The sequence below is a fragment of the Coregonus clupeaformis genome, chromosome 34 (assembly GCF_020615455.1).
Source record: "Coregonus clupeaformis isolate EN_2021a chromosome 34, ASM2061545v1, whole genome shotgun sequence".
In the NCBI taxonomy this organism is placed as follows: domain Eukaryota; kingdom Metazoa; phylum Chordata; class Actinopteri; order Salmoniformes; family Salmonidae; genus Coregonus; species Coregonus clupeaformis.
Genome location: NC_059225.1, coordinates 12177864 through 12249952, shown reverse-complemented (window position 1 = coordinate 12249952; position 72089 = coordinate 12177864). Strand labels below are relative to the sequence as shown.

At 42.6% G+C, this 72089-nt stretch overlaps 1 pseudogene; it reads left to right on the top strand.

The window, feature by feature from the left end:
• The first annotated feature begins 31369 nt into the window (after positions 1-31369).
• LOC121549425 lies at positions 31370-67449 on the top strand (annotated as a pseudogene).
• Positions 67450-72089: the final 4640 nt, after the last annotated feature.

Here is a 72089-nt window from a genome sequence, read left to right as displayed (position 1 = left end):
AGAAACCGTTCCACAAAGAAGATCCAAAATGGCCCCTCCTGATTTGGAACCTTTGCTAGTTTATGTCTTGGAAAGTTTGTATACAGTTGCATTTGTTACTATCTCCAGACATCGCTGATGCATATGGCACACACGTTGTTTAGATGATGTAGAGAAACGTATGCTTTATCAAAGCTACCAGCATGAGCTGGAGTTTTTCCCTCCATTTTGGCTCTGGTCCCCCCAGTGTGAGAGGCGTCTACGTGCAGTTCTGTTTCTGCTGTAGTTGTGTGAACTGGCAGTCATTATGAGGTTGACCAGGAGATCAACTATTTTCAACAGGTCTAACCTGCACAGGCATCAGTAGCTCCTGCATTCAAAATAAACATTTGGCAAACATATTGCTTCATGCACATTCTGCGTGGGGTGAGTAACAACCCTGATAGCAGGCCACAGACAAATGCAGACGACGTGTTGTGATAAAGCGGTTCACGCCCCGGTGATGATTTTCCAGGATGACAGTGAGGTTGCCGTCGAACTTGGGAAACATTGGGAAAGTTCTATCAAAACTTCGAGAATCACTGATACCCTGAAACTGTACCAAAGGTTCTGCATTCCATTTTCAAACAAGATATACAGTAGTTAACGGAAATTGTAATAACAAATTAAACAAAGAATTTGTATTCTGTAGATAGTCCGCAGATAAATGCATCACTGGCTCTGAATAGTTTGATTGACTGTGGTACACACAGAAGCCTATGCTTTCCCAGAGATGCATGATTCAAACAATGATTCAGTTATTTACAAAAAGGCAAAGAAAACATGGCATCGGATGACAGCATGACAGCCACTTGCTTCCCCTGAAAACCTGACACACAGGAAATACTCTTGTGCTCCTGGAACTACTGGGTAATGTTTTGGTTGGGAAATCTCCAGGGGTGCATCTCAGTTGGATAAAATGGCTTCCTTTACTCCCCAGTAAACAAGTGAAAGCAATTCCCCAGTAGACAAGTGAAAGCAACTCCCCAGTAAACAAGTGATAGCAACTCCACAGTAAACAAGTGAAAGCAACTCCCCAGTAGACAAGTGAAAGCAACTGCCCAGTAGACAAGTGAAAGCAACTCCCCAGTAGACAAGTGAAAGCAACTCCACAGTAGACAAGTGAAAGCAACTCCACAGTAAACAAGTGAAAGCAACTCCCCAGTAGACAAGTGAAAGCAACTCCCCAGTAGACAAGTGAAAGCAACTCCACAGTAGACAAGTGAATGCAACTCCACAGCAAACAAGTGAAAGCAACTCCACAGTAGACAAGTGAAAGCAACTCCACAGTAAACAAGTGAAAGCAACTCCCCAGTAAACAGGTGAAAGCAACTCCCCAGTAGACAAGTGAAAGCAACTCCCCAGTAGACAAGTGAAAGCAACTCCACAGTAAACAAGTGAATGCAACTCCCCAGTAGACAAGTGAAAGCAACTCCACAGTAGACAAGTGAATGCAACTCCACAGCAAACAAGTGAAAGCAACTCCACAGTAAACAAGTGAAAGCAACTGCCCAGTAAACAAGTGAACACAACTCCACAGTAAACAAGTGAAAGCAACTCCACAGTAAACAAGTGAAAGCAACTCCACAGTAAACAAGTGAAAGCAACTCCCCAGTAGACAAGTGAAAGCAACTCCACAGTAAACAAGTGAAAGCAACTCCACAGTAAACAAGTGAAAGCAACTCCACAGTAAACAAGTGAAAGCAACTGCCCAGTAGACAAGTGAAAGCAACTCCACAGTAGACAAGTGAATGCAACTCCACAGCAAACAAGTGAAAGCAACTCCACAGTAAACAAGTGAAAGCAACTCCACAGTAGACAAGTGAAAGCAACTCCACAGTAGACAAGTGAAAGCAACTCCCCAGTAGACAAGTGAAAGCAACTCCACAGTAAACAAGTGAAAGCAACTGCCCAGTAAACAAGTGAACACAACTCCACAGTAAACAAGTGAAAGCAACTCCACAGTAAACAAGTGAAAGCAACTCCCCAGTAAACAAGTGAAAGCAACTCCCCAGTAGACAAGTGAAAGCAACTCCCCAGTAGACAAGTGAAAGCAACTCCACAGTAAACAAGTGAAAGCAATTGCCCAGTAGACAAGTGAAAGCAACTCCACAGTAGACAAGTGAAAGCAACTCCACAGTAAACAAGTGAAAGCAACTCCCCAGTAGACAAGTGAAAGCAACTCCCCAGTAGAAAAGTGAAAGCAACTCCACAGTAGACAAGTGAATGCAACTCCACAGCAAACAAGTGAAAGCAACTCCACAGTAGACAAGTGAAAGCAACTCCACAGTAAACAAGTGAAAGCAACTCCCCAGTAAACAAGTGAAAGCAACTCCCCAGTAGACAAGTGAAAGCAACTCCCCAGTAGACAAGTGAAAGCAACTCCACAGTAAACAAGTGAAAGCAACTCCACAGTAAACAAGTGAAAGCAACTCCCCAGTAGACAAGTGAAAGCAACTCCACAGTAGACAAGTGAAAGCAACTCCACAGTAGACAAGTGAAAGCAACTCCCCAGTAAACAAGTGAAAGCAACTCCCCAGTAAACAAGTGAAAGCAACTCCCCAGTAGACAAGTGAAAGCAACTACCCAGTAGACAAGTGAAAGCAATTCCACAGTAGACAAGTGAAAGAAACTCCACAGTAAACAAGTGAAAGCAACTCCCCAGTAAACAGGTGAAAGCAACTCCCCAGTAGACAAGTGAAAGCAACTCCCCAGTAGACAAGTGAAAGCAACTCCACAGTAAACAAGTGAATGCAACTCCCCAGTAGACAAGTGAAAGCAACTCCACAGTAGACAAGTGAATGCAACTCCACAGCAAACAAGTGAAAGCAACTCCACAGTAGACAAGTGAAAGCAACTCCACAGTAAACAAGTGAAAGCAACTGCCCAGTAAACAAGTGAACACAACTCCACAGTAAACAAGTGAAAGCAACTCCACAGTAAACAAGTGAAAGCAACTCCACAGTAAACAAGTGAAAGCAACTCCCCAGTAGACAAGTGAAAGCAACTCCACAGTAAACAAGTGAAAGCAACTCCACAGTAAACAAGTGAAAGCAACTCCACAGTAAACAAGTGAAAGCAACTGCCCAGTAGACAAGTGAAAGCAACTCCACAGTAGACAAGTGAATGCAGCTCCACAGCAAACAAGTGAAAGCAACTCCACAGTAAACAAGTGAAAGCAACTCCACAGTAGACAAGTGAAAGCAACTCCACAGTAGACAAGTGAAAGCAACTCCCCAGTAGACAAGTGAAAGCAACTCCCCAGTAAACAAGTGAAAGCAACTGCCCAGTAAACAAGTGAACACAACTCCACAGTAAACAAGTGAAAGCAACTCCTCAGTAAACAAGTGAAAGCAACTCCACAGTAAACAAGTGAAAGCAACTCCCCAGTAGACAAGTGAAAGCAACTCCACAGTAAACAAGTGAAAGCAAGTCCACAGTAAACAAGTGAAAGCAACTCCACAGTAAACAAGTGAAAGCAACTGCCCAGTAGACAAGTGAAAGCAACTCCACAGTAGACAAGTGAATGCAACTCCACAGCAAACAAGTGAAAGCAACTCCACAGTAGACAAGTGAAAGCAACTCCACAGTAAACAAGTGAAAGCAACTCCACAGTAGACAAGTGAAAGCAACTCCACAGTAGACAAGTGAAAGCAACTCCACAGTAAACAAGTGAAAGCAACTCCACAGTAGACAAGTGAAAGCAACTCCCCAGTAGACAAGTGAAAGCAACTCCCCAGTAGACAAGTGAAAGCAACTCCCCAGTAGACAAGTGAAAGCAACTCCCCAGTAGACAAGTGAAAGCAACTCCCCAGTAGACAAGTGAAAGCAACTCCCCAGTAGACAAGTGAAAGCAACTCCCCAGTAGACAAGTGAAAGCAACTCCCCAGTAAAACAGTGAAAGCAACTCCACAGTAGACAAGTGAAAGCAACTCCCCAGTAGACAAGTGAAAGCAACTCCCCAGTAAAACAGTGAAAGCAACTCCACAGTAGACAAGTGAAAGCAACTCCCCAGTAGACAAGTGAAAGCAACTCCACAGTAGACAAGTGAATGCAACTCCACAGCAAACAAGTGAAAGCAACTCCACAGCAAACAAGTGAAAGCAACTGCCCAGTAAACAAGTGAACACAACTCCCCAGTAAACAAGTGAAAGCAACTCCCCAGTAAACAAGTGAAAGCAACTCTCCAGTAGACAAGTGAAAGCAACTCCCCAGTAGACAAGTGAATGCAACTCTCCAGTAAACAAGTGAAAGCAACTCCCCAGTAAACAAGGGAAAGAAACTCCCCAGTAAGCAATAGGTAGCCTATCCATCCAGCAAATTGCTTCCACATACCCTGTGCTTTCAGATCAATACTGATGAGGAAGAGGAGACGAGAAGGTGGGCAACCAGACTGCTGATATACACCCCTCATACGGCGTATGAGGGGAGACCAGCGCCCCCCAACCACAGAGCCTCTTCACTACACCCTCAGGATTACTCAGTTCAGGCCACTCATTCTGAGACGGCCTGATGCAGTGTGGTGATAAGGCTGAAGAGGACACCTTTCCGTGAAAACCTTATCTGAGCAGGAAGCGAAAGCCAAAAATGTACTGTCTTCGTAAAGAGGCATGAATCGGCTGGTTAAGCCACCGCCTCCCAGATAGACATCTTATAGTCAGGATATTGTTCCCGATAAGCAATCTGCCAGCTGCCGTGTACCATGTAGTCCACTAGGCTCATTGGATTTCTCCCTCCCTCTATCTCTCAGACCTAATTCTGTTTTTGATCATCACCAAGTAGCATTAACAGGAAAACAGACACATCTGAGACAGGCAAGGGGGAGGATGGATTTTTCCGGAGAGAACGCTTGACAATTTCAAAAGTTATTTATATCCAAGGACAGAAAATTATTTGTGTGTAGAAAAATAGAGATGTACTGATTAAGCCTTGACACCTTTCATCAACGTTGAGAGAGGGAAGATAAAAAAAACTGTAAAACAATCCCCTTGTTTTGTAATGGATACCCTCTGACTAGGTTGGGCCGTTAAAGACTGCTCTTAGATTTAGGACACAAAAGGCTGTACTGGGTGTATGGATGAGGACTGTGTGACTCATCTGGTTCTAAGTCCTCCAGCCATAGGGGCCATTAGGAACTCCAAGATGAAGGGAGAGCACAGATACCAGCTGTGCAGGGGGATTCCTCTGACTAAAAGGCACAAATCAATGGACAATCAGATGCAGGCAATACACCTGATAGAAGAAGGCCATACTGTAACTGCATGTAAATTGTAAATTCACTGAATATGTTAACACTGTGGTAGATTTTCTAAATAAACAGAGGTGTATAACTACTCTACAAGGTGTAAAATAAGTCCATTGAATAATGTTCTTTCTCTCACACACAATCAGCCATACAATTGATCCCACCAAAGAGGTACTTGGAACTAGGCTTGGCTGTGGTTTGTTGTTGCTTAGATGATGTTTTCCTGCGGGGCTCTTGCACACGTCAGTCTCCACGTTATACCTGCTGACCCACAGATAGCTGATTCTCAGAGATACCTGGGCTGATTTCAGCTAGAAGGCCTTTGATGGACCCGTTGGGATGGTTTCTCTCCCATTGATAAGCATCTGCCGTCATCTTCTTCTTGTTGTTCATTCTGATGAAAGTGGACGTCGATGCCTGATGCACAATCAGAAGGATGAAAGCTGTATATGAGGACGGTAGTGTGACGGTAGGATGGACAGAGGGACTTACAGTATTTAAAGATGTTAGTAGGGTGGACAGAGGAGTTGTATAAAGATGGTTGTAGGGTGGACAGAGGAGTTGTATAAAGATGGTTGTAGGGTGGACAGAGGAGTTGTATAAAGATGGTTGTAGGGTGGACAGAGGAGTTGTATAAAGATGGTTGTAGGGTGGACAGAGGAGTTGTATAAAGATGGTTGTAGGGTGGACAGAGGAGTTGTATAAAGATGGTTGTAGGGTGGACAGAGGAGTTGTATAGAGATGGTTGTAGGGTGGACAGAGGAGTTGTATAAGGGTGGTTGTAGGGTGGACAGAGGAGTTGTATAAAGATGGTTGTAGGGTGGACAGAGGAGTTGTATAAAGGTGGTTGTAGGGTGGACAGAGGAGTTGTATAAAGATGGTTGTAGGGTGGGCAGAGGAGTTGTATAAAGGTGGTTGTAGGGTGGACAGAGGAGTTGTATAAAGATGGTTGTAGGGTGGACAAAGGAGTTGTATAAAGATGGTTGTAGGGTGGACAGAGGAGTTGTATAAAGGTGGTTGTAGGGTGGACAGAGGAGTTGTATAAAGATGGTTGTAGGGTGGACAGAGGAGTTGTATAAAGATGGTTGTAGGGTGGACAGAGGAGTTGTATAAAGATGGTTGTAGGGTGGACAGAGGTGTTGTATAAAGATGGTTGTAGGGTGGACAGAGGAGTTGTATAAAGATGGTTGTAGGGTGGACAGAGGAGTTGTATAAAGATGGTTGTAGGGTGGACAGAGGAGTTGTATAAAGATGGTTGTAGGGTGGACAGAGGAGTTGTATAAAGATGGTTGTAGGGTGGACAGAGGAGTTGTATAAAGATGGTTGTAGGGTGGACAGAGGAGTTGTTTGTTGGCCCTGAGTGGTCAGAGGGACAAGGTGAAGCTGCCAGTTCCGGTGGATTTCAAAATGGTTACGATTAAAGATGGGGGACATTCACACATAACATAATGTTTCTCAACCTTTAACCAATGACGGCCACTGATTGTCTGAATACTCGGTGTGCAAGGTGGTTGAAGTTGTCAACAAAGCAGCATGACAGAAATATGATGCTAAGTTTTCGAACTACCGGTAGTTTATTTGAGAAGATATTCGGTATAAAGTGATCTGTGCATTTGAACAACAGCATAAATACACCTATTTCACTTTTTCATGTGAAAAACCGAATGACCTCTGCTGCACATGATGCCACTGTTTTGAACAGATTAGATTATACTATTTAGAACGAGCAGCCAGCTCACTTCAAGAACGAACGAGTGCACCAGGGAAAACGCAACAAGCATGAAAATAAGTGAAAACACGTTATTTAACTGGGAATAGCTGGCTAACACAATGTCACAAAGCATGATGCACTAGCCAGTTAACTTTCATTTTAATTTCAATAGAAAGTTAGTCAAAATAGACAAGATCTTGTAACCATGGAGAGGTAAATACCTGTCTATTTTTGGAAAAATCACACTGATTAACTCTTTAATCATATAACAGTTTTCTTATTTACGTATGGAGCTGCCTACTCCAGACGACTTGTCTTTCAAATGAAATGAGCAAAAAATATGTACATTTATTTGGAATGGTAAACCAGACAAAATTAAATGTGCTTATTTATACTGTATAATGAACATGAGTTTTGGGGGGCTTAAATTATTAAATATTAAAGCATTATACTTAATAATTAATGGTTCTCCAGTAGATTATTAAGAAAGGCTCATCCTTTGTTAAAAAATTTCAAGTTTGCCTTCATCCAGATTACAACCTCTCATTTTCAGTTAATTGAAAATGAAACCTTGTTCAAAGTATCTCCCTTTCACAAACAAGCCATACAAAGCTGGTTACAATTTCAATTTCAGCCTCTAGAAAAGACAGAACAAATATTACAAGAAATATTATTATTAAACTCAAATATATAATTGAAAAAATATATATATATAATGTTATTTATGGATATATATTTTTTAATGGTATTCATTTAATTAATGATATTATGAATAGGAATGGTGGAGTTATGTCACACATGCAGCTATCGAAAATATATGGTTATGTTTGCTCAATGCAACGTTACTACAAATTGATTGCAGCATTACCACAGAAATGGAGATGGCAAGTGGAAGGGGAGAAGGTTGGGAACTTCTTTGTCTTCCCTATATTAAAGATCAAAACTGGCATAAAAAAAAAAAAAAAAACAGTTCCATTTGAGGACAAAAATGCTGACAGCTGTGCCACACAAGTTACAAAAAAGCTGGGAAGACATCTTCGATGTTCTGATCCCATGGCACTTGGTTTATGAATTGATATACAAAACAACGATTGATTCAACAATTCAAGTTCCATTTAAATTATTATACAAAATTCTTGCCACCAACAAAATGTTATATAAAATCACTGGATCATCTGTTTTGGTACTGCCCCCTTGTAGCTGGTTTCTGGTCACATGTTCAGGAGGGACTAAAAAGTCATATAATTGTTCTAATCAATCTGGAAAACCATAGGCAATCAATCAACAATATTATAATACTTTTAGCAAAAATATTAATTTGAGCGCCCGAAGACACTCCATTTACTTAGTGCTGTTATAATTTATGCTATGAAATTCGGTGATTTTATTGGGGCAGTTCCCCCTCATAGCAAATAGATAACAAAACAATCCAAGCAACGTTCGCATGACCTATGTGCCCATAGAGGCAAAGCTGCTGCTGCTGGCAGTCACTGAGGGGCAGAGTAGTGAGTAACTGAACAGCTTGTTTTGAACAATATATTTTTGAAACAGGAAAATGTACACATTTACCTCCATTTTATGCAGTGGTGTAAAGTTCTTAAGTAAAAATACTTTAAAGTACTACACACAGTGCCTTGCAAAAGTATTCATCCCCCTTTATTTTACCTATTTTGTTGCATTACAACCTGTGAATTTAAATGGATTTTTATTTGGATTTCATGTAATGGACAAAAATAGTCAAAATTGGTGAAGTGGAATGAAAAAAATAACTTGTTTAAAAATATATATATAAAATGCATATGTATTCATCCCCTTTGCTATGAAGCCCCTAAATAAGATCTTGTGCAACCAATTACCTTCAGAAGTCACATAATTAGTTAAATAAAGTCCACCTGTGTGCAATCTAAGTGTCACATGATGTCAGTATATATACACCGGTTCTGAAAGGCCTCAGAGTCTGCAACACCACTAAGCAAGGGGCACCACCAAGAAAGCGGCACCATGAAGACCAAGGAGCTCTCCAAACAGGTCAGGGACAAAGTTGTGGAGAAGTACAGATCAGGGTTGGGTTATAAAACAATATCCGAAACTTTGAACATCCCACGGAGCACAATTAAATCCATTGTTAAAAAATGGAAAGAATATGGCACCACAAAAGGGCCACTCACCAAAAATCACAGACCAGGCAAGGAGGGCATTAATCAGAGAGGCAACAAAGAGACCAAAGATAACCCTGAAGGAGCTGCAAAGCTCCACAGCGGAGATTGGAGTATCTGTCCATAGGACCACTTTAAGCCGTACACTCCACAGATCTGGGCTTTACGGAAGAGTGGCCAGAAGAAAAAAAAACATTGCTTAAAGAAAAAAATAAGCAAACACGTTTGGTGTTCACCAAAAGGCATGTGGGAGACTCCCCAAACATATGGAAGAAGGTACTCTGGTCAGATGAGACTAAAATTGAGCTTTTTGACCATCAAGGAAAACGCTATGTCTGGCGCAAACCCAACACCTCTCATCACCCCGAGAACACCATCCCCACAGTGAAGCATGGTGGTGGCAGCATCATGCTGTGGGGATGTTTTTCATCGGCAGGGACTGGGAAACTGGTCAGAATTGAAGGAATTATGGATGGCACTAAATACTGGGAAATTCTTGAGGGAAACCTGTTTCAGTCTTCCAGAGATTTGAGACTGGGACGGAGGTTCACCTTCCAGCAGGACAATGACCCTAAGCATACTGCTAAAGCAACACTCGAGTGGTTTAAGGGGAAACATTTAAATGTCTTGGAATGGCCTAGTCAAAGCCCAGACCTCAATCCAATTGAGAATCTGTGGTATGACTTAAAGATTGCTGTACACCAGCGGAACCCATCTAACTTGAAGGAGTGGAGCAGTTTTGCCTTGAAGAATGGGGGGTGAATAGTTATGCAAGCAAACATTTTCTTGTTTGTTTCACACCAAACAATTATTTTGTATCTTCAAAGTGGTAGGCGTGTTGTGTAAATCAAATGATACAAACCCCCCCAAAATCAATTTTAATTCCAGGTTGTAAGGCAACAAAATAGGAAAAATGCCAAGGGGGGTGAATACTTTCGCAAGCCACTGTAAGTAGTTTTGGGGGTATCTGTACTTTACTTTAATATTGATATTTTTGACAACTTTTACTTTTACTTCACTACATTCCTAAAGAAAATAATGTACTTTTACTCCATACATTTTCCCTGACACCCAAAAGTACTCATTACATTTTAGCAGGACAGGAAACTGGTGACTCACTAAACACCAACGCTTCATTTGTAAATTATGTCTGAGTTTTGGAGAGTGCCCCTGGCTATCTATAGCTTTAAAAAACAATACAATTGTCCCACCTGGTTTGCTTAATATTGTCACGCCCTGGCTCTGGGGACAATGTTATGTTGAGCCAGGGTGTGTATTCTATGTTTGATTTTCTATGTTGGGCTGAGTGACTCCCAATCAGAGGCAACGAGTGTCAGCTGGTTGTCTCTGATTGGGAGCCATATTTAACTGTCTGTCTTGCACTTTGTGTTTGTGGTTTCTTGTTCATTTCGGTTTGTGTTAAACCGTAGACGTCACGTTATCGTTTATTGTTTTGATCGTGTGATCAGTAAAAATAAAGGATATGTTCACCTTCAACGCTGCGCATTGGTTCTCCTCCTTAGATGATCATGACAGAAGAAACCACCAGAACTGGACCAAGCAGCCTAGTGAGGAGCAGAGTGGGTGGACTTGGCAACAGTGGAGGCAGAGCTTCGACTGGGTCAAGCCGAATGAGGAGCTGAATGACGGAGATTGGAAGCAGAGGAGCGAGAGTTGGGCGAGAATTATCGAGGCCTGGCCCACGGGGAAGAGAGACTCCCAGAAATTTTTTAGGGGGGGGCTCACGACGTCGGACCAGCAGGAGGCTGCGATAGAGCGGCCCAGCGGGTTGCCAGAGGAGGCCGCCAGGTTACGGGGGCTACTGGTCGAAGAGGGGATGGAGGATGTAGAGGCACGGCGAGAGGTACTGGCGTGTGTTGCCAGTCCGGTCCGGCCCGTTCCAGATCCCGGTGTAGGGCCAGTGGTGTGTGTCCCCAGTACGGTCCGGTCTATTCCTGCTTCCCGCACCAAGTCAGGGGTGCGCATCGTCAGCCCGGTCCGGCCCGTTCCTACTCCACGCACCAAGCCAGGGGTGCGCATCATCAGCTCGGTCCGGCCCGTTCCTACTCCACGCACCAAGCCTACGGTGTGCGTCGCCAGCCCAGTCCGGCCTGTCCCTGCTCCACGCACCAAGCCTACGGTGTGCGTCGACAGCCCAGCCCGGCCCGTTCCTGCTCTCCGCACCAAGTCTGTGGTGCGCGTCGCCAGCCCAGTTCGGCCCATTCCTGCTCTCCGCACCAAGTCTGTGGTGCGCGTCGCCAGCCCAGTCCGGCCCATTCCTGCTCCCCGCACCAAGTCTGTGGTGCGTTTCGTCAGCCCGGCTCGGCCCGTTCCAACTCCACGCACCAAGCCAGGGGTGCGCATCGTCAGCCCGGTCCGGTCCATTCCTGCTCCACGCACCAAGCCAGGGGTGCGTATCGTCAGTCCGGCTCCGGCCAGCGGGGTCAGACCGGACCAGGGGTACTTTGGGGGGTTGGAGAGGGAGTGGGGATCAGGCCCGGAGCCGGATCCGCCGCCAAGGCGGAGTGCCCACCCGGTCCCTCCCCTGTGGGATTTAGTTGGCGCGGTCGGAGTCCGCGCCTTTAGGGGGGGGGTACTGTCACGCCCTGGCTCTGGGGACAATGTTATGTTGAGCCAGGGTGTGTATTCTATGTTTGATTTTCTATGTTGGGCTGAGTGACTCCCAATCAGAGGCAACGAGTGTCAGCTGGTTGTCTCTGATTGGGAGCCATATTTAACTGTCTGTCTTGCACTTTGTGTTTGTGGTTTCTTGTTCATTTCGGTTTGTGTTAAACCGTAGACGTCACGTTATCGTTTATTGTTTTGATCGTGTGATCAGTAAAAATAAAGGATATGTTCACCTTCAACGCTGCGCATTGGTTCTCCTCCTTAGATGATCATGACAAATATAAGGAATTTGAAATTATTCACACTTTTACTTTGATACTTAAGTATATTTTTGCAATTACATTTTCTTTTGATACTTAAGTATATTTTAAATACTTTTAGACTTTTACTCAAGTAGGATTTTACTGGGTGACTTTCACTTTTACTTGAGTCATTTTCTATTTAGGGATCTTTACTTTTACTCAAGTATGACATTTGGGTACTTTTTCCACCACTGTCAAAATCTGTGTAAGTCGGGGGTCCCCTGTAACATAAGTACTGTATCTTTCCCTTCAAAATGCTATATATCCAAACTTCTAGTAAGAATGGTACTTTTGACTCCCACAGTGTTTTTTTTTTTTAAATGTTTTTTTATGGCTTAAGGTTTTTGATAAAAGTAGCATGTCGAACATAGCTTTTTTAAAACATAAGTTGTGAGACTTTTTCCCTTGCTCCCAATATTTGTATTTGTTTGTTTTTACCCCCCTAACACATTACACAAAACAAAACATAGCTCATTTGTTCTCTTGCTGTTTCATTACCACTTAAAAGGACACCTTGACTCCATATCTATTTACACAAATCAAGCTGTAAATGTTGCCCTTCCTACGTCATACAATACACTGTCCCAACTCAAACTGACAATGGTCTTTGAGAGAAATGTCTTACAAAGACTGAAACAAGTACTACAAACACACATACTTAAAGAGACAAATTTTAGTCCACAAAAGGTCCACGAGTTTAACATTCAAACAGTGTCTGACAAGCCGGTTCTTAGTGTTGCGCGTAAACAAGCAAACGTACCATTTAAGATTTGGTAAACCCTAGGTCCTCCAGCAAGTGTTTAGAGCGTGCAGTAACCTCTAGGTATTCCAGCAAGTGTTTAGAGCGTGCGGTAACTTCTAGGTCCTCCAGCAAGTGTTTAGAGTGCGCAGTAACATCTAGGTCCTCCAGCAAGTGTTTAGAGCGTGCGGTAACCTCTAGGTCCTCCAGCAAGTGTTTAGAGCGTGCGGTAACTTCTAGGTCCTCCAGCAAGTGTTTAGAGCGCGCAGTAACATCTAGGTCCTCCAGCAAGTGTTTAGAGCGTGCGGTAACTTCTAGGTCCTCCAGCAAGTGTTTAGAGCGCACAGTAACATCTAGGTCCTCCAGCAAGTGTTTAGAGCGTGCGGTAACCTCTAGGTCCTCCAGCAAGTGTTTAGAGCGTGCGGTAACCTCTAGGTCCTCCAGCAAGTGTTTAGAGCGTGCGGTAACTTCTAGGTCCTCCAGCAAGTGTTTAGAGCGCGCAGTAACATCTAGGTCCTCCAGCAAGTGTTTAGAGCGCACAGTAACATCTAGGTCCTCCAGCAAGTGTTTAGAGCGTGCGGTAACCTCTAGGTCCTCCAGCAAGTGTTTAGAGCGTGCGGTAACCTCTAGGTCCTCCAGCAAGTGTTTAGAGCGTGCGGTAACCTCTAGGTCCTCCAGCAAGTGTTTAGAGCACGCGGTAACCTCTAGGTCACCATAAACACTGCGGGGACAGACAGTGTCAAACTCAGCAGCATCAGGCATACCTGGCCTGTCTATTGATATGTACCTGGCTAACACACTACTAGAGCTAAATATCAATGAACTCTGGGCATTGTGATTCATTTTGTGATCAAGTTTAATTCCGAGTTGTTTTTTGAAAATGATATCTGTTTGGGCTTGTTGCGGTCAATGCAAATTGCAGTCTACAAATTACTTGTAATTATGTTCTGGCCCCCGACCATCCGCTCGGCCCACGGATGAATATAGTTGATATCATGAAGTATCTCATCCCGATATTCAGGAATACATTTTTCCAAGGTCAAAAAGCAGAAATCAATTGTCAATTTAAAACAGCACTACTTTTTGTACACAATAGCATTCTCAGTATGTTCTCACAAAACGTATCCGAAATTGTAGCGAGACGTACAGTGAATCTGGTGTTTGATAAACAACCAGTGACACATACTGCAGTCACAGCCATGTTAGATATGGGAGTTATAGAGGTTAAACGAACAACGCCTCGGGATGCAGAGACCTGGAGCTCTCTATTCCCACGGGTGTGTCAAAAACCCACTAGGATCAGCGCTTTTGGATCCAGTCTGACACACACACACACACAGCAAAGAAAAGTCCCACGCAGCTGTGGCAGGCCCACTACTACAGGCGGCTGGAGGAGCTGGGTGATAGATCAGCGTCGGTCGGGGGCTTTTCTTCACAACTGGTGTGTTGCTGTCAACTGCCTTTGAGTGCTGTAGAGTGTGAAGTGCTTGTCACTGAGCCCCGAGAGTGCTTCCCTTGTGGGTAATAACACCTATCTCAGGTGTTACTCTCTGCGGAGGTGATCTTTACCCCTTTACCACAATCTCCCTCCCCAGTCAAAACCTTTATTTACTTTTTTGACTTTCTTTCTTCTTCTTTTTTAGTTTTCAGCGGGTGAAAATATGGGCGAGTGGCACTCCCATGATACATCTACACTCAAAGTATTTTCAAATGCAGAGATTAAAGTTGGAGGAATATCCACTTATTCGAACGAACTCATTGTTTATGTGTTTGTCAAACATCTTTATTTTACTTTATGTCCCGCAGAACATTACATTTGAAATATAGTTTTCAATGGCAGAGTGCATGTTTCAAGACCAACCTTGGGGAAAGTATTTTTGGGGGACATTTGTTATTTTTTTTATTATGATCTATGTCTTGCTGGATATCTATCAACCATCTCTGTGAATAACCTATGTTTCTGGGGTACTGCAAGTCAAACACTTCTTACGGAATATGCTATTGGCCTATAGGCCGTAAAATGCAGACACCTTCTCACTGCATGTCTTTTGTTGGGGAAACAAACGTGGTCCATTCCACGCTTGAAGATGTTCAATTATTATGAACCAAACACCAAACACTGTTTGCTGTGCTTCAGGTGCTGTGACTTGGTTTGAAAGTCATCCAGGTCAGTGATCGCCTTGGCTTGTAGTGCTGTCGGGATCGCTCCATGTCCTCTACCCTGCAAGTGCAAAAATCACCTCTGTCAACACATCATTACTTTTACTGTGACAGTAAATAAATACTCCAACAGAATTCCTCTAGTCTCAATGATTTATGGTCATGTGTGTTGTCTTTTTTTATTTCAGAAACATAAGAGGTAGGCCTAAACAATGAGATAAATCCAAAATAATTACGTTGAATTCACAATTACAGACAGAAACAGACTTATATTAGCAATATGAACAACATATATTTTATTATTTTCACATTGTCCCTTTCCATATTTGTATATATATAAAAAATATTTGTTCATATTGTTCATCTGATCCTTTGAGCATTGGAACAAAAGTGGATGTGAAGGTTGCTGAGGTTACGTTGTGTGTGTGGCCCTTAAAACCCCAGTCTCATGGAGGTGCCCAGGAAAGGTACGCCCCTATGAAACCCAAGCCTCACATCTGCAGGATATTCTCCCCCTTGACTGTAATGGTTAATGAATACCAATGCAAAACCAAATCATGTTGAACATTTCCTCGATTGATGGATTACTCCTGCATCGAAAACAAAGCAGATGGATTACTCCTGCATCGAAAACAAAGCAGATGGAAACGTGCTCAACCTTTTGTTCACCCTATGCAGCTCCGGGGTTTGCCAAATTGTGTGCTGGTTAATATTGTTAAAGCTTATGTCAAAGCGTATGTCAAACTCATTCCACGGAGGGCCGAGTATCTGCAGGTTTTTGCTCCTCCCTTGTAATTGGTTGATGAATTAAGGTCACTAATTAGTAAGGAACTCCCCTCACCTGGTTGTCTAGGTCTTAATTAAAAGGAAAAACCTAAAACCAGCAGACACTAGGCCCTCCATGGCACGAGTTGGACACCCCTGGCCTAGAGGCACCATGCTTATCTGCTTATCAGTAGACAGGTTGATCAACTTTTTAAGTAATCTAATATATGTTATTAGTTAAGTGCCACAAAGTAGAATTCACAGGTGTATACTTGTACAGTCGCAATGTAAAAACAATATATTTGAGAGAGAATATGGAGAAAATAGTATGTTCACTATTTACCAGTTCTTGAAAACTAGGATACATCTTGTTATTATAGATGTTTAAAAATCAATTACAATTTTTTACAATTTGATTCAAACATATAGGATAGAATTAATAATGTGAATAGAAAGACTAATAACAGGTTTACCCCCTTATCAGAGGTGTTGTTTCAGGAGGGGAGTTGCTCCTAAACAACTGATACAGGGAAGATTTATCCTAGGGAAAAATAATAACATTAGGGGATATACCCTGCTGGTAAATGTAACGGCAGGTATCATCGTACTCAATAACAGTTCTGCAAAGGTATCTTGTGCCAATAGGAATAGATTATCAACAGTCGCCAGCAATAAAGATTTTAGGTGAGGAGGACCCATTGACCATCAAGTGTCATACAATTCAAAATGCAGAGGTGGAAGATACCTTAATAGAAAATGACTCAAGTAAAAGTGAAAGTAACCCAGTAAAATACTACTTGAATAAAAGTCTAAAATATTTTGGTTTTAAATATACAGTGGGGGAAAAAAGTATTTAGTCAGCCACCAATTGTGCAAGTTCTCCCACTTAAAAAGATGAGAGAGGCCTGTAATTTTCATCATAGGTACACGTCAACTATGACAGGCAAAATGAGAGAAAAAAAATCAAGAAAATCACATTGTAGGATTTTTTATGAATTGATTTGCAAATTATGGTGGAAAATAAGTATTTGGTCAATAACAAACATTTATCAATACTTTGTTATATACCCTTTGTTGGCAATGACACGGGTCAAACATTTTCTGTAAGTCTTCACAAGGTTTTCATACACTGTTGCTGGTATTTTGCCCCATTCCTCCATGCAGATCTCCTCTAGAGCAGTGATGTTTTGGGGCTGTCGCTGGGCAACACGGACTTTCAACTCCCTCCAAAGATTTTCTAAGGGGTTGAGATCTGGAAGGACCTTAAATTGCTTCTTACGAAGCAACTCCTGCGTTGCCCGGGCGGTGTGTTTGGGATCATTGTCATGCTGAAAGACCCAGCCACGTTTCATCTTCAATGCCCTTGCTGATGGAAGGAGGTTTTCACTCAAAATCTCACGATACATGGCCTCATTCATTCTTTCCTTTACACGGATCAGTCGTCCTGGTCCCTTTGCAGAAAAACAGCCCCAAAGCATGATGTTTCCACCCCCATGCTTCACAGTAGGTATGGTGTTCTTTGGATGCAACTCAGCATTCTTTGTCCTCCAAACACGACGAGTTGAGTTTTTACCAAAAAGTTCTATTTTGGTTTCATCTGACCATATGGCATTCTCCCAATCCTCTTCTGGATCATCCAAATGCACTCTAGCAAACTTCAGACGGGCCTGGACATGTACTGGCTTAAGCAGGGGGACACGTATGGCACTGCAGGATTTGAGTCCCTGGCGGCGTAGTGTGTTACTGATGGTAGGCTTTGTTACTTTGGTCCCAGCTCTCTGCAGGTCATTCACTAGGTCCCCCGTGTGGTTCTGGGATTTTTGCTCACCGTTCTTGTGATCATTTTGACCCCACGGGGTGAGATCTTGCATGGAGCCCCAGATCGAGGGAGATTATCAGTGGTCTTGTATGTCTTCCATTTCCTAATAATTGCTCCCACAGTTGATTTCTTCAAACCAAGCTGCTTACCTATTGCAGATTCAGTCTTCCCAGCCTGGTGCAGGTCTACAATTTTGTTTCTGGTGTCCTTTGACAGCTCTTTGGTCTTGGCCATAGTGGAGTTTGGAGTGTGACTGTTTGAGGTTGTGGACAGGTGTCTTTTATACTGATAACAAGTTCAAACAGGTGCCATTTATACAGGTAACGAGTGGAGGACAGAGGAGCCTCTTAAAGAAGAAGTTACAGGTCTGTGAGAGCCAGAAATCTTGCTTGTTTGTAGGTGACCAAATACTTATTTTCCACCATAATTTGCAAATAAATTCATAAAAAATCCTACAATGTGATTTTCTGGAGAAAAAAAATCTCAATTTTGTCTGTCATAGTTGACGTGTACCTATGATGAAAATTACAGGCCTCTCTCATCTTTTTAAGTGGGAGAACTTGCACAATTGGTGGCTGACTAAATACTTTTTTCCCCCACTGTACTTAAGTATTAAAAGTACATGTAATTGCAAAAATATACTTAAGTATCAAAGTAAAAGTATAAATCATTTCAAATTCCTTATATTAGGCAAACCAGACGGCACGATTTTCTTGTTCTTTTAATTTACAGATAGCCAGGGGCACACATCAACACACATAATTTACAAATGAAGCATTGATGTTTAGGTAGTCCGCCAGATCAGAGGCAGTAGGGATGACCAGGGATGTTCTCTTGATAAGTGCGTGAATTGGACCATTTTCCTGTCCTGTTAAGCATGTAACAAGTACTTTTGTGTGTCAGGGAAAATGTATGGAGTAAAAAGTACCTTATTTTCTTTAGGAATGTAGTGAAGTAAAAGTAAAAGTTGTCAAAAATATCAATAGTAAAGTAAAGTACAGATACCCCCAAAAACTACTTAAGTAGTACTTTAAAGTATGTTTACTTAAGTACTTTACACCACTGTCAAAATGATCACAACACCCTCATTAAATCAACAGTATGACCTTCAGGAGCCTGTCTTTAACACTGCACCTCATTAAATCAACAGCATGACCTTCGGGAGCCTATCTTTAACACTGCACCTATTAAATCAACAGTATGACCTTCGGGAGCCTATCTTTAACACTGCACCTATTAAATCAACAGTATGACCTTCGGGAGCCTGTCTTTAACACCGCACCTCATTAAGTGTCTGTCTGTGACACTTATTACAAACTCAGATCCACTGAGGCATTTCCAATGGGGAGTTACGCCAAATCTTCCAATATAGAGGGGAGGGGGGGGCACTTTATGTCCACTGCACCTGAGCTCTGAGTCTTATAATAAAGGCAGGTTCTCCATCTACAACTAGTCAAATAAAGGATGGTACTTCAATCAGTGGAGTACTGGTAGTCAGCTGGTGCTTCTTACTCAGAGAGCTCATGAGGATGTAACCAAACCCATTTCCCTGTGCCTTCCCTCCTTCTCTGTCTTGACCGGTCTGTCTGGAGCGTCTTATATCTAGGTTGGATTTCCCCTGTTACTTTGGACACTGAGTGCCTCGCAGCCTGAGTCCGTTTCGTCCCTTGCTATCACTGCCTGAGCCTTGCTACACTGTTTCGCTCTGATGGGTGATGTATGCACGCATGACTAAGTTGCTTTGGATAAAAGTGTCTGCTAAATGGGATATATTATCATATATTATTATTATCATTGAAAGAAACTCAATGGAACAGTGGAAACATTATTTTCTATGTACATTTGTGGAATTATTACAGGAGGGTCACACATTTTGTAACTGACTTTATTGTGTCAAATTGGCTCCTGTGTTCCCTGTATTGGAAAATGTTACTGTGAATGTGTGTATCACAGAGCCCCCTTGTGGATGAAGAAACAAACATCTGGTATACATCTTCTCAGTAGAGGGAGACCAGGGAACAAAGTAGCACTTTTAGGCTTTTGCCTGTTATGAAAATATAATTTGAGTTGAATTCATTATATTTTTATACAAACAACAAACATATCTCAGCTACCATTACATAGTGTAACCAAGTTTCTAGGACATACCAGTCGTTTACATTTCAACCGAAAGTGGCTACAGTAAGAAATGTTACAATTGACCCAGTTGGGGGGGGGGGTTATATGTAACCCTGGGCACGTTTGAGCAGATCACTTTTGTCAAGCTGTTGACCAACGTTGGTCACCGCATTTCAAAGTGTGTTGCATTGCGGGTATAAAATATTAAAATTGTCCGACTTGAGACTACATGTCAACTGCGCGACCTTTACAACAACCTTGTGATCAAAGGTCATGAACTTTCGAATGTAGTCGACTGGAAATTTCTGCAGTTGCTCCTCACCAACTGCATTGTGGGAGACAACCTTCTTCTGTTTTTTTGGAAGCAAAAGGCACTACATGCTCATAAATGGTTGACGTCGGCACCTGGCTATCATTGGTTATTATCAAGACATGTTTACTGTTTTGGGTGGATGACTATTTAGAGCTTAAATACATATTTATCCTTACATCCTTACAATCTAATTACATAGGCCTACATGTGATCCAAACTTCTAAAATAAATAAATGAAATTATGAATATCCCTATCAGGATATTGATTCCTTGGACCATGTTGATCATGTTCCACTTCATATAGGAGAAGTGGAATTTCGATAGCATCCACTTCATTGGCAATAACACAAGCGAATGCCATTCCTGCCATTTTGCGTTTCCTAGAAACAGCAGAAGTTGTCTGACTTGCTGTTGGTGCATATGTACCTCCCCTGACTTTACTCGTCAACTTCTGTCTACAGTTGGCTTCTTTCGGCTTACCACTGAAACGCGCCCACTGTCTTCAATGGTAAAAATTATGGGTAATTGAAAAAAATGATGATTTTAAACAGATATTAGGATAATAATACATTAAATTGACAACAAATATCTCCATGTTATCTTTTAGGCATGTCATATTGACCAAAAACTCAAAGTTAATATACCCTATTTTATATTAGCATTCAAAAGTATGAATTTGACAGTAATTGTTAAACACCCCCCACAATGTAGCCGACAGAAAAGGTTATAGCTTCTATATTGTTTCAGAATGTATCTCATTGGGGGAACGAACTACACTTTTGTGCTCAATGGCTGACAATACTTAACTGGGGCGTACATTGTAAAACTTTTCACTGTACATTTACAGCATTATCCTGGCACCAGTATTGCCAGCTTAATACTGTACTTTTGCTTTACAGCAGAGATGCTGTAATATATTTTACAGTCCTATTTTCCTTACATAAATCATATTACAGCATAATATGTCATGTTTTACAGTAAGGAAAATAGTACTGTGAAATATATTACAGCATCTCTGCTGTAAAGCCAAAATTACAGTATTAAGGCTGGCAACTCTGGTGCCAGGATAACTCTGGTGCCAGGTAATTTTGCTTTACAGCAGAGATGCTGTAAAAATGTACTGTGAAATTCTCCCTGAAATCTAAATGTAAGAAAAACAATACATTTGTACATAAAATACATTTATTCAAATTGGTAACAACATTAACTACTAACTAACAACATAATTGACAATCTAATTAACAACAGTTAACACATATGTAACCAAATAAGGGCATAATTACAACACTAATTTAGAAACTATATTGTGTGCCTGTGTGTGTAGGGTACAGGGGAGAGAGACAGAGAGAGAGAGGGAGATGGAGTTAAAATTGGGATTGGGTACAATCCTAGAGCTATGATCAGGGGCAACTCTATTCGGGGTAAAGGGAGTTCAGAGGAGGTGAAACATACAACAGGACATTTTGGGCAGGAGAGCATCCAGGAGAGAGAAGGTGCAGCATCTGGTGTTCCTCATGGGGCTCGGTAACAATCCTCCTCAGTTCTGATTTGTCAGGACAAGAAAAGGAAAGAATAGAACGGCAGAGCTGTTAATTATTATTATTATAATAATAATAATAATAATAATAATAATAATAATAATAATATTATTATTATTATTATAATAACACATTGAGAACAGCTGGCTTCCTCTGGGCCACCTTGTCATGCACTTTGTCCCATCTTCAGAGTTCATCACCGTGGGTTGATTGGAACCAGGAATCTGTACAGCATATATTCAATATAGTTATTAAATCAATGGAGGCATTGAACAAATACAAATAAAACAGCTAGATACATCTACTTCAACCCTATCTAACTAATACAACATTGCTATATCCAACAGAACAGACTTTTCCTTTCGTTCTGTGCCACCAAATGTTAGCATACTACTGGTAAAGTGAACAGGTTTAGCTAATACTGTAACATTATGGAACAATGTCGTTTAAATTAAACAAATGGTTAGCGTTGAGAAGCTATAGTGCGTGCTATCCGGGATCCATGGGACGTCCCTTACTGTTTAAGGTAAGGGTTAGGTAAGGGTTATGGTTATTGTTAAGGTTAGGGTATGGGTTAAGTTTAGGGTTTAGAGTACAGACGTCCCAAGGATCCCGGATAGCACTGACCGATAGGCTATACGGACAACCCTGGACTGCAAAACGATGACATGTCGAGCGCCGAGTGAATCAAATCACACAGGGTTGTGACAGCTAAGGACACTGCGTCCTGGTGAGGTTGCCGTTCATGCTCTCCCCATTGAGTAGACTGTATCATGGTGGCATGCATCTAGATGGCTACATTTAGCAGACGCTCTCATCCAGAGCAACTATGGTTAAGTGCCTTGCTCAAGTGCACATTGACAGATATTTTACCTAGTCAGCTCGGGGGTTCAAACCAGCAACCTTTCTGTTACTGGCCCAACGCTCTTAATCGCTAGGCTACCCCTGTGTAGGCTGCTATCCTACTTCAAATATAGTCCTGGGAGGTAAAACAATTGGCCTAGTTACTAGCTACCGCCAGCGACACAGTGATAAAGCTCGTCAGTGGAAGGCAGGCAACTCGGTACAACACTGGTTATTCACACCGGCTCAGAGCCGGCTCTAAGGGGTGGCAAAGCCGGGCATGGACCCCCTATATAGAATTTGTTTTGTTTCCCCATAAAGATAACAAATGGTATATGAATTATACCTGGTTTTGCCAATGTATCGTTGTCGGGCCTGCCAGTTGCTATGCCGGGTGTGTGATCGTGATCTGATGAGGGGGAGGGAGGGGGAATGTAATAATGTAATATTTAGAAGGTACATACATTTTTTTATCATTCTGATTGGGCACCTAGCCATGCAATGTCATAAGAAATCGCCTTCATTACCTTGTTTAGGAAGCTCATTGGATCCCACTCAGGGCGGGGTCTAATTGACTGCTTTTTTCTCACAGAAAATGAATTTTCTCCCAGAAATGTTCCATACGCACAAAAAGCTTATTTCTCTCAAATTTTGTGCACAAATTTGTTTACATCCTTGTTAGTGAGCATTTCTCCTTTGCCAAGATAATCCATCCACCTGACAGGTGTGGCATATCAAGAAGCTGATTAAACAGCATGATCATTACACAGGTGCACCTCGTGCTGGGGACAATAAAAGGCCACTCTAAAATGCGCAGTTTTCTCACACAACACAATGCAACAGATGTCTCAAGTTTTGAGGGAGAGTGCAATTGGCATGCTGACTGCAGAAATGTCCACCAGAGCTGTTGCCAGAGAATGTAATGTTAATTTCTCTACCATAAGCCGCTTCCAAAGTCACTTTAGAGAATTTGTCAGTACGTCCAAAAGGCCTCACAACCGCAGACCACGTGCATGGTGTCGTGTGGGCGAGAGGTTTGCTGATGTCAACTTTTTAAATAGAGTGCCCCATGGTGGCGGTGGGGTTGTGGGATGGGCAGGCATAAGCTATGGACAACGAACACAATTGCATTTTATCTATGGCAACTTGAATACACATTGATACCATGACAAGAGGCCCGTTGTCGGGCCATTCATCCACCGCATCACCTCATGTTTCAGCATGATAATGCACAACCCCATGTCGCAAGGACCTGTACACAATTCCTGGAAGCTGAAAATGTTCCAGTTCTTCCATGGCCTGCATACTCACCAGACTTGTCACCAATTGAGCATGTTTGGGATGCTCTGGATCGACGTGTACGTCAATATCCAGCAACTTCACACAGCCATTGAAGAGGAGTGGGACAACATTCCACAGGCCATAATCAACAGCGTGATCAACTATATGCGAAGGTGATGTGTCACACTGCATTTATTTCAATTTACTGAATTACTCAGTACAATCTTTGCAATTGTTGCATGTTGGGTTTATATTTTTGTTCAGTATAAAACCCTTTCCACAGAGGGTTCTACATGGAACCCAAAAGGGTTCTACCTGGAACCCAAAAGGGTTATCTTATGGGGACAGCTGAAGAAACCTTTTGGAACCCCTTTTTCTAAGAGTGTACAGGTAGCAATAGGCTAGCTAGTAGCTACTAGCTTCGTTAAGTTTTGGTAGCTGTGCTGAATAATTATAGCTGGCTAATCAGCATGGATATCCGAAAATGGCTGGGTGCAATGCTGAGTGCAATGCTGAGTGCAATGCTGAGCTCACAGAAACTGATTACCGAGGTTCAGCATGTTACATCAACGAAATGTCCAGCTTTTCCAGCTGGCATTTGAGAGGGACCTGACAAGTGCATTTCGGCAGGAAGGAAAATGGAATCAGAAACTTCTCATGAGGTTCAACACAGCATGGAGGAAGCTGCAACTCGTCTAAATGGTAAGCTACAACCTTTTTGCTTTGGCCACCATGCCAGAATTATTAATTAATTGGTTTTCCCGCATGTAAGCCTACTGGTTGTTTGGCAGATTTTTAAATGTAGTGTATAGTTTAGGCCTTTGCTTTTGACTTCAATGCATCTTTTAGATTTATCTGTGATTCTTAATGTCATTGCTTGCTTTTGCAGGTCTAATTGCTATTGGTTGATGTACAGCTTTGCATTATTTGACAGGTATAGGAAAAATGACCAATGTAGCCTATTGGTTGTGCTCTGAGGTGACGGTGAAAATGGCAGTGCATTTAACGTTACCCTTTCATCGCGCTGACTGTGGACACAGCTGTGTCTCCCGAGTGGTCTAAGGCACTGCATCACAGTGCTAGCTGTGCCACTAGAGATTCTGGTTTGAATCCAGGCTCTGTCGTAGCCGGCCGCGACCGGGAGACCCATGGGGCAGCGCACAATTGGCCCAGCATCGTCCAGGGTAGGGGAGGGAATGGCCGGCAGGGATGTAGCTCAGTTGGTAGAGTACGGGTTGTGGGTTCGTTTCCCACTGGGGGCCAGTATGAAAAAATAAAAAAATAATGTATGCACTCACTAACTGTAAGTCGCTCTGTGTAAGAGCTTCTGCTAAATGACTAAAATGTAAATGTGGTAGCCTTCTGTCCATGGTCCTGAATAGATGGTTCTGGTGTGTGACGTTTTAATGAGCACATAATGGGCTACCAGTCTTCGTGGGGCTTCTCTACAACATTGCGTGTTTTCTTGTGTGCAAAATGACAGTTGTTGTGTATATGGCTGCATTTCAGATAGGCCTACATTTTTGAACATGTTGTATGTAGGACCAATACCGTGTGTAGCCTATTAACCTCTTATTGTGTTGCGGGTCAATTTGACCCATTTCCACTTTGGAGTTGTCTAAAATACCAGTTAACCTCTCTTTTTATCCATGAAAATAAATGACTTTTCCTCATTTAGGGTCATGAACCTAACCGCAAAATGTGGACACACTGATGTGGAATGTCTGTGTAGATTTTGTATACAAACATGATGTTGTGGATCATTTTGACCCGGAGGCATGTGTATAGATATTTGCACAGGTCCAAAATAAACAAGTGTCTTTGATGTATTTTGTTTTGACTTGACTGGTTCTGGTTGCTCTTTTATAATTATGTTTGGGTGAAAATGAGCTTTCCCAAGCTTCTCCTCAGTGCCAGAGCAGCAGATCTCTGACACAGACACTCAAAAATGAGCTCCACAAGATTTTCAGTCAATGAAGTCTTATCACAAATTCTGGACTGTGACAGTGAAATAGAAGAAGAGGTTTCAGAGACAGAGGACATTTCAGAGATTGAGGACAATCCTGTTGATGATCCAGATTGTGAATTTCTCTTTGGTGAAGAGGATTCAGAGGAGGAGTCTGACATACCATCCTCTCCATCAGATGAGAGAGAGCATGCAACAACGGTCATCCAGAGAAGAGAGGACATGGAAGTCTAAAGATGGTAATATAGAATGGTCACCTTCACCACAACGAAGTAATAATAATAATAATAATAATAATAATAATAATAATAATAATAATAATAAGCCATTTAGCAGACGCTTTTATCCGAAGTCAAGGTAAACTGTCAGCTTCCAATGTAATCAAAATTGATCCAGGGCCTACACGATTTGCTGTTATTCAAGTCCATGATATACAATCAGCTTTTGAGCTCTTTTTACCCCAAGCAATAGAGAAGATTGTACTGGACATGGTCAACTTGGAGGGGAGCTGTGTGTTTCAAGAGAACTGGAAGCCACTGGATCGGATTGACTTGCATGCATACATTGGATTGCTAATATTAGCTGGAGTGTACAAAATAACGTTTTGGCTGTTTTTACTTGATTCTTTGACTGTCTTGAGTGTGTTTAAACTGTGCGGGTCAATCTGACCCATACCACATTGGATGTAAAAAAATAATAATCTGCAAAGCACAAGGGTTAAAACAAGTAAATAAACTTTAACTCGGTTATCATTCATTTGCATTACACGGTCATTGTGTGATAGGAAATTATAGTTCAAAAAATGCTTTCCAGTTTCACTGACTCACCCAATATTGCGCAGCTCACTCGCTGGTGATGGCCGGAGTGATGGCTGATAAGTTCGTGCCATAAGCCTGTCTCTCTCTTGTTTTACTTTGTAAAACATTATTTGTGAATTGATCCAATATTTTGGTAGCCTACAGCATATGGATTAGAGTCTTCTCTTTTCAGCAGGAGCCATTTACTTTTCAACCTGTGTTTTGCCTGGATTGTATTTGAAATATTGCGTACGGCCTGTTTTGTCTGCATACTGTTGACAGATTTGCTGCACGTAGACAGGAGGCTATGCCTTTTTATTGGGTTACACACAATCCACAGCTCGACTATTTCTAAAAATAAGATATTGATCCTCTGTGGCTAAATTATAGGCCTTCTCATGGTGTAGTAGGCCACTCTGGATTTATTTCTGAACAGACAGCAGTAATTATATAACTTCGGCAAATGTATTTCAATTGATCACGGGTGCTGCAGCTCCTCCAGAACAATCCACGCGGCTATGAATCTATAAGGAAATAAATGAAGAAGTGCAACGCTGGAGAGAGGGAGAGAGATCAAATAAAGTTAATCGCATTCTAGTTCTGTGAAAGATACAGACGCACTTCTCACACAGCTATGGCCACGCGTTGGTCTCAAACATAGGTTACAATGTTGCGCAAACTATAAATCCGGCCCAGCCCAACCCGAATCAACGAAGAGGCAACTTGAATGAACTTAGATCGCTTTTATTAGAATTTGTACATTGCAAATAGGTTCTGGAAAGAAACAGTCCAAAGGGCTCAAATTAAGCACCGTGTAGGGCGAATACCGCTAAGAATAGGCTATACGTCATAGTGGGGCGCATATATTTTATTGTGTTTGTTATTATATAAAGCTATGGTTGTTGATGTCAGTGGCGACCGGTCATTCAGGGCAGTTGAGAGCCCCAACCTGTTTTGAGCCCGACCTGTTAAGCAACAACAACAACAACGCATGTTTTGCATGTTATTTTGGTATTAATATGTGTCACATAGCATACAAACATGATCTCTTGTTTTTCTTTCTTGAGTAAGGCAGCTCCAAAATGCAGGTGATTCAGCCTAGCTCAGTACTTTCTATGGTGGTGGGGAAGCCAGCTGAAAATATGGAGTATAGCGGTTGGTTATGTTCTCTAGTTGTGCAGTGATTGGCTCAGTGTTCTGTCACTCATGGGGACACTACATCGCCACAAAATCTAGTGCCCATCCAAGAATGTTCAAGGTCATTGGCCACAGATAAAAGGACATCAAATCAAATCAATATAAATCACGTTATATCTACTTTAGCTTTGATTGGACTGATCATGTCAACATCATACTTTCAAAAATCTTAGCTAGCAAGCTAGACAAACTGTCATCATCATGAATCATCATGAATCAAGTCGACAATCTACTGGCAAATCCTTTTCAATGCTTGTCATATGAAGAGAAATTATAGATAAAACATATCAGTGCTCATCGGCCATTGGACATCAACATTACACAAGTTGGAAATCGCAAATTCAACAATGAGTGGTTTGTTAGGAATCAGTGGCTAACTGCAAGCATTGCAAAGCAATCACTAGCCTGCTACTCAGTGGAGTGGGGGTGTGGTCCAAGTCTGGGTTTAAGGGTCTATTTTCCAAGCTTAAAAGGATAAACATTCACATGCCATGGGGCAGAAAAGGTTGAATAATCCAGCATGATTTCTGCCACGTTCAAAACAACTGGAAACTCTGAACTGGGAAATCTCAGACTTCAGTGAGTTCAAGAAAACTGGGAACTCTGAAAAAAAAACGAGCTCAGACTGGGAAAATACGTTTTTAATGGTCATTGAACTCGGAATTCCATGTTAGGAACTCGGGCCTCTTTCTAGAGCTCCGACCTGACGATCACTGACTTCATGATTCAACCTTGTTTTTTGTCTTGAAAGCACCATAAACCCAGAGAATGCCAGACTTTGATGACAAAGTTTGATGACAAAATTTTCCCACAAGAAGGACCGCCGCGCTACCTTCCTGTTCATTAGAGCACAGCACAAGGTGAGTCCAAAAATGCAAAAATGCAAAAATGATGTAATATACCAGGGAGACATGTATACTGTAGCTAAGAAAGTAATACTAAGTGTGTGTTGTGTAGGAAGCTGTTATTAGCCCATGTGCCTCACGTTAATAATTTGGTCCCTTTCCCCCTCATAACTTAGCCTACTGTTCTGACTTGGTGGTGCACATGTAGCCTATAGCCTGTTTTAGAGAAATGTAATCATCAAATATTGTTAGAGCTTTCATTGTCTGCTTATATGCACCCTTTATTTATCCTACGGTTCTGACTTGGTGTACAGGGAGAATAGTGCTGAACAAATAGTTATATTGACTATGTCCGTCCTAGCTCGCTCATTAATGTCTTAATTGAAATTACGGATTGCCTCTTATACGCTCATTGTTCCATTATGCCATAGTTTGTACATCTCAATTGTCAGTAGAAACCACATTTGTTTAAGCAAGTGAGCCATATCAGCTATGTTTTTTTTTAAAGGCCATAAATGAGGCTGAATGAACTGTTTCGCTGCCAGACAGGGCTCTGCTGATAGCCAGGTGTAGCAGTGGTAAGGTGTTGGGACTGCTGTTGGGACTCTGCTGATAGCCAGGCGTAGCGGTGGTAAGGTGTTGGGACTGCTGTTGGGACTCTGCTGATAGCCAGGTGTAGCGGTGGTAAGGATTCACTCCATGGTGCTGAAAAGAAAGCTCTGCTGTTGGGACAGCTTTATGTAGGCCCTAACAGTTTGTGGGCATCGTTTCTCACTGTTATAGTGCAATTAATGTATTGTTTAGTGTTGTGTTGGTAGCGGCTTTGCTGGCATGCATCAACATTTTGGGGGGGGAGTTTGCCCCACCAAGATTTACATGCTAAAATCGCCACTGGTTGATGTGTAAAGCAAAAAAAAAAATCCAGCTTGCACAGCAAGATATTTCGGAGGAATTTAGAGCAGACTGAAATGGCTTGTTAACTTGAGCTAGCTAACCAGCTAGCTAGCAAACATTAGCCAGCTAGCTAGGTTAGCTAAGAACACATGCAGCGATTCAACCTTGTCTAGCAATAAAGATATTTATAAACAAATCAAGGTAGCTACCCAGCAGCTTCTGAAAATAGTATTCCACTTCACAGCAGCTTCAAGAAGATATTTACTAAAACAGTCTGAGTTTAATGTCTCTCAGCCGACAGCATGAGGTTGGCACCTGAAACGGATCATTTGAATATACAGTAGACATAAGCTATTAATGTAAAGAAATACAGTATGTTAGAGTCATTTTTATAGGACGCTTCCAATTACAGTTAATGACAGTATTTTCCAGCATTTTACCTATAATGCAGTGCAATCTACAACACATTAATGCTGTAAAACACATTTAGGCCTATGGTATTTTGCTGTGCATTCTACAGGGTTTTACTGTTGAAATTACAGAAAAGTCTTACAGTGTAGGCTGTACATTAAGCTGATTCTGTTTTTAAAAGTTTTGCCTGAGGCCTCCTGAGTGGCGCAGCAGTCTAAGGCACTGCATCGCAGTGCTTGAGGCATCACTACAGCCCCGGGTTCGATCCCAGGCTGTGTCACAGCTGGCCGTGACCGGGAGACCCATGAGGCGGCGCACAATTGGCCCAGCGTCGTCCGGGTTAGGGGAGGGTTTGGCCAGCCGGGATTTCCTTGTCCCATCGCGCTCTAGCGACTCCTTGTGGCGGGCCGGGTGCCTGCAAGCTGACTTCGGTCGCCAGCTGGACAGTGTTTCCTCCGACGGTGCAGCTGGCTTCCGGTTTAAGCAAGCAGTGTGTCAAGAAGCAGTGAGGCTTGGCAGGGTCGTGTTTCGGAGGATGCATGGCTCTCGACCTTCGCCTCTCGCGAGTCCATAGGGGAGTTGCAGCGATGTAACTACCAATTGGATATCACGAAAAAGGGATAAATAAAAGGTTTGCCTGTTGTGTACCGCACACATTTTATGAAGCATCTTACCTTGTTTCAAAGTAGGTTAGCTAAAATCAGACCATATGTTGAGCTATTTATTTTATAAACACTTCCTTATGCTATTGAAACCAGCATTTTCTATTGTTCTATTGGTTTTCCAAATCAATGTTCTTTCATTGTCCAGCAGGCAAAGACCTAGTCATATTAGAAACCCATGCTAGTTGTTACATCTTTAGATCTCCCCTCTTTCTAAATTTCTAATGGATATTTTCATCTCTGTCACATGGAACCCTTTTTAGAACAGTGTGTTCCCGCTAATTGCATTCTGGAACATTTGCGTGTAGCCTACTGCCGTGTGCACATTGCTGTGCTTATAATGTGAAGAAAATAATAGTTTATCAATATTCTGATCTGTTGTATTAGTTTAATTGCTTTTTTTGTATGAATTTTGGATCTATCATCCAAGAACTGTCCCAGAGTCTGTTTGAACCATACCAGACATATATTTTTTAATCGTCCCTGGGAGCCCTGTCTACATCCTCCGAGAGAAAGCACATTGTTCGAGCCTCTCTCCCTCTCTGAAACGGTTGGATGATTATTTATCAGTTTCTCTCCCTTGCTGTGTTGGCTCTAGTAGGTTAATGAGTGATAGGACTGGGGCAGTCAGATACAACGAATGAGGCAAACAGGAATTATGGGGGAGAAGTATGTAGTTAGCTAGTGCTAGTTAATTAGTTTGTTGTTATCACATCACTTGTCATGACTGCCTGCTGTAGCGCTCTCTCAACAACAATGATTGTGCTCAACACACACACAGACCTCAGGTCCTCCCATTCCCCACCACTCACTGACGCAATTACTCAGCAACAGCCTACCTCACTGCCTGATAGTCAGTAGTAGCAGGCAGGCACGCGACAACAAGTCCCACAAACCATTGCGTTTCCACGTGGCCAGTTCACGCGTTGGTCTGGGTACGTTGCCAAGGAGAAGAGGCTAGCACACACTTTACCAAAACACTAAGGACGCTTCTTGCATTTTATCTTAAGCGCTGTGTACAAGCTCAGAAGCCGAGGAACAACACCCTAAAATTGTGAGTTCTGAGAAAATATTTAAAAAAGAAAGAAAGACCAGCAATAAGAAACGTCTTGCCTGAACAAGAGGGACAGTTGAGCGGACTATAAATATGGGCATATTGTGGACATGATTGAAAAAATACAGTGTTGTGTAGGTTAATTCTAAATCACAAATAGGGCTAAATAACAGTCTCTAATAATTGAAGGCCAGGTGTTTGTCAAATTAAAATATTATTCTAGCCCTCAATATTCTTTAATCATACATATGTGAGACATTGATATCAACATAGCTTTAAATGTAAAGTTAAATCGAGTTTTATTCATTTTAAATGCAAGACATCCTAACTTATTAGGCCTGTGTCCAATTATATGTCAGTGACAGTTGTTTTTGCCCATAGACTCCTATCAGTGCCAAAAAGGACAGACTCCTCATTCAAAACGCACATTTCTTTGTGGTTATTAGGCTATCGCTATTGCTATCACGGGGCATGTGTGAGTATTTCAGCTTTATTATTGACCTTCAGTAGCTTTTTAATGTCATCTACCCTCCATACATCTTTGTAATTCCTCCTAACCCGTTTCTAAACGATTACAATACTGTGAAAGCTTAGTAGACTCCAGCAATCAGTTACATAGCAATCGGGTCGCAACTGTTGATAAAACAAGTTTACTGGAGAACGGAGACCAAGTAGAGACTTTCGGACAAGGTGGATAATTGTATAATATGAGGCAGTTTATTCAGAGGTAAAGATATCGGTAAATAGCGTGCACGGACCCGTTCGTCAACCTCGTAGGGAGATATCTGAGAGAGCGAGCCCCTAAACATTGTGTGCTGACATTTTATACAATAAAATAAAGTAGGTTGATTCTAGTAGTTCTGATCTTCTGATTGGTCCTGATGAGTTGGTCGAGGTCACTTCCATTGCATTGGCTCTGAGTCGGGTTCTCTGTCTTCAGATGTTCAGCCTAAGAGAAGGGGGTTTTTGTGTGTGTGTGCTTAACAATGATGATGTGTGTGTGTGTGTGTGTGCGTGTGTGTATGTGTGTGTGTGTGTGTGTGTGTGTGTATGTGTGTGTGTGTGTATGTGTGTGTATGTGTGTGTGTGTGTATGTGTGTATGTTTAACAATGATGATGTGTGTGTGTGTGTGTGTGTGTATGTGTGTGTGTGTGTGGGGGTGTGTGTGTGTATGTCCTCAGAGCAATAACTTGTGAGTTGGGAGAACTGAGAGACCTATGGCGTGGGTGTTGTCCATAGCCACCTGCTGATAAGGCCGACAAGATAGAAGTCTTTGTGCATTGTATTAAATCCAAAGGCCCAACACAAGATGGGTCATGCACAAGATTTTAGTCAGACCAAGCTATAACATTATATATATTTACTACGACAAATCCCTCTCTTCACGTCTCCCCAGAGACGTGACCAAGTAACAGTAAAGAAGGAAAACTTAAGACGTGACACAAGCTAACAGTGTAATTGGCAAAATAGGGAAAACTTTATCAGAAGATAAAGTTTTGATTCCCCCTCCTCACGTCTCACAAGAGACGTGACATAAAGCTGAAATGCTGCAATTTGGCAAAATAGAGAAAACTTTATCAGAAGATAAAGTTTTAATTCCCCCTCTTCACGTCTCACAAGAGACGTGACAAAAAGCTTAAATGCTGCAATTGGCAAAATAGGGAAAACTTTATCAAAAGATAAAGTTTTACATTCCCCCTCTTCACGTCTCACAAGAGACGTGACAAAAGCTTAAATGCTATTCATCATCCAGATATCCTTGGTCAGCATCGTCAATAGCAAGCAAAGGAAACATCTGACCGTTATCTGCAGGATGTGGATCAATAGCGGTGGTTATAATCCTGGTTGTCAGCGTCCGTATGCATGGAATGCAACAGCATCCACAAAGCACTAGAATTGCAGCAAAATTGAGATGGATACAAGTATAGAAGAAACAAGCGTTTTATATTTACCAAACGCATCCATCCAAGAGTCCCACATTGAAGTGTCCACCCCTGAGTGGCTCTTCATCTTACCATTAAGAGTTCGTAACCCTTCCAGGGCAATTATCAAACTGCCATCTGTGGCTGTATTGTTGGGAATAAAGGTACAACATTGTTCACCAAACATAGCACATACTCCTCCTTTTTCAGCCAGGAGCATGTCGACAGCAATACGATTTTGGAAAGCCATGAGAGAGGTTGCAGCCAACTGGCCATGCACCGCCTCAAAACCTTGTTGTGTCCAATTGCCTAATTTTAACATTAATGTATGCAGTTAATTCTATCGACGTTTTTATTAATAGTACAACAGTCAGCACCCAAAAGGACGAGCCCCCAAAAACTGTACTCCATGTACCCATGTTCAAGGACAGTTTCACAGACAACAAAGAGAGAGTGTTCTTATCAGCCTGTTATGCGAAACAATCCATATCAGTATAGTGCTCCTCATTAATGCATTCCTTCCAAGCTATTCATCACATACAGATCCAAAAAAATAAAACCCAACAATTTTATGGTGTCACTCTAAACAGAGTATAATCACCCTTAAGAATAACAGGATATGGAAATTAAATCACAACATTTAATGTTAATAGAAAATAAAAATAATAATTTTAACCCTCTATTCCTCCCCTACACCTAACATGTACTGAGTTGGCTACCAGCCACCCAGGAATCCTTTACCTTCACATCAGGAAGAATAAACAATCACAGTGGTTAGTAAAAACGTAAGGTAATAAATGAGCAAGAACTGAAAATAAATGCGTGTATGTATTTTACTAGGCAAAACATGGATCATCCAGCTTGGTCTCAGAGTCAGTAGCAGAGTCACCTGCATCATCCTGGGCCGGTAACAACAGCATCATACCTGACGCCTGCACCACTCCTACCACTGACCTCCTGAGACAGGGGACGATGCAAGCAGCACAACACATTAACAGCAAAAACACAATTACTAGGGTCAGAAATCCAGTAACCACCATAGAAGAGTACTCACCAAACCAGTCACTCAGCCAGGAAATAAGGCAACATCCACAAAGAACAAGTATACCCATAGAGGCCATAACTTCACCCAGAATAGTCACAACAATAGTTTTCCATTTACCAAATACGTTATCAAACCAACCGTTTATGGAGCTATCAATACCAGAGTTCTCAACCAGTTCGTTCGCCAGCGTGGTGATGGTCACTCAAGCGCTTTGGTCACGGGCCCGTCCGGTGCTATATTGTTGGAGATGAAAGTACAGCACATATATCCAAACAGAACACAAACCCCGTCCCGCTCAGCCAAAAGCATATCTAAAGCTATTCTATTCTGCCATGTCATTAAGCTAGTTGCCGCTGTCTGCTCAGCTAATCCCTTTATTGCATCACGAGTGTGGTTAATAAATCTTTTGCTGGTTATATTAAATATAATTTATCCAATCTACATTTTTATTAATTGTTTGACCACCAGAAAATACTTGATTCAAACCCAGCTGCGATCTGATTGTGGATCCCATCAATATATATCCTTTCATCAAAGGATCCCGGGAGGAGGTCCTACTTTCTATGTGACAACTCACCAATCTCTGACACGTTTGATTGTTTGCGTATGTAGGTGAGTTCACAATCAGTTATCACCACACATCCATCAGATGTCAGCACGGGCCTGGTTTTGGCTCCTATAATCCTCTTGCTGCAACAAAGAGGAGAGATTTAGTCATGGTCTCTTTAAGTGTGACATTCTCTGTGTGGGAGCAGGAGCTAAGATGCCCTACCCTGTATCCTATCCTTACTAGTCCTAGAAAAACAATAATAAGAATCCCCTGTGACTTCAAACTGAGGCAACCCAGGTCGGGATGACTTTGTTATCGGGGGAAACAGATAGTGCAAGTTACCATAAGACTCTTTCACCACATTCCCAGGTGGCTTGCATGGAGGAAAAACCTGACAGAGAGTTAAAGCCTGTCAAGGGGAACGGAGTAGTTGTTATCCCTGGTTTGGCTGTCCTACAGGCAAAACAGTCCTCTTTAGACATAGTTTTTTTCCCGTATACTGAATCCATTCCAACCACAGGTTAAGATTTCTATACCCCGTTTCCACCTGTACTACTTCCTCCAGGTCCATAGTTTTGCACTATCTTTATCACAGCCCCGGTCTCACTACCTCCCTCAGAGAGGTTTACTCTAGAATTTCCCCTTTCCCTACGTCTAGCTGTCTCCTATGCCTTTTCAACTTGTGTTAGGTTAACTACCACTTCTGGCTGAAACAGGAGGGTCCGTGTGTGTTAGGAATATGGCCCCCACAATCAGACAGCTACCTACCGTCGGGAGACCTGTGAATCCCCACCCTTGCCCTGAGAACATGTCAGATGCCAGAGGCCAACCCATTGCTTTACCTTCTATCGAACTCACACAGGGATGATCAGACAGGGTAAGGGAATCTTCGTTAAGGAGGCAACCCCCGAACCATAGTGGTGATCGGATCTTTCTCCTAACTCTGTGTTTGTTCGTCAGGTGTAGCTGGTTTTGTACAGTGTGTGACATGCACCCAGATGGATCTCTCAGCTATTCTGCTGGCAAAGGCAGTACTTGGTAGGGCCCTTCCCGCCAGGCCTGATTCAGTCTCCTGGTTAGATAGAGTGGGTCACCTTCTCCTTTAGTTCACCTGTGGGGCACAAAACCTCTGACATACAGGTGTGGTTAATAAACTATCATACATGTTTTTTTTTTTTTTTAAGTATTTTGTCCTCTCCTTCGTATATATTTAATAAAGTATTTTGTCCTCTCCTTCGTATATATTTAATATTTAATCCAACCATCCCCCTCTTTGACACATGATTTGGCCATGTGTCAATATTACCACCTACCTAAACAAACACTTTAGTTAATATTGGTATTTCATTATCCAATTGCCATTCCTCCACTCTCTCTTCTGTTATTTATGGTTCAAATCAAATATATTATTACCAAATTATAATCTTCTTCACAATTTTCACAGTACTATAAATTACCCTCAACTTAGTAAAATAAACTATCTTAAAGTCTTCCTCTCATGCCTTTAGAATGTACTAGTGTGGATGATTAATTAACACCAGAATGTTAAAACAGAGTTCAGAAGCCATTGAAATCATTTAACGAACTGTTTAATCCCATAGTATACTAAACAATTACCATTATTCTAAATATTTCATAAATGTTAGTTATCCCAAGTGTTCATTAAGTCCTCATGACATTCATTCTCATAAGAAATCATATATACCCCAAACTCAGCCAAAACCTAAAAAATCCATAAAATTCACTGTGTGCACCTTTAAGACCTATAACCCTTGACCTGCTGAAAACCCCCCAAAATTGAAACAAGGCTTTATAAACATCATACTAGGTGTGTTGTTTTTATTTGAAAACCCAATTTGAAAAACAACCACAAATAGCCAGGCCTTAATTTGGTAGCTCACTTTCATGACCTAAATACGGCCTAACTTCACTACTGCTCCCCTAGCCCTTGGCAACATTCCAACGAGATGAGCTAATCTCTTTCTCCTGGTTATCCCCAGTCTTAACCCATCAATAATTGTTTGTATCAATCTAATTCCTCATAACTAATCTATAAAACCACTCAAAATTCCTCGCGTATACAATTATTATTTAATTGATTACCCTAACTCTGCTACATGTACCAAACATTTATATTTTCCCGCTAAACCATTTCAGTTCGCTATTCAATTTATTTAACTGTTCTCTCTGATTATGCCCTAATTAATAAAACAAATACTTGCTATCGTTGATTAGCATACATTTAATAATGTTCCTACCATCTGAACTGTACTGTCTCTCACCCTCCCCCTTGCTCCTTCGGGAGAGCGCATGGTAACCTTATAACATATTTTCATAGACTTTTCTAGAATACTTCTATTTAAGCTATCTAATTCAACCTTTCACATCCACATAGTAATCTAGGTATATAGCCCCACTGCGAAAGCTTTGTCTACTGTCCCTACCTGTGTTCGAACCAGGGACATCGCCAGTCACTCCACACCATCTACGATTCTCACAAAGTAAATACTTTCACGTCGCACATCCAGCCACGTCATCACCCCCGTCTAGCCAGCCCTTCCGTCTCAAACACCCTAGTAGCCTAAATAAAACACACTCTAACAGCGTTCTGCATTTTCCTCTATCATCGGGTTTAAGAACTAACGTAACAACATTAACTATTCTCTATTGCTGTAGTAACGTCTTGTTTGGTTCAGTTTATTTATTACGGAGTGTCCATAATACTATAATAATACATAATCGAATTCCCCTCATGCATACAGATTTCACCTTATGCCATTGAAATGCCAAATAAACCATAATAGTTCAATGGAGCCCCCTATTGGCTCTCCCCTACCTATACATTACTTCTACAACCACTTTAGTTATGGTCCGATTACAAATTAAACCTTATCACATGATCAAACAACGCCACAACCTTAAACTCATATGGGGCGGCAGGCAGCTTAGTGATCAGTAGCGCCGCGCCAAGAACCGAGAGGTCGCCGGTTCCAATCCCCGAGCCGACCAGGCGAAAAATCTGCCGATGTGCCCTCGAGCAAGGCACTCAACCCCAATCGCTCCTGCAAGTCGCTCTGGACAAGAGCGTCTGCCAAATCACCGCAAATGTAAATGTTCTCTACTTTCTCACCCATCTCATCCCTCGTCAGAAACCCACAGGCACCTCTCAAATAATCACCCCGTGGTGTTCCCAGCCAACTCCAGTCTTTCCTCGCTCCAAAAGCCACACTTTCGCTCTCTCCAGCCCCTCCCCTCGCAACTCTCTCTTTCTCTCTCACTGCTCATTTCTCCTTTACACACCTTATGTATCTGTTTTAAGCATGGATTTGAGTTTATCTGCGTCCAGACGTCCCTCAAAACCATACCTCTCCCTCCACCTAATGTCTAGAACTCTGCCACAGTTAAACTTCTACCTCCTCGCAACCTATAGGGTAGGACCTCCCCTAATAGGGTTTATGCAAAAGGTCTCAGTTCAAACTGGGTCCCTTTAGGAATCTAGTTGTGGGTCAAATCTTATCCACCAATGCGTCAATCCGTAGTTCGACACATTCTGGATACGTTTATCTTTATTCCTTATTCCTTATTCCTTATTCCTTAATTCCTTAGTATAAAACACAATACCAGATATCTCATGTATGCCTTAATTCATTAGGATGGAAAATTATTTAACAAGTATTCATACTCACGCTCAGTACTACTGATCATATAATTTGGTATTGGTCTATAATACAATATGCAAGATTTCGTTTTAACAGGCTCTGCATACCTTTTTAGAAGAGCGCGCTCTGATCAGGTTTCCTGAGCCAAGACGAATAGTTGATTTCTCCAGGATTTTCAGGTCACTCTTCCGTCTGTTTTTAGATCGATGATTTGCCTTTTCCTCTCGCACCAACTTTTAGATCGAATTAAAAAACCATTCGGCACCACTCCCGCTCTATCCTGTATTTTTTTTGATCTAGATATTCATTAAACTTGAGTTTTGGGACGGTAGTGGTTGCCATGGTTATACAGTTTTTTTAGACTATCTTGGTGCTCTTAGCCCGTCACTGGCCGAATCCAGCAATGTATTCTTGGCGCTGACTGAGATTTATCTCTGATGTCCCACCCTCGTACACAAAAATGTTCAATACTTTATTATTAGGAATTATTTTGCAAAAGGTATTATTGTTTTTCAATTATTCGAATTATTATATATTTTCCCAAAAGGTATCAGAACCGCCCTTTTGGAACAATATATTAACAAACTCAAGCGCTCCCAAAATAATTATCAATTTAATTTTAGGAATTATTTAGCAAAAGTTATTATTGTTTTTCAGTTATTCGAGTTATTATATATTTTCCCAAAAGGTATCAGAACCGCCCTTTTGGAACAATATATTAACAAACTCAAGCGCTCCCAAAATAATTATCAATTTAATTTTAGGAATTATTTAGCAAAAGTTATTATTGTTTTTCAGTTATTCGAGTTATTATATATTTTCCCAAAAGGTATCAGAATCGCCCTTTTGGAACAATATATTAACAAACTTGAGCGCTTCCAAAATAATTATCAATCTAATTTTAGGAATTATGAAAATACCAACACCACAAGAGGGAAAATGTTCAAGTCAGCTTTTAGCGCAGCGGCTACATAACAGGCAAAATAGGACTCGGTGGTCCTCTTAAAAGTTATCCACTAGTTAGTCTCATGAAACGGCCAATCTTACACAACATTCAGGTTATCATTTCAACAATTACATTTTCATTACATATCAGCATCAACACACGAATTCAGTTTAAGTTCCTCACAGTACATATAGTTGAGTGCCACGTCAACCAATTGCCCGACTATCTGAACTTGTATTTTTATTTTTATTTTTTTGATTCTCCTCAAGGAGACTCCCAGTCGTTTAAACCATTCAACTGGCGTCTAGTCGGGAGAACCTTTTCTGGACTTGGATTCTCACGGAATTAACTCAACCCGACTATCTGAATCTTTTTATCAAGTCACCAGATCCTTCTCTTGTGGATCAAATAAAAGGGGTCCATCGCTTGTGGACCAAAACCTCTGTAATAGGCTCCTCACTAGAAAGCCGCATTTCAACAGAAAATAAAACCACTGTAACTAGACTTCTTCTCTTAGAGTCACATTTCAACAGTAAAAACCTAAGCAACACACGAATTCAGTTTAAGTTCCTCACAGTACATATAGTTGAGTGCCACGTCAACCAATTGCCCGACTATCTGAACTTGTATTTTTATTTTTATTTTTTTTGATTCTCCTCAAGGAGACTCCCAGTCGTTTAAACCATTCAACTGGCGTCTAGTCGGGAGAACCTTTTCTGGACTTGGATTCTCACGGAATTAACTCAACCCGACTATCTGAATCTTTTTATCAAGTCACCAGATCCTTCTCTTGTGGATCAAATAAAAGGGGTCCATCGCTTGTGGACCAAAACCTCTGTAATAGGCTCCTCACTAGAAAGCCGCATTTCAACAGAAAATAAAACCACTGTAACTAGACTTCTTCTCTTAGAGTCACATTTCAACAGTAAAAACCTAAAGAATTCAGATATCTTTACATATGTGCCTTTTGAGTCATAATAGATATGTTATAAATTTTACAGTAATCCATACTCACGCCCAGTACTTACTGATCATAATTTAGTTTATCCTACAATACAATATGCAGATTTTGTTTTAACAGGTTCTGCTTACCTTTGTATTGACGGCCGTCTAGATCAGTTTCCTGAGGCGAGCTGGATTCCCGGCTGCTCCTGCGGACAGGTCACCCGTCCTTTCAGATCCGTCTCTTACTTGTCTCCTGTCTCTATCAACTTTTATGGACCGAATTCAGAGTTAGAAAACCACCCTCTGCTACCAAGTTTGTTGATAAAACAAGTTTACTGGAGAACGGAGACCAAGTAGAGACTTTCGGACAAGGTGGATAATTGTATAATATGAGGCAGTTTATTCAGAGGTAAAGATATCTGTAAATAGCGTGCACGGACCCGTTCGTCAACCTCGTAGGGAGATATCTGAGAGAGCGAGCCCCCTAAACATTGTGTGCTGACATTTTATACAATAAAATAAAGTAGGTTGATTCTAGTAGTTCTGATCTTCTGATTGGTCCTGATGAGTTGGTCGAGGTCACTTCCATTGCATTGGCTCTGAGTCGGGTTCTCTGTCTTCAGATGTTCAGCCTAAGAGAAGGGGGTTTTGTGTGTGTGTGCTTAACAATGATGATGTGTGTGTGTGTGTGTGTGCGTGTGTGTATGTGTGTGTGTGTGTGTGTGTGTGTGTGTGTGTGTGTGTATGTGTGTGTATGTGTGTGTGTGTGTATGTGTGTATGTTTAACAATGATGATGTGTGTGTGTGTGTGTGTGTGTATGTGTGTGTGTGTGTGGGGGTGTGTGTGTGTATGTCCTCAGAGCAATAACTTGTGAGTTGGGAGAACTGAGAGACCTATGGCGTGGGTGTTGTCCATAGCCACCTGCTGATAAGGCCGACAAGATAGAAGTCTTTGTGCATTGTATTAAATCCAAAGGCCCAACACAAGATGGGTCATGCACAAGATTTTAGTCAGACCAAGCTATAACATTATATATATTTACTACGACACAACCCTGCTCGCCATTTATTCACTACCTGTTTTAGACTGAAGCATATTAGCTTAAGAAAATTAGTTTTGTTGTTATAGCAAAGTATTTTCAAAACATTATGGTCTTATTTGATGGAGAGCGGTCTCTTGCCTGTGTCTTGAAATTAAATTGAATGGATCAATCTTATTTAGCCCTAGAAGACATATTTAAAATAGTGGCCTTAACATAAATACAGACAGTACACTGAGTATACCACACATTAGGAATACCTTCCTAATATAGAATTTTGCCCGCAGAACAGCCTCAATTTGTCGGGGCATGGACTCTACAAGTTGTTGAAAGCATTCCACAGGGATGCTGGCCCATGTTGACTCCAATGCTTCCCACAGTTGTGTCAAGTTGGCTGGATGTCCTTTGGGTGGTGAACCATTCTTGATACACACGGGAAACTGTTGAGCGTGAAATACCCAGTAGCGTTGCAGTTCTTGACACAAACTGGTGCGCCTGGCACCTACTACCATACCCCGTTACAAGGCAATTCAATATTTTGTCTTGCCCATTCACCCTCTGAATGGCACACGTACACAATCCATGTCTCAAGGCTTAAAAATCCTCCCCTTCATCTACACTGATTGAGGTGGATGTAACAAGTGACATCAATAAGGGACATAGCTGTCACCTGGTCAGTCTATGTCATGGAAAGAGCAGGTGTTCTTAATGTTTTGTAAACTCAGTAGACTTTATCTTGGTATGATTATTTATCCTAGATGTGTCAATTTTGTTGTGCAAATATGGCTTTTTAGAAAGTTGTTGGTGATATGAATATTCAAACTTTCATTCACAATGATTGCCTATAACTGTCTGCATCTGAAATCACCCTGAACAACCAACAAAATAAAAAGTCTGAAAATCAGCCTAAGTGACCAAATGGCCTAGTCGATTGTCCAATGTGTAATCCAGATAAACAACCTGCTTTGAGTTGTATCAGCCCCTCAGAATACAAAACAAAGCAGCTAGGCTCTGGGGTCATAGCTTAAGTGGGCAATGCTGTGTCCATGTCGTAAGTAAGCATGACATGACACGTTTACCTCAAACACAGGTCTTTGTACTGTAGTAGCCTACATGCTGACTACTGTTACTGTGTCACTTGAAATCCTATTGCCAGTCAGGTTCATGACTCGGGAGCTTGGGACAGAGTGCTGTTAAGTGGTAAGCATGGCGGTGATGTAATGTCCTATTAACATCCCAGTGACCCTAATTACCTGCAGGCCACAGCTGTGTCATGTCCCTGTGTGGTGTGACGAAGGCGTCAGCTCAGGCTCTGATCTCACACACTTAATCCTCCTCCTCAACTCTTTGTCATCGAGGAGGAAGAGAGGATGTTATTTTCTATGGAGAAAGTAAGGCCTATCCTCTCGAAGCTTACACTAGTGAAAGTCCTGTTTTTTGTTATTTATGAATTACTGTTGATAGTATCTTTTTCTATCTTGTTGAAGATATACCAGGATGAGGATGGAGTGTAACATTTGGCTAACCTCCAGTGTGGTGATGATCAGGAGAAAGCAATGGCACTATTCCTGTGTGACCTTCTATGAACCCCATCAGTGAAGCACATCTCCACATGTTGACCAAGAGAGTTAGAGGACTAGTACTACCATTTAGGAGAGAGAAATATCCTGCAACTCCTTCAAGCTGATGGTTCTGAGACAATGAATCGCTACACGCAGCTGAATCAGTTAGGAGATGGCACTTGTGGCAGTGTGCTCATGGGGAAAAGCAACGAGTCGGGAGAACTGGTGGCCATCAAGAGGTACGTATAGTCCTACACTGGTGGCCATCAAGAGGTACTTCTCCACTTGTCGATGGCCTGGGTGGTTTGTTTACTAGCATGGCTTAGCCTCGTTTGTTTACTAGCATGGCTTAGCCTTGTTTGTTTACTAGCATGGCTTAGCCTTGTTTGTTTACTAGCATGGCTTAGCCTCGTTTGTTTACTAGCATGGCTTAGCATCGTTTGTTTACTAGCATGGCTTAGCCTAATTTGTTTACTAGCATGGCTTAGCCTCATTTGTTTATTATCATGGCTTAGCCTCGTCGGTTTACTAGCATGGCTTAGCCTCGTTTGTTTGCTAGCATGGCTTAGCCTAATTTGTTTACTAGCATGACTTAGCATCATTTGTTTACTAGCATGGCTTAGCATCGTTTGTTTACTAGCATGGCTTAGCCTAATTTGTTTACTAGCATGGCTTAGCATCGTTTGTTTATTATCATGGCTTAGCCTCGATGTTTACTAGCATGGCTTAGCCTCATTTGTTTTCTAGCATGACTTAGCCTCATTTGTTTATTATCATGGCTTAGCCTCGATGTTTACTAGCATGGCTTAGCCTTGTTTGTTTACTAGCATGGCTTTGTTCTGAGAGGCCATGGGTACTTGTATTTCCAAGGGGGCATTTTGATGCACAAGAGTTCACTACCATCATTAAAAATCACCTTTATGATGACTCATACACCTTCCTGTCTGGCAAAACATTAGCAATAAGGAAATTAAGGTTAAGGTTAAGGTAGGGTTAAAGCAGGGTTTCCCAAACTAGAGGTTGCGACCCCATGTGTGGTCGCCTGATTTGAAAATGGGTTCGTGCGCGAAAATGTGCGCTTGGTTCATAGAACCGGGGTAACGTCAGTAACCTCCGGTAGCCGCTAGATGCGGTTGTAATAAACAGAACGTTTTTTTTTCTGTTTTTTTCCTATGAATGTGGCTCTATCTTTTGAACGATTTAAGCTAAAACTACATATTATGACCCCATCGCTGAAAGATAACATGTATGTATGTCCTGTTTCCCTCTACGATGCTCACAAGCCTTTAGAACCGAGTGGACAAGACCAGGCATTAAATCAGACTGGGGGGAAAAGAACATCAATGATGATGTTCTTTTCTTCACAGAAGATCATACAACAGTATTGCCTGATGATCTTCTGAACTTCCCAATACCTTTCTGATGAATTTCAGTTAGGGCTGTTGCGGTGACCGTATTACCGCCACACCGGCGGTCACGAGTCGTGAAGGCAGTCAAATTCCACATGGCCGTTTAGTCGCGATAATTAGGCCAAGCTCCGATGATGCTGCTGGTCATTAGTAGCCTACCAAACTTGCTAACTGCCTGGTAATCAGCACTCAATTGTCCCTCTAATCACTCTGACATCAATGCAAATGTTTTTTGAAAATCTAATCAAACCCTTTATGAGAGCCCATGAGCTCATATTGCGTAACATTTCTATAGGCTATGCAATTGCGCAAGGAAACAGAGTGATGGGCGCTAATAAAAAGAGGAGGATCCCATGAGCTTTCTATAGGCTAGGCCTACTATATTTATTTCTCAACTTTCCTAATATTAAGCACATTGCTTATATTTACCAGAGGAGTATAGCCTACCTGGCTGGCATGAAAATAAACCACGGGGAAATGTGTCCTCCATTCGCTATTTAAGTGCATAGATGACATTTATTTTTTCCCGCTGACCGTTTAGATACAGGTGCATGATAATGGTCCATTCTAAATCAAAACAAATGTCACCCATATATTATTTAGTATTCAGTTGGAGTCGGAAGTTTACATACACCTTAGCCAAGTACATTTAAACTCAGTTTTTCACAATTCCTGACATTTAATCCTAGTAAAAATTCCCTGTCTTAGGTCAGTTAGGATCACCACTTTATTTTAAGAATGTGAAATGTCAGAATAATAGTAGAGAGAATGATTTATTTCAGCTTTTATTTCTTTCATCACATTCCCGGTGGGTCAGAAGTTTACATACACTCAAATAGTATTTGGTAGCATTGCCATTCAATTGTTTAACTTGGGTCAAACGTTTCGGGTAGCCTTCCACAAGCTTCCCACAATAAGTTGGGTGAATTTTGGCCCATTCCTCCTGACAGAGCTGGTGTAACTGAGTCAGGTCTGTAGGCCTCCTTGCTCGCACACGCTTTTTCAGTTCTGCCCACAAATTTTCTATAGGATTGAGCTCAGGGCTTTGTGATGGCCACTCCAATACCATGACTTTGTTGTCCTTAACCATTTTGCCACAACTTTGGAAGTATGCTTGGGGTCATTGTCCATTTGGAAGACCCGTTTGCGACCAAGCTTTAACTTCCTGACTGATGTCTTGAGATGTTGCTTCAATATATCCGCATTATTTTCCTTCCTCATGATGCCATCTATTTTGTGAAGTGCACCAGTCCCTCCTGTAGCAAAGCACCCAAACAGCATGATGCTGCCACCCCCGTGCTTCACGGTTGGGATGGTGTTCTTCGGCTTGCAATTACCCCCTTTTTCCTCCAAACATAACGATGGTCATTATGGCCAAACCGTTCTATTTTTTTTTCATCAGACCAGAGGACGTTTTTCCAAAAAGTACAATCTTTGTCCCCATGTGCAGTTGCAAACCGTAGTCTGGCTTTTTTATGGCAGTTTTGGAGCAGTGGCTTCTTCCTTGCTGAGCGGCCTTTCAGGTTATGTCAATATAGGACTTGTTTTACTGTGGATATAGATACTTTTGTACCTGTTTCCTCCAGCATCTTCACAAGGTCCTTTGGTGTTGTTCTGGGATTGATTTGCACTTTTCGCACCAAAGTACGTTCATCTCTAGGAGACAGAATGCGTCTCCTTCCTGAGCGGTATGACGCCTGCGTGGTCCCATGGTGTTTATACTTGCGTACTATTGTTTGTACAGATGAATGTGGTACCTTCAGGCATTTGGAAATTGCTCCCAAGGATGAACCAGACTTGTGGAGGTCTACCATTTTTTTCTGAGGTCTTGGCTGATTTATTTTGATTTTCCCATGATGTCAAGCAAATAGGCACTGAGTTTGAAGGTAGGCCTTGAAATACAGTGGGGGAAAAAAGTATTTAGTCAGCCACCAATTGTGCAAGTTCTCCCACTTAAAAAGATGAGAGAGGTCTGTAATTTTCATCATAGGTACACGTCAACTATGACAGACAAAATGAGAAAAATTCCAGAATATCACATTGTAGGATTTTTAATGAATTTATTTGCGGAAATAAGTATTGGTCAATAACAAAAGTTTCTCAATACTTTGTTATATACCCTTTGTTGGAAATGACACAGGTCAACCATTTTCTGTAAGTCTTCACAAGGTTTTCACACACTGTTGCTAGTATTTTGGCCCATTCCTCCATGCAGATCTCTAGAGCAGTGATGTTTTGGGGCTGTCGCTGGGCTACATGGACTTTCAATTCCCTCCAAAGATTTTCTATGGGGTTGAGATCTGGAGACTGGCTAGGCCACTCCAGGACCTTGAAATGCTTCTTACGAAGCCACTCTTTCGTTGCCCTGGCAGTGTGTTTGGGATCATTGTCATGCTGAAAGACCCAGCCACGTTCCATCTTCAATGCCCTTGCTGATGGAAGGAGGTTTTCACTCAAAATCTCATGATACATGGCCCCATTCATTCTTTCCTTTACACGGATCAGTCGTCCTGGTCCCTTTGCAGAAAAACAGCCCCAAAGCATGATGTTTCCACCCCCATGCTTCACAGTAGGTATGGTGTTCTTTGGATGCAACTCAGCATTCTTTGTCCTCCAAACACGACGAGTTTAGTTTTTACCAAAAAGTTCTGTTTTGGTTTCATCTGACCATATGACATTCTCCCAATCCTCTTCTGGATCATCCAAATGCACTCTAGCAAACTTCAGACGGGCCTGGACATGTACTGCCTTAAGCAGGAGGACACATCTGGCACTGCAGGATTTGAGTCCCTGGCGGCGTAGTGTGTTACTGATGGTAGGCTTTGTTACTTTGGTCCCAGCTCTCTGCAGGTCATTCACTAGGTCCCCCCGTGTGGTTCTGGGATTTTTTCTCACCGTTCTTGTGATCATTTTGACCCCACGGGGTGAGATCTTGCGTGGAGCCCCAGATCGAGGGAGATTATCAGTGGTCTTGTATGTCTTCCATTTCCTAATAATTGCTCCCACAGTTGATTTCTTTAAACCAAGCTGCTTACCTATTGCAGATTCAGTCTTCCCAGCCTGGTGCAGGTCTACAATTTTGTTTCTGGTGTCCTTTGACAGCTCTTTGGTCTTGGCCATAGTGGAGTTTGGAGTGTGACTGTTTGAGGTTGTGGACAGGTGTCTTTTATACTGATAACAACTTCAAACAGGTGCCATTAATACAGGTAACGAGTGGAGGATAGAGGAGCCTCTTAAAGAAGAAGTTACAGGTCTGTGAGTGCCAGAAATCTTGCATGTTTGCAGGTGACCAAATACTTATTTTCCACCATAATTTGCAAATAAATTCATAAAAAATCCTACAATGTGATTTTCTGGAGAAAATATTTCTCAATTTGTTTGTCATAGTTGACGTGTACCTATGATGAAAATTACAGGCCTCTCTCATCTTTTGAAGTGGGAGAACTTGCACAATTGGTGGCTGACTAAATACTTTTTTCCCCACTGTACATCCACAGGTACACCTCCAATTGACTCAAATGATGTCAATTAGCCTATCAGAAGCTTCTAAAGCCATTACATCATTTGGAATTTTCCAAGCTGTTTAAAAGCACAGTCAACGTAGTCTATGTAAACTTCTGACCCATTGGAATTGTGATACAGTGAATTATAAGTGAAATAATCTGTCTGTAAACAATTGTTGGAAAAATTACTTGTGTCATGCACAAAGTAGATGTCCTAACTGACTTGCCAAAACTATAGTTTGTTCACAAGGAATTTGTGGAGTGGTTAAAAAACGAGTTTTAATGACTCCAACCTAAGTGTATGTAAACTTCCGACTTCAACTCTATGTAAAGACAAGATTAAATCAAGAATAGTCTGATGGGTGAAAATATTAGCCTATCATTTGTGAATTATATATTATCACTTGTGTATGATGCCCAGCATAAGAAACCATGCCTTTGTTTTACGACTTTTTCGAATCATAGTCGCACACCTCATGTAACTTAGCCCATTAGCCTATTTGTTTTAATAATAACTAAAGTGGCCAAATAACTTCTTAAAATTAAGCACATTCATCTGCTTTACAAGGGGTGTGGAGCCTAACTGGCATACATATATAAGCAGCGCATGAGTTTCAAGTTTGGGGAAGATAATTTTCACCATAAAAATGCACCTTTATAATAAAAGCATTACATGCATAATTGCATTTGTGGTCACTTTTGATAATGGTGTTTTCCGCTAATGGAACATTCGTGCTTATAGCCTACTGCCATGTGCGCATTGCTGTGCTTATAATGTGAAGAAATAGCCTAATAGTTTATCAACATTTTAAGCGAAACGTTCTGATCTGTTGCGCCAGCCACATTGCATAAAAAAGGTTTTTGATGCTAGTGGTTGTATTCATTTAGGATCTATCGCATCCCACAACTGTCCCAGACTATGTTTGGAATATTTATTTCTCGCACAGTATAGAATAAGTCGACTTTTGTACTATGGGGGATAGTAGACATAGGCTAGTGCTTTTGCTGTTCGTTAGGTCTACTCATCTTGTTGGCTGACGAAAAGTAAATGTGGACAGTTCTTCCAATATCTTCAATATGCACCTCGGAATTGGATAAGGACGTGCACAGTTGCGTCCCCAATGTGTCTGTCTTCACTTGTAGCTAGTGAGAAAGACCCGATCACTTGACGGAGAGCCATGTGAGTGAGAGATGCTTCGGATTGCGCAGCACACTCAGGGAGAAGGGCACGACGTAGCACTCCGGGCCGCAAAAAGGCATGGATCTTTTTAGGGTGCATTACGGCCACAAAGGGGAGGCCGCCGTGAAATTCGAGGCATTATCAAGTGCTTGTCAAATTGTGAATGAGAGACTATTGGAGTGTGTACAGCCTGCGCAAAAAAACAAAGCAGAGCTCATGCCTTTCAAGCAACTTTTTTCAAATCATCATTAGAGTCTCATCATACAGACTTACAATGTATTAAAAATCAAACCATATAGCCCAACGTTTGTAGAACAACTAAAGTTACATTAATACATCTAAATTAAGCATATAGGAGTACCTATTTATTTGTTATTTGTTTAGTCTCCCGAGTGGCGCAGTGGTCTAAGGCTGTGCCACTAGAGATCCTGGTTCGAATCCAGGCTCTGTCATAGCCGGCCGCGACCGGGAGACCCATGGGGCGGCGCACAATTGGCCCAGGGTAGGGGAGGGAATGGCCGGCAGGGATGTAGCTCGGTTGGTAGAGCGTGGCGTTTGCAACGCCAGGGTTGTGGGTTCGTTTCCCACTGGGGGCCAGTATGAAAAAATAATGTATGCACTCACTAACTGTAAGTCGCTCTGGATAAGAAGATCGTTTGGAGAAAATATTTACATTTTATTCAGCTTTGTTCAATTGTATTCTTCATACTATAAAATAATATAAAATAATGCCACTTAACTATAAGCAAATCTTGTCTGCTAAATGAACTAGTGTAGCCCACAGCCATTTGGCATAGCCACATCAGGACAACTCAGAGTATGCTATTATTTTCTTCTGAAATAGACTGCTAAATGTGTTTATGTTAATTAACTGTTTATTACCGTGAGACCGACAGTTATTTGCTTGACAATCACCGGCTGACGACATTTCGTGACCGCCACAGTCTTAATTTCAGTCACTTCAAACCATACCGTCTTCAGATTGAAATACTGTAAAAAATACTGTCAGATCAAACTGATTTCTAATAGATTGTCATAGCCCAAATTAAAAAAGTAAACATTGGCCGTTGATTACATAACTTTTGGTGGGGTCGCAAAACATTTTTGATATCAAAATGTGGTCGTGGGCCAAAAAAGTTTGGGAACCCCTGGGTCAAGGTTATGCATAGTGTTAACCACCACCCAGAACCATACAAAATCTGCCAGCTGTATGTAAACTCCCTAACTACAAACAAATCCGGCTGAAGTCTCACTTCAGGTTTCCCCATGACTAAGGCAAGCCAGTTTACAAGTCTGTCTTTCATCATGGAGGGTAGGTTGAATAATGGATGTGGCGGTGCAGGTGGGGGGTGGGGGGGACGGACGTCTGATAGCGCTTCGTTACCATGCAAAGCGATAGCCATGGTGACGGTGAAAGGAGTTCGCAGTGTTGTGTTGCCGCTGAGAGAGGCATTGAAGGATGCCCGGGAGGAGGCGTTAGGTTGTGCCAGAGTGCCAGTTATACCAGCTGGACCTACTCCCTACTGTACACAGCAATATGGATTAGCTGACATGTAATGGACACCTCAGTATTAATACGGAGAAGGGGTTCATTTCATGGACACCCGTAAATTACAAACAAGTTAATGCATTAACGCCTTGTTTTACAGTCCTGTTTCAGTTCGTGTTTACCTGATATTTATTGAGAAGATGTGGTCACTATTAAGGATACATTTGGGGCACAATAATTAGGCCTAATAATAATTTATGTCTTAGCGTCAAATACTATGCAGTGGTAAGAAAAGACAGCTCATTCTGTAATTACGTAATACCATGGGATTTCTGTCAATAGTTGGCTGCAAAGTAAAGCATCCCTGGTTGTTCCTGTAGTGTCAAACATGGGATTGCAACAGTAAATATTTATTTTTATTTTTGTCATTTAGCAGACGCTCTTATCCAGAGCGACTTACAGGAGCAATTAGGGTTAAGTGCCTTGCTCAAGGGCACATCGACAGATTTTTTACCTAGTCGGCTCGGGGATTAGAACCAGCGACCTTTCGGTTACTGGCACAACGCTCTTACCCACTAAGCTACCTGCCGCCCAAATATCATGCCATGTGTCTTTTACAGAATGAAGAGGAAGTTTTATTCGTGGGGAGAGTGCATGAATCTGAGAGAAGTGAGGGTAAAGATTGGAACACAACACATGGTTAACATAATGTTTTAGGTACATTTCATGTTTACAAAAGTGAAAGTATCAGCTACAACTGAAAGTGCTCACAATTATCAACAACAACAACCGTATCTTTCTCATGGAATTCAATTATTCAATTTCAGATGATAATCGATGACTATTATATTATGAAGAATGTTTGTCACTTATCTCTTCACCCCATGATGAATGTCCACAGTCACTGAAAAAGCTGAATCATGCCAACGCTGTCATCAAAGAGAACCACCTGTACTTTGTATTTGAATACATGAAAGAGAATCTCTATCAGCTCATGAAGGACAGGTAAGGGTGACTCATTTCCAACTACAAAACCCTGAAAATGTTTTGTTTAGATAATGCTTGTGGGGCATACAGTATATACAGTATATACCCATTTCCTTGCCAAATCATGTATTTAAGAGTGGGAAACAGCAGGGGTGTGTTCATTAGGCAACAAAATGGAAGTAAATGGACTGAAACAGGGAAGGACTATAAGAAATGCTTTTACTCGTTTTCTGTTGCAAAACAAAAAAAAAAAAAAAAAATTGTTGTGTTTCCTAACTAACACAACCCAGAATTAATTAGAAGTTTCATATACAGACAATTCTATGAATTCTTCATTTGCCGAAACAAGTTGTTCCCTGAGTCAGCGATTAGAAACATACGTTATCAGATATTACAAGGCCTATAATTTATTCATAAACATGGTAGGTCTCCCCTAAGAACCACTTGACTCTCTCATCTGACAACACCAAGGACAACTGGGGCAACAGAGGTCGCTACCGTCACTGGCACTCCCACCATTCATAGAGTTGGCTATTGTCTGTAAACACTGACAAATATTTAGCCTGTCAAACTAAAATGATGGGAGTGTCGCTAGCTAGCACCTGGCTGGCTGTGGCCTTGGTTAGACCTCCGTTGTCTTGTCTTGCTGTTTTGGTGAACGGATATGTGGATACCTGACGTGTGCAACCCAGGGCTGAAAAGTGAGAACACGTTAAACTCTGAGGTAAACAGGTTTCAGTCTGTGAGAGGAGGTCCTGTTATGGATTCTAGTCCATCTGGCCTGTTATAGCGTCATGTGAGTGACTTGGCAAGAGTGGTTCTCTTCACACACACCACGCTAATTCCATCTGTGCTTGTCCAACACCACCGCGGTTTCCACATGTCCTATGGGCTGAATGCATTCTGGGGCTGTCTCCTTATCACATCTCTCTCTTCTTATCTCGTCTCTCTCTCCTTATCTCGTCTCTCTCTCTCCTTATCTAGTCTCTCTCTCTCCTTATCTAGTCTCACTCTCCTTATCTCGTCTCTCTCTCTCCTTATCTAGTCTCTCTCTCCTTATCTAGTCTCTCTCTCTCCTTATCTCGTCTCTCTCTCTCTCCTTATCTCGTCTCTCTCTCTCTCCTTATCTCGTCTCTCTCTCTCTCCTTATCTCGTCTCTCGCTACTTATCTCGTCTCTCGCTCCTTATCTCGTCTCTCGCTCCTTATCTCGTCTCTCTCTCCTTATCTCGTCTCTCTCTCTCCTTATCTCCTCTCTCTCTCTCTCCTTATCTCCTCTCTCTCTCCTTATCTCGTCTCTCTCTCTCCTTATCTCGTCTCTCTCTCTCCTTATCTCGTCTCTCTCTCCTTATCTCGTCTCTTTCCTTATCTTGTCTCTCTCTCCTTATCTCGTCTCTCTCTCGCTCCTTAACTCGTCTCTCTCTCACTCCTTATCTAGTCTCTCTCCTTATCTCGTCTCTCGCTCCTTATCTCGTCTCTCTCTCCTTATCTCGTCTCTCTCTCATCTCGTCTCTCTCTCCTTATCTCGTCTCTCGCTCCTTATCTTGTCTCTCTCTCTCCTTATCTCTGCTCTCTCGCTCCTTATCTCGTCTCTCTCTCCTTATCTCGCTCTCTCTCTCCCTTATCTCTTCTCTCTCTCTCCTTATCTCTTTGCTCTCTCCTTATCTCGTCTCTCCTTATCTTGTCTCTCTCTCCTTATCTCTGCTCTCTCTCCTTATCTCGTCTCTCTCTCTCCTTATCTCGTCTCTCTCTCCTTATCTCGTCTCTCTCCTTATCTTGTCTCCCCTCCTTATCTCGTCTCTCTCTCTCCTTATCTCGCTCTCTCTCCTTATCTCGTCTCTCTCTCTCTTATCTCGTCTCTCTCTCCTTATCTCATCTCTCTCTCCTTATCTCGTCTCTCTCTCCTTATCTCGTCTCTCTCCTTATCTTGTCTCTCTCTCCTTATCTCGTCTCTCTCTCCTTATCTCGTCTCTCTCTCTCCTTATCTCGTCTCTCTCTCTCCTTATCTCGTCTCTCCTCCTTATCTCGTCTCTCTCCTTATCTTGTCTCCCTCCTTATCTCGTCTCTCTCTCCTTTTCTCGTCTCTCTCTCCTTATCTCGTCTCTCTCTCCTTATCTTGTCTCTCTCTCTCCTTATCTCGTCTCTCTCTCTCCTTATCTCGTCTCTCTCTCCTTATCTCGTCTCTCTCCTTATCTTGTCTCCCCCTCCTTATCTCGTCTCTCTCTCTCCTTATCTTGTCTCTCTCTCCTTATCTAGTATCTCTCTCCTTATCTAGTCTCTCTCTCTCCTTATCTCGTCTCTCTCTCCTTATCTCTCGTCTCTCTCTCCTTATCTCGTCTCTCTACTCCTTATCTCGTCTCTCTCTCCTTATCTCTGCTCTCTCTCTCCTTATCTAGTCTCTCTCTCCTTATCTGCTCTCTCTCTCCTTATCTAGTCTCTCTCTCCTTATCTCTGTCTCTCTCCTTATCTCGTTTCTCTCTCTCTCCTTATCTCGTCTCTCTCTCCTTATCTTGTCTCTCTCCTTATCTCGTCTCTCTCTCTCCTTATCTCGTCTCTCTCTCCTTATCTAGTCTCTCTCTCCTTATCTCGTCTCTCTCTCTCTCCTTATCTAGTCTCTCGCTCCTTATCTCCTCTCTCTCTCTCCTTATCTCGTCTCTTTCTCTCCTTATCTCGTCTCTCTCTCCTTATCTCATCTCTCTCTCTCTTATCTCGTCTCTCTCTCTCTCCTTATCTCGTCTCTCTCCTCCTTATCTCGTCTCTCTCTCTCCTTATCTCGTCTCTCTCTCTCCTTATCTCGTCTCTCTCTCCTTATCTAGTCTCTCTCTCTTATCTCTCTCTCTCCTTATCTCTCTCTCTCTCCTTATCTCGTCTCTCTCTCCTTATCTTGTCTCTCTCTCCCTTATCTAGTCTCTCTCTCCTTATCTTGTCTCTCTCTCCCTTATCTCGTCTCTCTCTCCTTATCTCGTCTCTCTCTCCTTATCTCGTCTCTCCTTATCTCGTCTCTCTCTCCTTATCTCGTCTCTCTCTCTCCTTATCTCGTCTCTCTCTCCTTATCTCGTCTCTCTCCTTATCTCGTCTCTTTCCTTATCTTGTCTCTCTCTCCTTATCTCGTCTCTCTCTGCTCCTTATCTCGTCTCTCTCTCTCTCCTTATCTAGTCTCTCTCTCTTATCTCGTCTCTCCTGCTCCTTATCTCGCTCTCTCTCTCATCTTCTCCTTATCTAGTTTCTCGCTCCTTATCTCGTCTCTCTCTCATCTCGTCTCTCTCTCCTTATCTCGTCTCTCGCTCCTTATCTTGTCTCTCTCTCTCTCCTTATCTCGTCTCTCGCTCCTTATCTCGTCTCTCTCTCCTTATCTCGTCTCTCTCTCCTTATCTCGTCTCTCTCTCTCCTTATCTCATCTCTCTCTCCTTATCTCGTCTCTCTCTCCTTATCTCGTCTCTCTCCTTATCTTGTCTCTCTCTCCTTATCTCGTCTCTCTCTCTCCTTATCTCGTCTCTCTCTCTCCTTATCTCGTCTCTCTCTCTCCTTATCTCGCTCTCTCTCCTTATCTTGTCTCCCCCTCCTTATCTCGTCTCTCTCTCTCCTTATCTCGTCTCTCTCCTTATCTCGTCTCTCTCTCTCTCCTTATCTCGTCTCTCTCTCTCCTTATCTCGTCTCTCTCTCCTTATCTTGTCTCTCTCTCCTTATCTCGTCTCTCTCATTATCTTGTCTCTCTCTCCTTATCTCGTCTCTCTCTCCTTATCTCGTCTCTCTCTCTCCTTATCTTCGCTCTCTCTCTCCTTATCTCTGCTCTCTCTCCTTATCTCGTCTCTCTCTCCTTATCTCGTCTCTCTCCTTATCTTGTCTCCCCCTCCTTATCTCGTCTCTCTCTCTCCTTATCTTGTCTCTCTCTCCTTATCTTGTCTCTCTCTCCTTATCTAGTCTCTCTCTCTCCTTATCTCGTCTCTCTCTCTCCTTATCTCGTCTCTCTCTCCTTATCTCGTCTCTCACTCCTTATCTCGTCTCTCTCTCCTTATCTCGTCTCTCTCTCTCTCCTTATCTAGTCTCTCTCTCCTTATCTCGTCTCTCTCTCCTTATCTAGTCTCTCTCTCCTTATCTCGTCTCTCTCTCTCCTTATCTAGTCTCTCTCTCCTTATCTCGTTTCTCTCTCTCTCCTTATCTCGTCTCTCTCTCCTTATCTTGTCTCTCTCCTTATCTCGTCTCTCTCTCTCCTTATCTCGTCTCTCTCTCCTTATCTAGTCTCTCTCTCCTTATCTCGTCTCTCTCTCTCTCCTTATCTAGTCTCTCTCTCCTTATCTCGTCTCTCTCTCTCCTTATCTCATCTCTCTCTCTCCTTATCTCGTCTCTCTCTCCTTATCTCATCTCTCTCTCTCTCCTTATCTCGTCTCTCTCTCTCTCCTTATCTCGTCTCTCGCTCCTTATCTCGTCTCTCTCTCCTTATCTCGTCTCTCTCTCCTTATCTCGTCTCTCTCTCCTTATCTCGTCTCTCTCTCTCCTTATCTCTTCTCTCTCTCCTTATCTCGTCTCTCTCTCCTTATCTCGTCTCTCCTTATCTTGTCTCTCTCTCCTTATCTCGTCTCTCTCTCCTTATCTCGTCTCTCTCTCTCCTTATCTCGTCTCTCTCTCCTTATCTCGTCTCTCTCCTTATCTTGTCTCCCCCTCCTTATCTCGTCTCTCTCTCTCCTTATCTCGTCTCTCTCCTTATCTCGTCTCTCTCTCTCTCCTTATCTCGTCTCTCTCTCCTTATCTCGTCTCTCTCTCCTTATCTCGTCTCTCTCTCCTTATCTCGTCTCTCTCCTTATCTTGTCTCTCTCTCCTTATCTCGTCTCTCTCTCCTTATCTCGTCTCTCTCTCTCCTTATCTCGTCTCTCTCTCTCTCCTTATCTCGTCTCTCCCTCCTTATCTCGTCTCTCTCCTTATCTTGTCTCCCCCTCCTTATCTCGTCTCTCTCTCTCCTTTTCTCGTCTCTCTCTCCTTATCTCGTCTCTCTCTCTCTCTCCTTATCTTGTCTCTCTCTCTCCTTATCTCGTCTCTCTCTCTCCTTATCTCGTCTCTCTCTCCTTATCTCGTCTCTCTCCTTATCTTGTCTCCCCCTCCTTATCTCGTCTCTCTCTCTCCTTATCTTGTCTCTCTCTCCTTATCTAGTATCTCTCTCCTTATCTAGTCTCTCTCTCTCCTTATCTCGTCTCTCTCTCTCCTTATCTCGTCTCTCTCTCCTTATCTCGTCTCTCACTCCTTATCTCGTCTCTCTCTCCTTATCTCGTCTCTCTCTCTCCTTATCTAGTCTCTCTCTCCTTATCTCGTCTCTCTCTCTCCTTATCTAGTCTCTCTCTCCTTATCTCGTCTCTCTCTCTCCTTATCTCGTTTCTCTCTCTCTCCTTATCTCGTCTCTCTCTCCTTATCTTGTCTCTCTCCTTATCTCGTCTCTCTCTCTCCTTATCTCGTCTCTCTCTCCTTATCTAGTCTCTCTCTCCTTATCTCGTCTCTCTCTCTCTCCTTATCTAGTCTCTCGCTCCTTATCTCCTCTCTCTCTCTCCTTATCTCGTCTCTCTCTCTCCTTATCTCGTCTCTCTCTCCTTATCTCATCTCTCTCTCTCTCCTTATCTCGTCTCTCTCTCTCTCCTTATCTCGTCTCTCTCCCTCCTTATCTCGTCTCTCTCTCTCTCCTTATCTCGTCTCTCTCTCTCCTTATCTCGTCTCTCTCTCCTTATCTAGTCTCTCTCCTTATCTCGTCTCTCTCTCTCTCCTTATCTCGTCTCTCTCTCCTTATCTCGTCTCTCTCCTTATCTTGTCTCTCTCTCCTTATCTAGTCTCTCTCTCCTTATCTTGTCTCTCTCTCTCCTTATCTCGTCTCTCTCTCCTTATCTCGTCTCTCTCTCCTTATCTCGTCTCTCTCCTTATCTCGTCTCTCTCTCCTTATCTCGTCTCTCTCTCTCCTTATCTCATCTCTCTCTCCTTATCTCGTCTCTCTCTCCTTATCTCGTCTCTTTCCTTATCTTGTCTCTCTCTCCTTATCTCGTCTCTCTCTCGCTCCTTATCTCGTCTCTCTCTCTCTCCTTATCTAGTCTCTCTCCTTATCTCGTCTCTCGCTCCTTATCTCGTCTCTCGCTCCTTATTCGTCTCTCTCTCCTTATCTAGTTTCTCGCTCCTTATCTCGTCTCTCTCTCATCTCGTCTCTCTCTCCTTATCTCGTCTCTCGCTCCTTATATTGTCTCTCTCTCTCTCCTTATCTCGTCTCTCGCTCCTTATCTCGTCTCTCTCTCCTTATCTCGTCTCTCTCTCCTTATCTCGTCTCTCTCTCTCCTTATCTCATCTCTCTCTCCTTATCTCGTCTCTCTCCTTATCTTGTCTCTCTCTCCTTATCTCGTCTCTCTCTCCTTATCTCGTCTCTCTCTCTCCTTATCTCGTCTCTCTCTCTCCTTATCTCGTCTCTCTCTCCTTATCTCGTCTCTCTCCTTATCTTGTCTCCCCCTCCTTATCTCGTCTCTCTCTCTCCTTATCTCGTCTCTCTCCTTATCTCGTCTCTCTCTCTCTCCTTATCTCGTCTCTCTCTCTCCTTATCTCGTCTCTCTCTCCTTATCTTGTCTCTCTCTCCTTATCTCGTCTCTCTCATTATCTTGTCTCTCTCTCCTTATCTTGTCTCTCTCTCCTTATCTCGTCTCTCTCTCTCCTTATCTCGTCTCTCTCTCTCCTTATCTTGTCTCTCCCTCCTTATCTCGTCTCTCTCCTTATCTTGTCTCCCCCTCCTTATCTCGTCTCTCTCTCTCCTTATCTCGTCTCTCTCTCCTTATCTCGTCTCTGTCTCTCTCCTTATCTTGTCTCTCTCTCTCCTTATCTCGTCTCTCTTTCTCCTTATCTCGTCTCTCTCTCCTTATCTCGTCTCTCTCCTTATCTTGTCTCCCCCTCCTTATCTCGTCTCTCTCTCTCCTTATCTTGTCTCTCTCTCCTTATCTTGTCTCTCTCTCCTTATCTAGTCTCTCTCTCTCCTTATCTCGTCTCTCTCTCTCCTTATCTCGTCTCTCTCTCTCCTTATCTCGTCTCTCACTCCTTATCTCGTTCTCTCTCTCCTTATCTCTCTCTCTCTCTCCTTATCTAGTCTCTCTCTCCTTATCTCGTCTCTCTCTCCTTATCTAGTCTCTCTCTCTCTTATCTCGTCTCTCTCTCTCCTTATCTAGTCTCTCTCTCCTTATCTCGTTTTCTCTCTCTTATCTCTTCGCTCTCTCTCCTTATCGTGTCTCTCTCCTTATCTCGTCTCTCTCTCTCCTTATCTCGTCTCTCTCTCCTTATCTAGTCTCTCTCTCCTTATCTCGTCTCTCTCTCTCTCCTTATCTAGTCTCTCTCTCCTTATCTCGTCTCTCTCTCTCCTTATCTCATCTCTCTCTCTCCTTATCTCGTCTCTCTCTCCTTATCTCATCTCTCTCTCTCCTTATCTCGTCTCTCTCTCTCTCCTTATCTCGTCTCTCTCTCTCTACTATCTCGTCTCTCTCTCCTCCTTATCTCGTCTCTCTCTCTCCTTATCTCGTCTCTCTCTCTCCTTATCTAGTCTCTCTCCTTATCTCGTCTCTCTCTCTCCTTATCTCGTCTCTCTCTCCTTATCTCGTCTCTCTCCTTATCTTGTCTCTCTCTCCTTATCTAGTCTCTCTCTCCTTATCTAGTCTCTCTCTCCTTATCTCGTCTCTCTCTCTCCTTATCTCGTCTCTCTCCTTATCTCGTCTCTCTCCTTATCTCGTCTCTCTCTCTCCTTATCTTGTCTCTCCCTCCTTATCTCGTCTCTCTCCTTATCTTGTCTCCCCCTCCTTATCTCGTCTCTTTCTCCTTATCTCGTCTCTCTCTCCTTATCTCGTCTCTCTCTCTCTCCTTATCTTGTCTCTCTCTCTCCTTATCTCGTCTCTCTCTCTCCTTATCTCGTCTCTCTCTCCTTATCTCGTCTCTCTCCTTATCTTGTCTCCCCCTCCTTATCTCGTCTCTCTCTCTCCTTATCTTGTCTCTCTCTCCTTATCTTGTCTCTCTCTCCTTATCTAGTCTCTCTCTCTCCTTATCTCGTCTCTCTCTCTCCTTATCTCGTCTCTCTCTCCTTATCTCGTCTTTCACTCCTTATCTCGTCTCTCTCTCCTTATCTCGTCTCTCTCTCTCCTTATCTAGTCTCTCTCTCCTTATCTCGTCTCTCTCTCTTCTTATCTAGTCTCTCTCTCCTTATCTCGTCTCTCTCGCTCCTTATCTAGTCTCTCTCTCCTTATCTCGTTTCTCTCTCTCTCCTTATCTCGTCTCTCTCTCCTTATCTTGTCTCTCTCCTTATCTCGTCTCTCTCTCTCCTTATCTCGTCTCTCTCTCTCCTTATCTCGTCTCTCTCTCCTTATCTCGTCTCTCTCCTTATCTAGTCTCTCTCTCCTTATCTCGTCTCTCTCTCTCTCCTTATCTAGTCTCTCTCTCCTTATCTCGTCTCTCTCTCTCCTTATCTCATCTCTCTCTCTCCTTATCTCGTCTCTCTCTCCTTATCTCATCTCTCTCTCTCTCCTTATCTCGTCTCTCTCTCTCTCCTTATCTCGTCTCTCTCTCTCCTTATCTCGTCTCTCTCTCTCTCCTTATCTCGTCTCTCTCTCTCCTTATCTCGTCTCTCTCTCCTTATCTAGTCTCTCTCCTTATCTCGTCTCTCTCTCTCCTTATCTCGTCTCTCTCTCCTTATCTCGTCTCTCTCCTTATCTTGTCTCTCTCTCCTTATCTAGTCTCTCTCTCCTTATCTAGTCTCTCTCTCCTTATCTCGTCTCTCTCTCTTCTTATCTCGTCTCTCTCTCCTTATCTCGTCTCTCTCCTTATCTCGTCTCTCTTTCCTTATCTCGTCTCTCTCTCCTTATCTCGTCTCTCTCTCTCTCCTTATCTAGTCTCTCTCTCCTTATCTCATCTCTCTCTCTCCTTATCTCGTCTCTCTCCCTCCTTATCTCGTCTCTCTCTCCTTATCTCGTCTCTCTCTCTTTATCTCGCCTCTCTCTCTCTCCTTATCTCGTCTCTCTCTCCTTATTTCCTCCCTCTCTTCTCATTTCGTCTCTCTTTTCTCCTCCCTCCTTGCTGCTCTGTCCGTTTGTGCAGAGGCATGGTAAGATGCTTTGTCCTCCTGCTGCTCTGTCCGTTTGTGCAGAGGCATGGTAAGATGCTTTGTCCTCCTGCTGCTCTGTCCGTTTGTGCAGAGGCATGGTAAGATGCTTTGTCCTCCTGCTGCTCTGTCCGTTTGTGTGACATGGATTTTTTTGAATTAGCATACTACTCCATGTCGCACAACCCCATATGGTGCATTTCAAAAGGATGGTTCACTCCATTGTCTTGTGATTTAAGGGGATGGGTGGTTCAACGTTAGTCAGAAATGTTCCTCTAAAGTGGTCTAAAGTCCTTAGTGTATGCTTGTTGTGTGTAGATTCCACTACATTACAATCAATCAATAGGCCTCAATCCCAAATTAATGTACTGAACTATCAATTTATAGACATTTGAATCTATTTTGACTGAATGATTCATGTAAAACTCATATCCATAACGATAATCAAACATGAAATGTGGTCTTCACCTAAACACCCCATGATTCACCTTGATTCATTTAAAAAAGGAATAAAAAAATATATATATATTGTACAGTTAATCTTTCTGGATGACTTGTGAAGAGGTTGAGCTGAGTGTTCTCTATGACCCTGATCCCTTGCGCAGGATTCTTCCACCGGGATATGAAACCGGAGAACCTGCTCTGCATGGGCCCAGAGCTGGTCAAGATAGCCGACTTTGGATTGGCCAGAGAGATCCGCTCCCGCCCCCCATACACGGACTACATGTCCACAAGATTGTAAGGGACCCTCCGAGGTTGTTCAGTGGCAACATTTGGTCTCCTCTTATTTTATACAATGCATAAAGAAGTTGAAAACTCACTGTGCTGTCTCTGTGTCCAGGTATCGCGCCACAGAGGTGCTGCTACGGTCGTCTAACTACAGCTCCCCTGTAGACGCGTGGCTGAGCTCTACGCCATCAGACCACTGTTCCCCAGGAACAGTGAGGTGGACTAGATCTTCAAGATCAGCCAGGTTCTGGGGAAAGTCAAGAAGGTAAGAGAGAAGAGCAAGCAATCCTCTGTCCACAGAGAGATATTGGTGTTATAGTTTAAATGATTGCCTATGTACAGTATCTAGGGTAAATGGTGTAAATGTCTGTGTGACGCATGTTGGAAGTAATCCAGTATGACAACTATTTATGCAGATTTGAGCTGATTAGAATAATAGTCTTTAATTATTGAAATATAATGTGTTTCTAATCTAAATCTACTCAAATGAGCTGTAATGGGCATGAGTAGTTAATATACTGTATCGCTTTCAACATACACACATACATGCATATGCCATTCTTCACTTGAGAGTGATCCATTGGCATAAGTATCTGGCACTGAGTGAACATACATTCTGAAACCTCATACAGTAGTGAAATGAACTCTCCTCCTCAATTCTCCTCTCCTCACCTCTCCTACTAGTCTGAATGGCCGGACGGCTACCAGCTGGCCCCGGCCATGAACTCCCGCTTGCCCCAGTGCATGCCTACCTACCTGAAGACCCTCATCACCAACGCCAGCACAGAGGCCATGGCCGTGATGAAGGACCTGCTCACGTGGGAGCGTAAGAAGAGACCCATGGCCGTGCAGCTATACAGGCATCACAGACAGAGGCTTGGTGTGCTGTAGCCTGGTCCCAGATCTGTTTGTGCTGTCAACTCCTATGGTCATTGGCTAGGTGTGCCGGGGAGTCATGCCCCACAGTGATTAGCCCATAGGCCTCACGGGCCTCCTCCATGTGCTCTTTATGTAATACGTGTTAATGCAGGTCAACATATTTACTGTATGTGCTGGAGTCTGGTCTAGTGGTAGCTCCCCCCGGTGACGGGGGTTCGATCCCCAGGTTGACCGCTCTTATTTTGTCTTCTTCCTGTAATTAGATATTTGTGTTCTAACTATTGCTGTGGTAATGGCATCCATGATGGGGCCTTGGCCCGGGAGTGAGTTACGCAAGGCCACAGTGAGGACTCAATCCCGAGGCTCATCAGAGCCCAAAGCTGAACTGCAGACCTCCTCAGCAGACTCCTCAGTTCAGACATCCCAGGGCCACCACCCCAAACACCAGACCCCCCAACAGCCCCTTCACCAGCCCCCCCAACAGCCCCTCCAGCAGCCTGACCAGACATCTCCACGTGGCCCCCCAGCAGCCTGACCAGACATCTCCACGTGGCCCCCCAACAGCCCCTCCAGCAGCCTGACCAGACATCTCCACGTGGCCCCCCAGCAGCCTGACCAGATATCTCCACGTGGCCCCCCAACAGCCCCCCCCTGCAGCCTGACCTGACATCTCCACGTGGTCCCCCAACAGCCCCTCCACCAGCCTGACTAGACATCTAGTCACTAACTCCAACACGGTGAGTGGCTGGGCTGCATCCATACAAAGAGATCTGAGGAAACATGGAATAACTGCAAAACATGTTAAAAACAGTAAGTTATATGACCATTTTAACATTATAACACCGTACCTCTCTGAAATTTAACTCAAAGAGACGTCTGTGTATCTATTTGGATTTGGACATGACTGGACTCTTGACCTGTGAAATGTATTCCGTTTGGCAGAAGCCGTCTGCCTTGGCGGGGACTGGGAATGAGAACAGTGCAGCGGTGGAGCTGAAGAGTGGGCAGAGGCGCTGGGGCCAGACAGTGTTGAAGGTCACAGATAGCTGGGACGAGTCAGAACCTTCTGATACCTCTGTGTCCTACTCCAAGAAACCCAGCCTGGGATCAGAGGAGGAGAAGGGCCACAAGGACCGTAGTGATCTACAGTAAGACTCAGTCACTTCCCCTATTGTACACTACATGACCTGCAGACACAGACACAAAAGTGAGCAGTTCAGTCATCTGCACCCAATACATCTAGCCTTCAACATATTCTTATACTGTACATATTCTTACCTCTTTGTTGATTGATATTGTTTGTGTCCATTTTCTGTTTTAGATAGAATTGCACAAATATGAAAAGATAGATGGTATCATCATAAAACAATATCAATTTAGATCATACAAGGGACAAACCTTACCTTAAATTGAGGAGATCTTTACAGTTTTGAGTTAAGTGCTTGCATCTGCTGTCGTTTCAAATCCAAATGTTTCAGTTGGGCAGTTAGGTTCCTGCAAGAACCCCCACCAACTAAGGAGGTTCCTCAATGAACCCCACCTCCTATGGGATTCTTGGTAGAACCTTTTGGGGGCCATTTTCAGTGCCAAGAACACTAAGGTTCTTCGAAGAACTTTGAGGATCTTAGAAGAACCCTTGTTGAACCCCACATTTTTTAGAGTGTAGCGTTAAGATTTCCCTTCCCTGGAACTAAGGGGCCTAGCCCGAACCATGAAAAACAGCCCCAGAACATTATTCCTCCTCCACCAAACTTTACAGTTGGCACTATGCATTCGGGCAGGTAGCGTTCTCCTGGCATCCGCCAAACCCAGGTTCGTCCATCGGACTGCCAGATGGTGAAGTGTGAGTCCAATGGAGGCGAGCTTTACACCACTCCGGCCGACGCTTGGCATTGCGCATGGTGATCTTAGGCTTGTGTGCGGCTGCTTGGCCATGGAAACCCATTTCATTAAGCTTCCGACTAACAGTTATTGTGCTGACGTTGCTTCCAGAGGCAGTTTGGAACTCGGTAGTGAGTGTTGCAACCGAGGACAGACGTTTTTTACGCGCTACACGCTTCAGCACTCGCCGGTCCCGTTCTGTGGGCTTGTGTGGCCTACCACTTTGCGGCTGAGCCGTTGTTGCTCCTACACATTTCCACTTCACAATAACAGCACTTACAGTTGACCAGGGCAGATTTAGCAGGGCAGAAATTTGACGAACTGACTTGTTGGAAAGGTGGCATCCTATGACGGTTCCACGTTGAAAGTATGTCTATTTAGATTGCATGGCTGTGTGCTCGATGTCATACACCTTTCAGCAACGGGTGTGGCTGAAATAGACGAATCCACTAATTTGAAGGGGTGTCCACATATTTTTGTATATATTCAATCTAACACTTAACATCTAATATTTAAACGACTGAATTGAATTGTCTGAGTTTGAGCCCTTTGCTGTTTTTTCAGATCCAAAGAGCAAAAAACGACGTACTCCTTCAGCACTGTTACCAAGTTACCGAGCAATATTAACATGGGTCAAATGGACTCCAGTCTCCCAGGTTCCTCAGCAAGACAACATTACCTGAGCCAATCAAGATATCTGCCTGGTAAGACCTGCTTGTTTGTTTTGTTTTAAACAAATAGCATGTGCGATACGTAAGTCATTTTTGGGAGGCATATTTTCTCATGTATCTAATGGTTCCTCTTATGTTGGTTTCAGCCATCCACATTTTCCGACCCAACTCTTCTTTTCTTTCAGGGTTGATCGGCAAGAACTCTATAGACAAGGAGCCCAGTGGACCGACACTCCAAGATCTGTGGGAACACTCCACCAAAGTCAACAGTAGACCCCTCGGGGCCCATTGGAGCTGGTTTATCCGTCACCAGAGTCAACGCAGGTAATCCTTTGTGCCCTCCTACTCATACACACCCAGCTCACAAAGGTCCTAAACGCCATACTATTTAGTTCTGCAGTGCTCATTTCCTGATTCGCCCCTGCAATCTTTTAGTGCTGGCTCGGCACAAAGAAAGCAACTGTTTGGTGTGGGTTACTATGCTTAAGAGTCTGGGTCACATTGGGGACGGGAGCCTCCATTATTCATTTGTGATGTAGACAGACCCGCAATATGTGCCTCTGTGCCCCCCACTTTTCTTATTCACGAGGAAGAGTATTAAGACAGTTAGTTGCTTAAGATCAAGTGCCCCCAACTTGAGTTTTTGGACTGAATGGCCTAATTTCTCACTGAAATCTAGTTTCTCAGTCCTGTCTCGCTAACATTCACAGTATCCTATTGTGACTTGGATTTCAGTGTGCTTCTCTGATGACTTGTTGCTTCATTTCACCCATTTCTCTCCTTTCCTTTAACTATCTTTTCTGTCTCTGCTAGCATGTACAATGTATTGTCTTCTCCACCCTGTCTTTAACTGGGAGAAGAAGACACTGATAACCCTTCTGATAAATCTGTAGATAAATCTGTTCTAAAAGAAATAATACCTGATTCAGCTAAAGATACTCTATTTGTTAAATTTAGAATTTAATGTTCATGTCTTTGTATGTTCATTGATTCATGCTTTCTCCTGCTGCTGACCTCTGGTGAATTCTCAATTAGCTAAGATCTATAGTAAAATTAATTAGTTTGTTATCATCAAGTATAATTAGTAATGATGCCAGATTTTCATAAACACTTTAACATGTTACTAAACTGTTTAATGGTAGCTATACTAAAGTGGAATAAGTTTTTCTGCAGATGCAACCATTATCCTAATAGTGTGTGTGTGGGTTAACATGTTAATGAGCCCAGCCAATTAAGACACAGCAGGAGAGGGAGCCCAAATACTCACTGCTACACGAGAACCACGCTCCAGGTTACTAAATAGATGGTCATTTTTATGACAGAACGCTAAATATCAAAGATGTACAAGTGAAGTGTTATTTGTTATGAATAGAGCTTGTCTGTATTAAATCATTGTTATGAATAGAGCTTGTCTGTATTAAATCATTGTTATGAATAGAGTTTGTCTGTATTAAATCATTGTTATGAATAGAGTTGGTCTGTATTAAATCATTGTTATGAATAGAGTTTGTCTGTATTAAATCATTGTTATGAATAGAGTTGGTCTGTATTAAATCATTGTTATGAATAGAGTTTGTCTGTATTAAATCATTGTTATGAATAGTTTGTCTGTATTTAATAATTGTTATAAATAGAGTTGGTCTGTATTAAATCATTGTTATGAATAGTTTGTCTGTATTTAATAATTGTTATAAATAGAGTTTGTCTGTATTAAATCATTGTTATGAATAGAGTTTGTCTGTATTAAATCATTGTTATGAATAAAGTTTGTCTACATTAATTAAATCTCTGGTTTATGTCTTTCAGGAAACTTTGTCAGTACAAAGTTCAATCTGGCTGGAGGTTATATTCTCTCCTTTCAGAAGAAAGAGGTGGCTCTGTGGGTCAAAGGATCCAGCTTGCTCCTCTTGCCGGCCAGCACACAAGTAAGACGTACCATATTTACCATTTTAATTGGCATAAACATGCTCTGATCTTTAGTCTACACGGCACAGCGGTCAGCAGACACAAATAAGACCACTGGGGAGGGATTCATACCATTACATCCTTTCTCTCTTATTTTCACTGTTTCTGCCTTTCCATCACTCTATTTTCTAGTTTCTTTGTCTGCACTATAAACTCATCTCTTTCCATGTCTGCACTATAAACTCATCTCTTTCCATGTCTGTACTATAAACTCATCTCTTTCCGTGTCTGTACTATAAACTCATCTCTTTCCATGTCTGCACTATAAACTCATCTCTTTCCATGTCTGCATGCTCTCTCTCAGTTGATCTTTCTACTCCTGATAACAAAACATGTCAAACCAAAATCTGTCAAGACAAAGTCCACCTCCATCACACCTATGAGGGAAAACACTGAAGGTAATGCTAATAATAGAAAATGCCACTTCAGACACATTTATCCAAACAGACTTATTGTACAATGAGTACATACCACAGGAGGTTGGTGACGCCTTAATTGGGGAGGACGGTCTCATGGTAATGGCTGGAGCGGTAATGGTATCAAATACATCAAACAGATGGTTTCCATGTGTTTGATGCCATTCCATTCGCTCCGTTCCAGCCATTATTATGAGATGTCCTCCCCTCAGCAGCCTCCACTGGTACATACACACATAAAATGTATGTGATCCCTCTGGGAATTGAACCCACTACCTTGGTGTTGTTACCGCCATGCTTTTAGAACCAACCCACACAGTAGCTGATGTGTCAATTAAGTCTATTCATTTATACTAATCCTCAGTATCTAAGCTGCAATAGTCTATGTGCCGGGGGTTAGGGCCAGTTATATCTGGTGTAATTCTCCTGTCTTATCTGGTGTCCTGTGTGAATTTAAGTATGCTCCCTCTAATTCTCTCTCTCTCCCTCCCCTCCCGGAGGACCTGAGCCCTAGGATCATGCCTCAGGACTACCTGGCCTGATGACTCCTGGCTGTCCACCTGGTTGTGCTGCTGCTCCAGTTTCAACTGTTCTGCCTGCGGCTAGGGAACCCTGACCTGTTCACCGGATGTGCTACCTGCTGTTTTCGACACTCTCTCTATCTCTCTACCGCACCTGCTGTCTCGACCTCTGAATGCTTGGCTATGAAAAGCCAACTGACATTTACTCCTGATGTAATGACCTGTTCACTGGGCCAATTGTGCGCCGCCCCATGGGTCTCCCTGTCGTGGCCGGCTACGACAGAGCCTGGAAATCGAACCAGCCTCCCGAGTGGTGCAGTGGTCAAAGGCACTGCATCGCAGTGCTAGCTGTGCCACTAGAGATCCTGGTTCGAATCCAGGCTCTGTCGTAGCCGGCCGCGACCGGAGACCCATGGGCGGTGCACATTGGCCCAGCTCGTCCAGGGTAGGGGAGGGAATGGCTGGCAGGGATGTAGCTCAGTTGGTAGAGCATGGCGCTTGCAACGCCAGGGTTGTGGGTTCGATTCCCACGGGGTGCCAGTATAAAAAATATAAAATAATGTATGCACTCACTAACTGTAAGTCGCTCTGGATAAGAGCGTCTGCTAAATGACTAAAATGTAAATCACAATTTCAATGGGGAAAAAACCATATGACACCTCTCATTGATTAATTTCATTTTTCACCCTCTACAACCACTGTGTTTATTATTTGACCTTGCTGGTCATCTATGAACGTTTTAACATCTTGAAGAACAATCTGGCCTTAAATGGCCATGTACTCTTATAATCTCCACCCGGCACAGTCAGAAGAGGACTGGCCACCCCTCAGAGCCTGGTTCCTCTCTAGGTTTCTTCCTCGGTTCCTGCCTAGAAAGGGAGTTTTAGCCACCCTGCTTCTACATCTGCATTGCTTGCTGTTTGGGGTTTTAGGCTGGGTTTCTGTATAGCACTTTGTGACATCTGCTGATGTAAAAAGGGCTTTATAAATACATTTGATTGATTGATTGATTTGTTACTCAATAGTCCATGATTAAACCTGATAAGAAGCAGTCATTATTTGTTACGCCAAAGCTGAATGAGAGCCCAAATAAACACTGGCATCCTAGAACAGGGGATCTGCATAGCTAACGAGCAAAGGACTTAATCTACAGTGCATTCTGAGCGCTCTGTACTTTGCTCCGTTCATCTTTCCCTCGATCCTGACTAGTCTCCCAGTCCCTGCCGCTGAAAAACATCCCCACATGATGCTGCCACCAACATGCTTCACCGTAGGGATGGTGCCATGTTTCCTCCAGACGTGACGCTTGGCATTAAGGCCAAAGAGTTCAATCTTGGTTTCATCAGACCAGAGAATCTTGTTTTTCATGGTCTGAGAGTCCTTTAGGTGCCTTTTGTCAAAATCCAAGCGGGCTGTCATGTGCTTTTTACTGAGGAGTGGCTTCCATCTGGCCACTCTACCATAAAGGCCTGATTGGTGGAGTGCTGCAGAGATGGTTGTCCTTCTGGAAGGTTCTCCCATCTCCACAGAGGAACTCTGGAGCTCTGTCAGAGTGACCATCGGGTTCTTGGTCACCTCCCTGACCAAGGCCCTTCTCCCCCAATTGCCCAGTTTAGCCAGGCAGCCAGCTCTAGGATGAGTCCTGGTGGTTCCAAACTTCTTCCATTTAAGAATGATGGAGGCCAATGTGTTCTTGGGGACCTTCAATGCTGCAGAAATGTTTGGTACCCTTCCCCAGATCTGTGCCTCGACACAATCCTGTCTCGGAGCTCTACGGACAATTCCTTCGACCTCATGGCTTGGTTTTTGCTCTGACATGCACTGTCAACTGTGGACCTTACATAGACAGGTGTGTGCCTTTCCAAATCATGTCCAATCAATTGAATTTACCACAGGTGGACTCCAATCAAGTTGTAGAAAGATCTCAAGGATGATCAATGGAAACAGGATGCACCTGAGCTCAATTTCGAGTCTCATAGCAAAGGGTCTGAATACTTAAGTCAATAAGGTATTTCTGTTTTAGATATTTAATAAATGTGCACAAAATTCTAAAAACCGGTTTTCGCTTTGTCATTATGGGGTATTGTGTGTAGATTACTGAGGAATTGTATTTATTTAATCCATTTTAGAATAAGGCTGTAACGTAACAAAATGTGGAAAAAGTCTAGGGGTCTGAATACTTTCTGAATGCACTGTACATTAATATTAATCTACATGACATTAAAGAGAGCCATTTTGATGCATTGTTATGAGTGGATGTTCTGCCATGGATGTCTGTCTCAGAGTTACTTTGAAGCTGGAAAGGACACACTATGGGCCAATTTCCCAGGACACTGATTAAGCCTAGTCCTAGACCAAAAAGCACTTTCAACAGAAATTCTCCGGTGTGCTTTTTTTTTGTCCAGAATTAGGCTTAATCTGTGTCCAGAAAACTGGCCCTATAGAAGGGGTCCTGTAGCTATGGTAATAGTCAATTCAGCATGTGGACCACTCAGATCTTTTTTTATTTTCATATTATGATGGCTGGAAGAGGAGGACGGACAGGCCCCAAATGGAAAGCCAGAGCTACTCAGCCCTGGGGAAAACCTCTGGCAACCTGACTAGACTAGGCAATCGCTAGTGCACCAAGAGAAGCTATAAACCCAACTCACAGGTGTAGCCACAGTCTGATATGCACTTAGAAGGAAACCCTTTGTAGCTCTGAACTTCACTGCCCTCCAGTGCATGTACTTCTGAAAGGCCTCCAATGTATTATTCCAACAAAGTAACATGTACAGGGATGTACAAGGAGAGACATTTCTATGCCTTCAATACATGTTTTTTATACTGGCATCATCTGTATACTGGCATCATATGTATGAACACAAGACATTTGCCAGGAGGACAGATCTATCTATTGTAATTGCTGATTGACAGGCTGATATGGTTGCTATAAAACAGGGGTTCTAAACGTTTTTCAGCTCGAGGCCAAAATGAGAAATTGCAATCCTCCCATGACTCAAATCGTCCTCCAACTTAAGAAGAAATTGTATACGATTATGGATGTATTCTCATAACTCACGACCGACCTCTCACGTGCCCAGGGCCCACTTTGGGTCCAACCCATAGTTTAAGAAACCCTGCTCTAAAGTATCCCTCATAGACAATCATGTCCTGAAACCCGTTGAATGCCGAGATATGGCATGCCTCTTAATTATTTTAAGATAATATTTGAATTTTGGTGAATTTTGTATTCTAGATTTTTATAATATAGTTATATATTCTATTTTTATTATTTGTAAGCCTTTTGTTTACATTACTAAACTCAAAGGAAATGTAATTAGGAAATTCTTCTGTAAAGGTTTATCACTCATGTTAATCTCTTGAGGAGCCATTTACTGCATCAGTGGCTAAAGCAGCGTTGACTTCAGTTGTATTATGTATGATGGCAGTCTACGCTTATATAGATACATAAATAAACACCGGCCATCTTAGAAACCGTTCATTTACCTCTTGTAACTTTTGTAACATGTAATGACAACATCTTCATTCCCATTACCTACTCCTGAAACAAAAAGGAAGGAGTTGATTGGCTACCTTGCTGCTGCCATCATTCCAGCAGGCATCATCTTCCTGGAGCCGTAGAATCTCTTTCCCATCACAGCTGCCATGGCTCCTGATGTGACTGTGTGATACAGGGGGATATTACTCAATACAGTAGGCCTACTGTAAAACCAATTATCATGAGTAGCTAGAAGTCAGTAGTGATCAAGAGAGGTCTGGGCGATGAGACGTATGCATGCACACTTGGTTAGGGTGTCTAAATGGGACAGAAACTGTACCATAACCGAGGAATACATTCATAAAACACTGAGGGACAACACCACAGGTTTACTAACCTAGAGACACCCAAATATTTTCAGGATCTTGCGATATCTGGTAGGCACCAACCCCAGCTAGGTCCCCTAAGAGAAGACCTGCAGCCAAGGAGGGAACGCTGCCTGGAGACACCAAAAGACCTACAGGAGAGAGTGGAAACCGAGCTACCAGTTCATTGTCACACACATATACCAACCAGTTCATTGTCACAAGACTGGAAATATGATGCAATCCATTTGACTCAAAAGCAATTTACTCTGTTCAATTGGGTTAACACGATGGCACAATAATAAACGTATGTGCTTTGACATAGCCCATCACTCCTCCGGATGCAATGAGTGCTGCATATCCATATCCAAACGAATCAGTCATTCAAGAATATG